This window comes from Helianthus annuus, chromosome 9 (assembly GCF_002127325.2).
Source record: "Helianthus annuus cultivar XRQ/B chromosome 9, HanXRQr2.0-SUNRISE, whole genome shotgun sequence".
NCBI classification, from domain to species: domain Eukaryota; kingdom Viridiplantae; phylum Streptophyta; class Magnoliopsida; order Asterales; family Asteraceae; genus Helianthus; species Helianthus annuus.
In genome coordinates this window covers 161,789,929-161,862,017 of record NC_035441.2, presented here as the reverse complement: position 1 = coordinate 161,862,017, position 72,089 = coordinate 161,789,929, and the positions used below count along the sequence as shown (strand labels likewise).

The window sequence follows — 72,089 nt, the reverse complement described above, 5'->3', positions numbered from 1 at the left end:
GCAAGTTAGATACATTCAACGTATTCCAACAACAAAGGGCCGAAATTCGGAAGAACAAAGAAGCTCGGGATGCCCTGAAACAAAGACGAGATGATATGAAATTTCTAGCACAACCCATCGATCACCTATCAGGTGAAGAGTTGGAACTAATGTTGGAGACCAGAGAAGAGATAAAGAAAAAATATTACAAGCACTAGGAATTTTTTTATGTAATTTTCTTTATTAAAAACACATTATTAAAAAATTTAAATTTAAAAAAAAATAGCAGTTTGGGCTGACCACGCTCCAAACCCTCGCTCCACCATACCCCACGGTCTAAACCTCCACAAACATACATAGTGGTCAGACAAATCAACAAACCTTTTTTTAAACAATGATTTAATCCCAAAAAATCTTTACATTTTCGACTACACCAATACCATGAAATTTATTTTTCAGTCACTTTATTTCATTGTTATAAGAATCGTTATGCGCTAGTCGCTAGTCGGTAGAGGCATACAAAAAACCCAAACCCAGGTATTAGAAAAATCGGGTTTTTTTAAATCTGAACACGAACCTGACCCTACCCGTAGGGTAGGGACCGGGTATGCATATTATGTTCAATACTTGAACCTGGGTTTTTTTGTACCCGGGTTTTTAGCATACCCGGTTTTCCATAAAACCCGTACCCGGGTTTTCGTAATACTCGTAACCGGGTTTTCGTAATACCCGGATCCGTTGTGTACAACAAATTTTTTTGAACGTTTAGAGCTTATGTGAGGCTTTTTTGGGCAAATTTCAAGGCATACAATATGTAAATATATAGGTTTCCATTATATTTCTATGTTTTATGCCAATAAAATGAATCGAAAAACCCGATCTATACCCAAACCCGAACCATACCCGATCAATACCCAAACCATACGCGAACCCTACCCGGACCCGGAAATAGGGTATTCTAATACCCGGGTATTGAAAACCCGAACCCGAACCCGGGTACACAAGGTATAGATTTTCTAACCAAAACCTGAACCCGAACCCGACCCGGGAATGACCAATACCCGAAAAGTCAAAACCCGGTCATACCCGTACCTGGGCATATACCCGAACCCGGGTATTAGAAAAAAACCCGGTTTATGCACCTTTACTAGTCGGCAGGTGGGGTAGGGCTAGCGATTAATAGGGACTAATCGAATTGGGATTTTTATATGTAATCTTCAGTTTTTATATATATATAAGCACACATTTTTATGTGTAATTTTTTTTTCAAGATTTAACCATCCATCATCTCATTTTTTACGTAGACATGATTAATGATCGAAATTTACAAGGTTTGACAGGAAAATTCCTATTTGTATTACAAAACCTGTTTCTTTTTTACATTAATATATATTATGTCATGATTCAATTATGTATGAGGTTGCAATAGATACAATAGTGAGGCTATATAGACATCGGGTGACATCATGATATGACTCGTATAACTTTTTCTGGTGTCACATCACTCACTTTTGTGCCAATATGCAACATCAATCGACTCGTATGATCCATATGATGTGCTAGTCTAACACGTTATACAGTTGCATGACCATTTTCGACATGTCATATGGACATATAGTGATACAGTGCCATTATAAAACATAAAAAGGCAAAGTCGGTGTGATCTGTGTATATATATATATATGGGGAATTGGCATGTAATAATCTCAACTAGAGGTCTTTGACTATTGATAATCTCACCTTTAAATATTCTCCCCACCGTCCTACCTTTTAACCTATTTTTCCTACACCGGTCCTCCGTTAAAAAAAACTTAGCGGAGTTATGTTTTTTTTTTCCAAATTACAAACAGTTTTTTACGGCTTTTGATCAAAACGACGATACAAGTCCATTGATGTAAAACTTACCTCGAAACGGTGCTCCAAACGATGAAAACGTCACTTCCCGGTGTTTAAATTTCCAATTAATAAAAATCAAGTCATTTGGAGCACTATTTCGAGGTAAGTTTTACATCAGTGGACTTGTATCATCATTCTAATTAAAAGCCCTAAGAAATCTGTTTGTAATTTGGAAAAAAGCTCAACTCCGGTAAGTTTTTTTCTAACGGGGGACCGGTGTAGGAAAAATAGGTGAAAGGTGGGACTGGTGGGGGGAATATTCAAAGGTGGGACTGTCAATGGCCAATGACCTATAGTTGAGAATATTACATGCCAATTCCCCTATATATTTATGTTTCAGTCTTACCCCTTATATTATATATAACTAGTAAATAGACCCGCGCTTCGCGGCGGGTTATGCAATGGGCAAATATGCTGCGTTAGGTATTGATACAAGCTATGCAACAACATTGAACGACTTATATTCATTTCAACAATACACACGAATTAACTTCAACAACACACACTAATACTTGCTAACAGCGCCGATGTAAGTTATTAAGTATATTTATGATATTTTGTTCAATCTAAACATGCTAAAAGCTCATTAGCTACTGTTGCACCAACTGTCAAGACAACTCTATTAGGGTTGAATTTTGCTTTGCATCCCCTCATTTGCTCCATGAAACCTGCCATTGCCAAAAACAATCAAGTATTAAAATATTCTTCAAGCATATCAAAGCTTACTTAAGTTCTACTAATATTATTATGTGAAGGTTTTATGCAAAACTATTATCGACTCGGGGGTCTTACTGGAAGCAACCTCTCTATTCCTACGGGATAGAGGTAAGGCTGTCTACATCTTACCCTCCTTAGACCCTACCTTAGCTTTGCTATTGGTGGGATTTACTGAGTATGATGATGTTTCATGATAAGTGTTTTCATCATAAGCCTTTTGCTCAAAATTGCTAAAAACAAATACTCCGAAATTGAACCGAACAAATTAGTACACCAGCAATTTATAACATTAAATTATGATTCAAGGGTTAAGAGGACAAACCTGATACCCGAGCCACGCTCTGACACACTTGGACTTACATGATAGTTGAAAATACTTCTTCGGGTCAACTGGTTCCTCATCTGGCCTATTATAAATTATAAAAAGTATTAATCTACAAAACAGTGGAATAGAAGGTTAGAACTTTGTAACATTTGCTTGAGAATTTTGAAAAAATTGTTATAATAAAAAATGATATCCTAAATGAAATTTTTTTTCTATATTTGGATTACCTAATCAATATTGGAAGAAAAAGATGGCGCCCTTTCAAAACATACTGGCAATCTGCAAAAAGCTACAAATCTGGAAGAAACTCAAAGTATTCAATCGGAACACCTACCTAAGCCATTACACGTTCTTCTTCGAGCAAAAGAAGCAATAATGGTATTATACCAGGTTCACTCACAGCAGTACAGACTATGACCATTCATTTTCCTATTCTTTTACACCTGGCATAAGAAGTTCAACAAAAAGTAATATTAAATATTTTACTAATTAATATTTATTTAATTTGGTTATTACGCATTCGTGTTTAACTTTTTTGCTGTGTTTGTTAGCTTTATAATGCACCTCATAATTGCCACAAATTCGCCTTAACATTTACTCCGACCAGTTGTGGTTCTAGAAAGGTGTTGATCCAACCTTATCTAATTACCAACAACCTTGTGAGATGATGATTCGGATCTATGTCCTTGTGCATCACACTGAGATGTGTCGTAATAACATTTCTAATGTGTATCTCGGTGGTGCTTAAGTATATATTGATACTCTTGCTACTTGCCTAACCTTGATCACACGGGTACGTGATTATCACATAGTCATGTCATTTACTTTTCAGAAATGAGTATTACACATGATTGCAGACTATTTAATAGATACGACATAGTTGTGTACCTGATTTATTTTCTAATAATACATCATCATCTCTTTCAAATTATCCAAAATTATCTTCAACTGTTAAAGAAGCACAGACTATGGTTAAACATCATGGTCATATTCTATAATTTGCTCAAAAACTATTTGTATGGAAAGAACATAGCCGTGTTCTGTAACTTTGTTAAAAATTACATTTTATCCAGAAAGTGCCATGATTAGATAATGTTTTTAAGACAAAAGACAATTGTAATTGCGTTGCGATGTTGCCTTTATCAGTAGTTCCTAACACATAACCAAAATTCATTTCCTAGGCATCTAAGCTGAAAGAAACCAGAGTGGCTCACGCCGTCGCAAACAAAGAAACAGGGTCGGAACTTACCACACTGTTTGTACCTCGATGTTTGCCAATCTACACCAAAACCGGACATGCACGACATATCTAACTCGCCGGAGTTTTGTTGGAACCCTAGGCGCTGCCGGTAACATCGCCACCATCACAATATGCTTCGGTTTGAGTCCATCATCATCATTAACATCTAGCATTAACCACACCTGTCGCTGGCAGGAAGAAGGGGTCGGAAGACAAAGACGGTCACCTAAACAGGGTGGCCGGCCGGAACCCTAGACAAAGACGATCACCGAAACAGGGTCATTGAAACATCTGGTATTAACCACACCCGTGTGGCTTCGATTCTTTCTCTCTCAGCTGTTTTTCCGATCCTCTCCATTGAACCAAAAAGAAATCATGGTGTGGCAGCAGTGTAAACAAGATCCAAAAATTGGGCAATTAGTGTACTGTTCCTAAGAATCGACGGTAAATGTTATATAGAGTAAAGTAATATATGCCTTTTAACATGTTTAATTTTATACATATTTGAATTTTCTCTAATAATTTACTTTTTTTTAACTATAAACAAGTTGAGTACACTATTGCGCTTAATTTTTCTCTCATTTCAATATAAGTTTTGTTGAAGATAGAGTTGTACTATAGTATTTTTTTATCATGACCTACACTAAACCGATACTAGTAGTCTGTAATGATATCGGTATATTGTGGGAACAAGTATCAATATTCATTTTTAGTTTTATGGTGTTTGATCAATGTAAAAGAAAACTTTATTTTTAGGTTTCAACGGATAACTTTTGTGTAATGAAACCAATGTACATAATTTATTTTTGTATCATAAACTAGGGTGGAGATACAATAGGAAGTTTATTTGGCTAAGAAAGCTAGGAAGTGATCTTGACCATCCATTTAGTTAATCAAGAGCTAAGATTAAATGATGGAAATTAAAGGGAAGAAAAGAGGCGCGTGAGTTTGTTTAGGGGTATTCTAGTCAATCCAAGGCAATAGTTTCTCTCTCCTCCAATTCCTCCCATTTTTTAAACGTTAATAACTCTTTCATACGACATTATTTTTTTTATAAAAATTGCACAAAAAAACGAGCGTTTTTTATCTTTAAAATGAGTATACTATTGCTACATTTTCGATTTTTTTTTGAAAACCCAGTTGCGTAAAACGCAATGGAAAAAAACCCAGTTGCGTAAAACGCAATGGAAAAAAAACCTAAAAAATGACATTGTTCTAAAACGCAATGCACCAAAAACACAAAGAAATGTCTTTTTGTAAAATGCAACAGCCAGAAAACACAAAGAAATGTGTTATTTCTAAAACGCAATAGCCCAAAAACTCAAAAGAAAGTGTAGTTTCTAAAGCGGAATGGACTGAAAACACATAAAAAAGTGTTTTACCTAAAACGCAATGCACAAAAAACACAAACACATGTCTTATTTCTAAAACGCAATGGCCAGAAAACACTTAAAATGTCTGTTTTCAAAAACGCAATGGACTGAAAACACATAAAAATGTGTTTTACCTAAAACACAATGCACCAAAAACACAAAGAAATGTCTTATTTATAAAATGCAATGGCCAGAAAACACTTCAAAATGTCTCATTTCTAAAACGCAATGGCCTAAAAAAACAAAAGAAAGTGTTCTCTGTAAAACGCAATGGACTGAAAACACCTAAAAATGTGTTTTACCTAAAACGCAATTACTAAAAACAATTCAAAAATGTGTTTTTCTAAAACGGAATGACCAGAAAACGCATAAAAATGTCTTAGTTTTAAAACGCAATGGCATAAAAATACCAAAGAAAGTGTTCTCTCTAAAACGCATTGAACCAGAACAATAGTTGTGTTAGGACTGGTTTTCACTCCGAAACGATTGCGTATGACACGTTCGACGTGCGGAATCCGTGAACGTGTGATGTGTGGGTGCAAACACGTCATATTATGTATAGTTTTGTGTCGGTTTTAAGTGTTCGAGTGTGTCTATTCATATTGATATTGGTACTTATTGGTTGTCGGGCTTTTTCAGGCTTAATGGTGCCTAAATGCAGTATAATGATCATACAAGCTGGAAAATGGGTGTTACGATGCAATACAGAGCAAGAAACCAGTTATGCTGGAAACCATGCTCCCTCGCGCCACGCGAGGGAGTCTATGTATGCTGTCGCGTGGCGTGAAAGACACAAGCCAACGAATCAATTCAAACATGCTCCCTCGCGCCACGCGAGGGAGTGAGGAGGCTCTGTAGCGTGGCGCGAAAGGGTAACGCGTAGAAACATTGTTTTTAACCTATTTTTCACATGGAAACGAGGGAGAATCATCAAGCAGCCACCAGGAACGATTGGGAGCACTTTTGGGGCGATTTTTCTTATCATCTTTCATCTTCCAAGCAAATCCTTCATGCTCGATCAATTTCTAACAAATCTTGAAGCAACGATGACTACGATGTGCGGCTAAACTTCTTATAACTTCTACTCGGATGAACTTTTACATTGTTTTGCATTAATTCTTGTTTGCGGATTCGTATAACTGGTACAGCTTGACCACTCGTGTTGGATTCTTGGTAAACGTTTATTGTGTTTGAATTATTTGTCGTTTATTAAGCGTATTGGCAACTTTCTTGCGTTGTTAGCGGGTTGGTAAATTGGCGGGTAGTTGATACAATCGAACTGGTTATTAGGTGGCATAGTGAATCTTAAAAACTATCCTTGATAACTAATCAGATTCATTAATTCCGAGGCCATGTCTATGTGGTGTTTTGAATCGGTAAACAGGTTTTGATATTAAACGGGTAATTGGGATTCCGGGTAGAGGTTATTCTTTCTCGTATTGATTACAACTTTATTAATTAGCTTTCTAGTTTTTATAATCAAATTCACAAAACCCCCAATCTAGTTAATTTAGTTCTTGGTTAAAAACGCGACACCGACCACAAATTCCCCGTGGATACGATACCCTACTTACGCTATCTACGTAGCTTATTTAGGTTTTTGATTGACTCTGACGACAGTCATCAACGTGCGTGACCGAACACACGAGAACGTACTAAATCTGTGATTCTATTCAAATATATGAAATCGTACAATCACGTGAATCACCTCTTGCACTTTCTCTCTCTAGACTCTCTCTCTAGATCCAAGGCTCTCCAAGTTGTAGAAGTTGCAAAAGTTTCCAAAAGTCTCTAAACTAAGCCCCAACTCCTCTATTTATAGGCAAAGGGTTATAAGGGATTTCCCCTTATTTACAATAATGCCACCTTGCCTTTAATATCTAATTATAACAATATAAGGCTAGTTAGAAATGTTTCTCGCTACGGCTCGTATTGACGGAGGCGATAGACATAAATGCACCAACAGACTCTCCCTTGGATATTGCCGCAGTCAATCCATAGTCAAACCCGTAGCGACTTATCTTTCTCTCTCTTTGAGTCTTCTTGAAAATTTGACGTCTTCAGCAAACACAGACTCTCTCTTTCTTGAACAATATCCCCGTGGATCTGTCTTCAGCTTCAGTTTCCCCTTTCAGTAGACTCTTTCTTCAGGCTCCCCCTTTCGTCAAGCTTCCGTTCTTTTGGGATCGACACCTGGCTTTCCGGTTACAAGCTTGCTCAGGATAGATACATGGCTCCTTGAATGCATGCTCCCCCATGCGTTGAGCTCGTCTTCAGACTTCCCCTTAGACTCGGCTGTCGAAATCGTAGTCTGGAATAGTATCTGCAACTCTCAAACGTTTATAAGTAACATCTTTTTGAACATCCAGGATTGAAAATCCTGTGTCACAGCCCCCGATCCCTAGTTCCCGGGAACGGGCGGCCGTGAGCCAGTTTCGGTGGTATCACGTTTATTTATCCAATTTGGCATCGGAAATTTTCATCAGGACCGTAGTTAGGAAATATTTAATCAGAGTAAACCACCTCGTTTAATAAATATGGGTAAAACCCAAGTTTTCAATACACACATTTCATAGGAATAAATCCTATTTATTTAATAAAAACATCCATTTTATTCTTAGGTAACTTTATTGCCACTTTTCCAAGCCTCCAGTGCTGTCTAGCTGGCTTCTAATTGGCTTTCACATTTTGTTACCTGAAGCGTTTTAAAAACATTTTGTCAGTGGGAAATACTGGTGAGTGAATCCCAGTTTAATCAGGTTTAAATAAAAACCAATTTGCAGTATTGAGGGCACATCCGCAATTACATTTGTATCCAAGACATCACAATTAACATCAGTGGTACAGTCATACTCAACTTATGGGATGTTACCACACCAGTAACCAATTTTGTATACAAAACCCCAACATACCCACTATAATTGTATTCTTTACAAATACTCAATAACTGCTTTGTATATATTTAATTAAATGAGGTTTTGTAAAAACAGTTAACAAAAAGAAGATTACTCACATTGCTGTTTTAGGTTATTCTTTAGGGTTTCCTGGTGAATATCTATAATTTACACAAATGCACGTGTGTTAGTATAATAACCCATTTTAACATTAGTAATACCCTCCCTGAGACGGTATTCCAACGACTACGTCGGGCAGAACCACGACAGCCGTTACGGAACCCTAGATCAATCGGGCAGCGTATCTAATACGTCTCCAGGGGTTATAATACTTACATCGTAGCAGAACCTCGCTAATTAGGGGGTATAATGCCCGGGTATAATAACGCCACTAGAGAAAATTTGAGAAAGAAAGAAAGAAATGAGCGAACAGACTGAAGGCCCGTTGCCTTCTATTTATAGGGCTGATACCGGACTTTCTCGCGGCCCGTGTGGGATATGGGCCAAGGCTTACGCGGCCCGCATGGCCTAGGGGTCTAGGCGTAGCTGATCCGGGTCACCACCTAGGTTCAACACGCGTTATGACACGTGTCGTCACCGGGCTGTGCCACAACTTGGGTCACTCGCGTCCCGCATGAACTTAACCGGAATCATATGCGGCCCGCCTGAACTAAGTTTCACTGAAACCAACTATAGGCTTTGATACGGTCCGCGTTAAGTTGAGGTGAGGCCCTACGCGGCCCGCCTCAGCTTAATTTTTAGTGTTTTTAATTTATTATATATATATATATATATATATATATATATATATATATATATATATATTATAATCTATTTTAGGGCTCGGTTTTCATATATGGGGTGCATATAAAGACATATTGATACATTTCAAGATATGTTAGGGTATCAAAATTATTATAAGGGTGTCGGTTTTACCGAGGGTTGTTATATCCTGGCTCTCTCAGCATAAGCTAAAATATTTTTACAATGAAAGCTTTTTTTGGTTGACCAGGAATCGTAACCTGGCTCTATTAAACTTTCTAAATCAAGATCTTGGTTCTAAAATATAATAATATGAATATATCCAGGAATACTTGATTCTCTCCCCCTATCAACAATCTTCATGGATTTGGCAGTTTTAGTGAATCAAGATCGAAAACTGACTCTATTATAACAGATTTTAACAATCTTAGCATCCATACTAGGTGATCTTTTTGCATGCATACTAGGTTTTCAGGAAGATCTTCACCGCTCTGGTTTGATCCCGAAATTGAAAAGACCGCACGCCAAAATCTGCTTCTTCGTTCAGCCTTGAAGGGAAAAGCAATTCAAGACACCATGAATCCAGCAGAAAACCAATCCACCCCACAACAACAACCACCCCAACAAACATCGGCTACTGAATTGCCACCAATGCCACCCCCTCCATTTACATCTGAACCACAACAACAAACCACACCCATTGTACCATCATCAAGCACAACCACCCAACCAACCTCTGCTCCAACCGGAGAATTTCATGTTATTGGTGGACCACTCTACTCTCTAGAAAGCCGATTACCACCACAGCCCGATCCGTTGCGGGCCGCGAATCAACCGAATTTAATACCACACCCTAACCGGTCGGGTGCTATGTTTGAGCAAGTGGACAATAGGGCGAGAACAGAGACATGGGATGATGGTTATGGAGACGAGGAGTGGGGGATAAATGAGGGGTATATGGGTTATCCAGGTGGGTTTCAACATCAGGCATTTAATCGTAATCAGCCGTTGTATCAGCAACAGAGACAGCCACGGGGAGTAGATGCTTATCAGACCCCGCCACAGGTTCATAGGGCACCGATTGCACCTCGCCAAAGACAAAGAGATCCTCGATTTCCGGATCCGAATATTCGAGGAGTTGAGAGCCACTTCAGGCCGCACATTGTTGAGCATGCATCACCGATAGTGATGCCAGTAGCACCGGGTAATGTGGAACGTTCGTTTGAAGCAAAACCACATATTTTGAACATGCTACCTACCTTTCACGGGAAAGGTACTGAGGAGCCATATGCACACATAGCAGATTTTGAGGCAGTTTGTGGTATGATTACTGGACACGGGTTCACGCCAGATCAGGTTAAGTTGGTATTATTTCAGTTTTCATTAAAGGATGCTGCAAGGGATTGGTTTACATCGTTGCCATATGCTAGTATTTATACATGGCAAGAGCTGCAGCAACAATTTTTGGATGAGTATTATACCCCGCAAAGAACCAAAACGGGGAGATTAGCAATTAGAGAGTTCCAACAATTACCGGGCGAGCTTCTTTACGAGTCTTGGAAACAGTTCAATCAATTGATCCGTAATTGTCCTCACCACGGTATTCAAAGATGGGAGTTGATTACCACATTCCACGATGGGATTTCAAATGAGGATAGACGGGATATTAAGGCTATCACTGGGGGTACTTTTTTGAAAAATCATGTGGATGTAGATTGGGATTACTTGGATATTGTTGCAGCAGATTCAAAGAGGCAAGCGCAGTCGGATAGGAATAAAAAGTACCCAATTGTGGCACCATCAAGTGCGGGAGCCTCTAATGCAAGGGTTGCTCAGCTAGAGAGAGAAAAGGAGGCATTGGAACGCCAGCTAGCGAAATTTAGAGGTCTGGGCGAACGGGATGCATTGCATGCGGCGCAAACCTTTCCGGTTTGTGATTCATGTGGAGATTTGGGACATACGTTGGATGCATGCCCGGGTCAGTTTGTAGCGGCTGAGGAGGACGTGAACATGGTTTATGGAGAACAAAGGAATTATGATATGAACTCAAACACATATCATCCAGGTTTGCGTAATCATCCAAACTTCCGGTACAGTAATACTAATAAATTGAATCCTCATTTTCAGGTACCAAATCAAGGAAGCCAACCGTATCAGAACCGTCAATCGAATTATAATCAGAATTACAATCAAGGAAATTACAACAAGGGCAACCAAAGAAGTTATCAGCAACAACAGGAGTAGGGCAAGGCAAATACTTCAAACGAGAAGATTTCTAATCGTGAGATTATGGAAGTGTTGAAGCAAATCAAAAAAGACCAAGAAGTGCAAGCTAAATCTCATCAAGCATTGGAAAAGCAAGTCGCCCAATTGGCGACCGAGATGGCACAAGGGAGAAAAGATTCGAGTCGATTGCCTAATGATACCACGAAGAATCCACAGCATCAAGGGAGCTCGTCTAACGCTAGAATTAATCAGGTAAGTATTCTCCGTTCTGGGAAAGTTTATGATAATCAGGTTGGGACTCCTCCACAGTTGGTTGAGGGTGTCGTGGAGGAGGTTGATGAGGAAAACGAGTCCGATGCTGAACCGGGACCTATTAGCCCTAAAAAGAATAAAAAAGAAACTCTTGAAAATAATAGGGTGATAGATACTGAACCGGGTGACAGAAAGGAGAAGGGTATGGAGGGTAATACCGTACCATTTCCTAAGGCTTTAATTAATCCCGAAACAAAAGTTGTTAATAAACGGGGCCCACAACAGGATAAGATGTGGGAAGTTTTTAAACAGGTAAAAATTAATCTTTCGTTATTAGATGCAATCAAGCAAGTTCCGGCATATTCAAAATATTTGAAAGAGCTTTGCACCCAAAAACGACACCATAAATTTCCGAAAAATATAGCTTTAACCGAAAAAGTTAGTGCCGTTTTGTCGGGTGATCTTCCACCAAAGCTCCGAGATCCAGGTGCTCCTCTAATCCCCATTCAAGTGGGTGAATTTAAGATGAGTCGAGCCTTGCTGGATTTGGGAGCAAGTGTTAGCATCTTACCGGGAAGTTTATACGATCAATACGACTTCGGACCATTGAAACAAGCCGACACCACCGTGGTGTTGGCTGACTTGACGTTAAAACTACCCCGGGGGATCTTGCGTGATGTCATTGACAAAGTTGACGAGTTTTATTACCCGGTTGACTTTTTGGTTTTAGATTATGTGCAAATTGAAAATACTAAACAACCTAATGTCATACTTGGTAGACCATTTTTAGCAACCGCTAATGCATTAATCGATTGTAGAAATGGTACGGTTGACATCACGTTTGGAAATCGTAAGGTCCGATTAAATGCTTTTTCCCGTGCATCTGATTCTCTAGTCAATGATGAGTGCTTCATGGCAGACATTATTGACGGGTGTTATCCTCACGAAAGTGGGGAATGCACTATAGAGACGTGTTTTGTTTGTGACAGGGAATTGGCAGAAACAGAGTTGGAATTGGAATATGCGGAAGAAGAGTTGGAGGTTATGGCAGCTAGGGAATTGAAGCCGACATGGACACATCAAGTCGAGAATTTACCGGATCATATTGATACTCAATTGAAGCCGTCACTTGAATCACCTCCACAAGTCGAGTTGAAGACACTACCAAAGCATTTGAAGTATGCTTTTGTTGGCGACAACAACACCCTACCAGTAATTATTGCTTCCAATTTATCACTTGAACAGGAAAAAGCTTTGATGGAAGTGTTGATAGCTAACCGGGCTGCAATTGGGTGGACAATTGCTGATCTCAAGGGGATTAGTCCATCCATTGTTATGCATAAGATCATTACCGAAGAGGGAGCAAAGCCGGCTCAAGATGCTCAACGAAGACTGAACCCGAACATGCGGGAAATTGTGAAAAAGGAAGTCTTAAAGTGGTTGGATGCAGGGATCATATATCCCATATCAGACAGTACTTGGGTGAGTCCGACACAGACGGTGCCTAAAAAGGCGGGCATCCAGATTGTTACAGGTGAAGACGGTAAGGAAGTGGCCACCCGGCCGGTAACCGGGTGGAGAATTTGCATAGATTATAGAAAGTTGAATGCTGCAACTTCAAAGGATCACTTCCCACTTCCTTTTATTGATCAGATTGTGGAAAAGCTCGCAGGTCAGAAATTTTACTGTTTTCTTGATGGTTATTCAGGTTATAATCAGATTGCTATTCATCCTGATGATCAACAAAAGACTACGTTTACCCGTCCTTACGGTACTTTTGCGTTTAGGCGAATGCTGTTTGGACTGTGTAATGCCCCGGCCACCTTCCAAAGGTGTATAATGAGTATCTTTTCAGATATGGTCGGGGAGTCTTTGGAGATTTTTATGGATGATTTTTCAATCTTTGGCACATCTTTTGAGGCCTGTTTGGAACAATTGTCACGAGTGCTAAAAAGATGTGTTGAAACAAACCTGGTATTAAGTTGGGAAAAGAGCCATTTTATGGTTCAGGAGGGCATCGTGTTGGGACACGTTGTCTCGAGTAAGGGGATTGAAGTGGACCACGCAAAAATTCAAATAATTTCGACCTTACCACCACCCACAAGTGTCAAAGGCGTTCGCTCCTTTCTTGGACACGCCGGTTTTTACAGACGGTTCATTAAAAACTTTTCAGTTATCACTAAACCGTTGTGTAATCTTTTGTTAAAAGATGTCCCATTTGTTTTTGACAAACATTGTAAAAGATCTTTTGAGACACTAAAACAAAAGTTAGTTGAAGCACCCATCCTACAATCCCCTGATTGGTCACTTCCTTTTGAAATAATGTGCGATGCTAGTGACTATGCAGTAGGTGCAGTTTTGGGACAGAGAGTTGACAAGAAACTAGTGGCAATCTACTATGCGAGCAAGACTCTCACGGATGCTCAGTTGAATTACACCACCACGGAAAAGGAGCTTCTTGCTGTTGTCTATGCGTTAGACAAATTTAGACCTTATATTTGTGGTAGTAAAGTAATTGTGTTTTCTGATCACTCTGCCATCAGGTATCTTATGGAGGAAAAGGATGCAAAGCCAAGGCTTATCAGATGGATCCTTTTATTGCAAGAATTTGACTTGGAGATACGAGATAAGAAGGGAAGTGAAAATGTGGTGGCGGACCACCTGTCACGAGTGGTGAACGAGATCGAAGGACCTGAACATGATATTCTGGAAACTTTTCCAGATGAGCATTTACTTACTATTGATACTCAACCATGGTTTGCTAACTTTGCTAATTATGCTCATTCAGGTATCATCCGGGATCATTGGTCGAGATCTAGGAAGGCACACTTTCTTTCACAAGCAAAGCAGTATATATGGGATGAACCGGATCTCTTTAAAGTGAGAGCTGATCAGATTATCCGGAAGTGTGTTGAGGATGAAGAAATTCCATCGGTCTTATCATTGGTGCATGAGTCCACTTGCGGTGGACATTTCAGTGGACAGAAAACAGCACGCAAAGTGCTATCATGTGGGCTATATTGGCCTATGGTGTTTAGGGATTCGTTTAAATACGCTAAGAATTGTCTACGGTGTCAACAAATGGGTAGCATTTCGAAACGGGATGAAATGCCCATGCAGCCAATCCTTGTTGTCGATATCTTCGACGTATGGGGAATTGACTTTATGGGCCCATTCCTGAATTCGTTTGGAAATCTCTACATCTTGGTGGCAGTGGATTACGTGTCTAAATGGGTTGAGGCCATTTCCACCAAGACCAATGACCATAAGGTTGTTTGCAAGTTCGTTCAATCGAACATTTTTTCGAGATTTGGTGTCCCTCGCGTGATCATAAGTGATGGGGGGTCTCATTTAAAAAATTTTAACTTTGGCAAACTCCTTAAGAGATATGGTGTTGATCATCGAATTGCCACTCCGTATCATCCTCAAACGAGTGGGCAAGTTGAAGTTTCTAATCGACAAATTAAAGAAATTTTACAAAAAACCGTGCGAGCCGACCGCAAGGATTGGTCCAATAAACTGGATGCTGCTTTGTGGGCGTATCGTACGACGTACAAAACACCGATTGGAACGACACCGTATCGATTGGTCTATGGAAAAGGATGTCACTTACCGGTAGAAATTGCACATCGTGCATTGTGGGCAGTTAAATAGGTTAACATCGATTATGATACTGCAGGTAAGGAGAGACAGTTGACATTGGGAGAACTGGAAGAGATAAGGAATGAAGCTTACGACTGTGCTGCTGCATACAAGGATAAGATGAAGAAAGTGCACGACGCGAAGATTAGGCCGAAAGTGTTTGAAGTTGGCCAGCTTGTTTGGTTATACAATTCCAGGTTGAAACTGTTCCCTGGAAAGCTGAAGAGTAAGTGGACAGGGCCTTATCGTGTGACAAATGTCGGAAAACACGGTGATTTTGAGATTGAGGACTTTGATGATCATATCCGCCAGATGGTGAATGGGCACAGACTAAAACCGTACTTCAATGCTCGATAAATCAACGGTCCTGAGAAAAACGTGGAGGTGCTATACATGAGCACCGTCCGCGAATATGTTGAGTAATTGCACAGGTACAATCTGGCTGAAGATAAAAAACTTAGCGCTCTTAGGAGGCAGCCTAAGGCTCATTTGTAATTCTTTTTTGATTTCGTAGTTTGTTAGATTGTTTTCTCTGAGTTTTCGCGTATAACCGTGCTGTTATTCAAGTGTGGGGAAGCTCGGGAGGTTTGGTCAAGCTTTAGTGCAGTTGAGGGCAACGCGCATTCGTTTGGGGGGTAGGACAAGGTGATTTTCAAAGCGATTTTATGATCACATAAATTTTTTGGTTGAAAAATCAATTTTTGGAGCGTTTTCGCAAAATTTTCGGGTTGTTTTCGGAGTATTTCAGGGATAGGAGATGATTTGGAGAAAGAAAATTATGATGAAAGGAGCCCCATATACGTTTCTATTGCTAAATTATCATAAAAACTCGTTTGGGGGGGGGGTGAAGGAGGTGAAAACAAGTAAAAATCAAAAAAATTTCTAAGGCATTGAAGCCATGAAAAAGAGTGAACTCACTGGAAACCTTACTCCCTCACGCCACGTGAGAGAGTCACACCCCACTGGCGCGCCACGCGACAGTAAGTGTTTCCGGCCCGAATTCTTTTAACCTAAAAATCATTCTCATCTTTTCATAAAACCCTTCATACCCCTTTCTCCACAACCGTTCCCTCCTCTATCCCCTCTCACTTCCGATTCCCCCTAAATACCGGCTACCCCCTTCACCTTTGAAGCCGGCGACTACAATGCCAAACACCACTTAACCACCGCCGTCAACCAACCCGTCCCCTCCTAATCTACTGACCACCGATCACCACCACCATCATCGACGGCCGGCGGCAGACCGTTAGACGATTCCGATTCCGGTTAACAAACAAAGCTTGCATAGTTCTTCTAATTCCATACTAAATCTCGATCCAGGTATGAAGCTTGCATTTTTACCGGTTATTAAGGTTGTTTCTTTATTATTGTTGCAAATTCGATTGTTATTTGGTGGTGTTAAAGGGGGGGATATTGAAGGTAATTAAGGGTAATTTGTGTGTGAATATAAAGAAAGTGCAGTAGACATATCGAGATAGGTTGGATTTAGGTTCAAACTATGATAAAAGTGGAGTTGATTTGATTTTTTTTTGAGCAGGGGTAGTGAATGTAAATTGTGCGGAAATTGGTTGAGTCGAGACATATTGCAAAACAGGGATTTAGGTGCGAGTTGGGTAGTTAGCACAGTGGTTTGGTAGAACGTGTGATAAAGTCGAAGTACATGTCTAGACGATTAAGGCGAGTTATGAGGTTTTGATTTTTGGTTAATTGACACGTGTGGTATGTTTGTCATGAAGGTTGTTTAGTGTGGGTAGTTATTGAGGTATAATCATTTAGTTGCGTTATGTTGGATATAGGCACGAGGTGTATTGTGATTAAGGAAGTGAGTTGAGAAGGTAATGCGGATAGTAAGTGGTTGATGAGTGTTTAAGGAATATGAAATGATAGTCGGCATATAGGCATTGGTTTGGGATGTAAAGTGTGGAAAAGGGTCGATGACATCTATGCTCTATTCGGTGCATGTTTATTAGGCGGTAATGTCGATGAGCGGATGATCAGTGTTGAGGCGAGTTAGTTGAGCGAAAAATTAGGCCGGTTGGTAGTCGGGGCACGGTGTGTATATATGTATGTTAAGCGTAAAAAAATTAAAAATCTGAAAAATTATAAAAAGTGTTCTAAATTGTTCAAAACACTCCTCATGAATCATAATTTGAGTCGAAAATTAAGATAATTTTTATAACTTTCGGTCGATTCGTTCGTACTCAATCTCCATTCGAACGAACTGACCGAATTACATGTCATTCCGACTCGCATCATGATGTCATCACTATTGTTTGTTACTGACTTCGTAACCGCGAATGAAATGTTATACGGTTACGAATGTTACCGGCATTAAACTAACTTGAATTTTCGAATGCTTTCAGGATGTCGGACGAAGGTGCATCAAGTGCAGGAGGAAAACGCAAGCGCAAGTCAACGAAAAAGAATCAACCGGTTCAATATAGGATGCCTGAGGAGTGTCCGGAACCCAATGCCGTTGCAGTGCCTCTTGATCAGTGGGTGTTGCGCAATCATACACTTTTACAGTTTATGTTGGGCACCGACGAATATGAGAGATGCGAAAAGCTTTTGGAAATGGAATTATTTCAGCACATGACTATGAATTGGGGAATGACTGCTACTATGAATCAGCGAGCGAGATTGGAAGGGTTGTTAGGATGCAGATGGTTAGAGGCAATACGGTGCGCAGAGCAACAGTATGCGGAACTCATTGTTGAGTTTCATTCTACTTTTAAGTATTCGCCTGAGTGGTTCATGCAACCATATACAGTTCAGTTTATGTTGGGGCGTTAAGCGTTTAGAATGAGTGTTCCCCAGTTCGCAGAGGCGATTGGGTTGTACACCAGGGAGGAGTCAAGTGTAGTGGGTTTTAGGAGGTCGTTACAGGGAATTACAGTTAATCGAGAGGATTATTATGTGACGGAAGAAGAATTATCTGAGTTTTGGTTGATGATAGCGGACTCAGCATGGTCGACACGTGCGGTGGCATCTTCGATTCGGGATCCGTTTGTCAGATATATTCATAGGATCATCGCGTGTACAGTCATGGGTAGGAAGGGTGGAGAAGATAAGGTGAGTCAGAATGATTTGTTCTGTTTGTATTGCATTATGAATAGGAAAGAAGTGAATTTGGCGACAGTGATGTTGGCATCATTCGCACGGGGTCGTCGAAAGGGTGGTCAAGCCAGGTTGCCATTGGGTACTTATGTGACTAGGTTGGCAAGGCATTTGGGTGTTACTGATATATATGCGGAGCGTCTGTTGACTCCTGGTCCGGTTACAGCTGAGTTTGGGATTGAAGAGCTACGTCGAGCGCAAATGATTTATTTGGACGAGCCGATTCGTTGGGAGGCGGTAAAGCAGGGTCCTCCTCACAGACAGAGAGTGCGTCTGTAGTCCGAGCGTCCTCGTGCGCAGTGTCAGGTACGTGCTTCTGCATCAGCACCAGTGACACTGGAGTCATTGAGGGATATGTTGTTGGTTCAAAATGACGTATTGAGATACATTATGGAGCGTCAGCACATAGAGGTGCCGGATTGGTTTCCACCACCACAGCAGGCTGCTGGGGGTGATGAGGAGTCTGGAGAGGATGACGAGTAGATGGTTCTAGCAGTATCAGCGCCGGTGATTTTGGTTATCTTTTGTATTTTTCCCCGTTTATTTTGTTTTTAGCTGATGATGGTCTGTACTTAACTTAATATCTGACATACTTGGGGAAAATTGTAAGGGTTAACCGATTGGGCTGATATATATATATATATATATATATATTATGCTATGATTATGTTTGGTGATGTTGCTAGAATTAGTAATGGGTCGTATTTGGCTGGGAACTGTGGTTGGAGTACTAGTGCGTTTTGGAAGGCATGGAACTAGACAGATGCAGAGCGGCAAGGAAATCAGGGGAGTCTGTTCCATTTGTTGTTGTTGTATTTTTATTTCTATTTTTATTTTCAGTTTGTTTGAGTCGTAGTTTCCTTCTTCATTGAGGACAATGAAGGAAATAAGTGTGGGGAGGGGGAAACTAGCGTTTAGTTTAGGTGTCGTGTCATAGTTAGTTCAGTCATAGTTTAAGTAATTTGAAAAAAAAAATTGAAAAATAAAAAAAAATCCAAAAAAATGAAAAAAGTAGAAAATGTCCTGTAAAGGTTTTCGCATAAAAATGGAAAATGATAGGTGTAATTAAATCAGTGGCTTTTCAATTACTATATATATATGAGATAATAAAAAATCGGTCACACGTCTAATTTAGGATATGTGGGTAGGCCCAGCTGGTTGAAAGGATCCTTAGGTTTGATATAAAATATCTTAAAATAGGAGTCTTGTGGGTTCCCGCCTTAGGAGCTATGGTAAAACTGAAACTGTAGAGAGTATAAGGGGTACGACATAAGTAAAAAGCTTATAAGTTTTTCCGATTAAACTGGCACACCTGTTTCTTTTTGTGAAAACAAATCCGAAACAGTGTGGCGCCCGAAAAAAAAATCATTTCATCCATCCATTCATCTTAGCACATGTAAAAAAAAACGTGAAGTTTATGGCATTAACCATGGGGATGGTGACTCGTATGGCGTATGTCCGCTGAACTGATCGTATACAAAAGCATGTAAGCTCACAATATCATCCATCTATCCGTCATACAGTTTAATCGGAATAATATAAGAGTTTTTTTATATAAGGCGGTAGGTTATAAATCTTTTAATCTCATAAGCTTGAAACGGGAATAGGTGGAGTCGTAGTCTTTTGAGCATGGGATCCATAGATGACTATATATTACTTGAACTTAATGGATCGAAAACAAGGGCTTGGAAACCAGCAGTTGGGTTTAAGTGGACAGTATATTCACAATCTTGGTTAACGTGTGGTTAGATTTATTTTAATAAAATAATTGAATATATTGAAAGCCATTTGTTTTAGTTGTGATTCCATTGCGAATAATTTTTCGGGGACGAAAAAAATAAGTGTGGGGATGTGATGTGTGGGTGCAAACACGTCATGTTATGTATAGTTTTGTGTCGGTTTTAAGTGTTCGAGTGTGTCTATTCATATTGATATTGGTACTTATTGGTTGTCGGGTTTTTCAGGCTTAATGGTGCCCAAATGTAGTATAATGATCATACAAGCTGGAAAACGGGTGTTACGATGCAATACGGAGCAAGAAACCAGTTATGCTGGAAACCATGCTCCCTCGCGCCACGCGAGGGAGTCTATGTATGCTGTCGCGTGGCGTGAAAGACACAAGCCAACGAATCAATTCAAACATGCTCCCTCGCGCCACGCGAGGGAGTGAGGAGGCTCTGTAGCGTGGCGCGAAAGGGTAACGCGTAGAAACATTGTTTTTAACCTATTTTTCACATGGAAACGGGAGAGAATCATCAAGCAGCCGCCAGGAACGATTGGGAGCACTTTTGGGGCGATTTTTCTCATCATCTTTCATCTTCCAAGCAAGTCCTTCATGCTCGATCAATTTCTAACAAATCTTGAAGCAACGATGACTACGATGTGCGGCTAAACTTCTTATAACTTCTACTCGGATGAACTTTTACATTGTTTTGCATTAATTCTTGTTTGCGGATTCGTATAACTGGTACAGCTTGACCACTCGTGTTGGATTCTTGGTAAACGTTTATTGTGTTTGAATTATTTGTCGTTTATTAAGCGTATTGGCAACTTTCTTGCGTTGTTAGCGGGTTGGTAAATTGGCGGGTAGTTGATACAATCGAACGGGTTATTAGGTGGCATAGTGAATCTTAAAAACTATCCTTGATAACTAATCAGATTCATTAATTCCGAGGCCATGTCTATGTGGTGTTTTGAATCGGTAAACAGGTTTTGATGTTAAACGGGTAATTGGGATTCCGGGTAGAGGTTATTCTTTCTCGTATTGATTACAACTTTATTAATTAGCTTTCTAGTTTTTATAATCAAATTCACAAAACCCCGAATCTAGTTAATTTAGTTCTTGGTTAAAAACGCGACACTGACCACAAATTCCCCGTGGATACGATACCCTACTTACGCTATCTACGTAGCTTATTTAGGTTTTTGATTGACCCTGACGACAGTCATCAACGTGCGTGACCGAACACACGAGAACGTACTAAATCTGTGATTCTATTCAAATATATGAAATCGTACAATCACGTGAATCACCTCTTGCACTTTCTCCCTCTAGACTCTCTCTCTAGATCCAAAGCTCTCCAAGTTGTAGAAGTTGCAAAAGTTTCCAAAAGTCTCTAAACTAAGCCCTAACTCCTCTATTTATAGGCAAAGGGTTATAAGGGATTTCCCCTTATTTACAATAATGCCACCTTGCCTTTAATATCTAATTATAACAATATATGGCTAGTTAGAACGGTTTCTCGCTACGGCTCGTATTGACGGAGGCGATAGACATAAATGCACCAACAGACTCTCCCTTGGATATTGGCGCACTCAATCCATAGTCAAACCCGTAGCGACTTATCTTTCTCTCTCTTTGAGTCTTCTTGAAAATTTGACTTCTTCAGCAAACACAGATTCTCTCTTTCTTGAACAATATCCCCGTGGATCTGTCTTCAGCTTCAGTTTCCCCTTTCAGTAGACTTTTTCTTCAGGCTCCCCCTTTCGTCAAGCTTCCGTGCTTTTGGGATCGACACCTGGCTTTCCGGTTACAAGCTTGCCAGGATAGATACATGGCTCCTTGAATGCATGCTCCCCCTTGCGTTGAGCTCGTCTTCAGACTCCCCCTTAGACTCGGCTGTCGAAATCGTAGTCTGGAATAGTATCTGCAACTCTCAAACGTTTATAAGTAACATCTTTTTGAACATCCAGGATTGAAAATCCTGGCTCTCTCAGCATAAGCTAAAATATTTTTACAATGAAAGCTTTTTTTGGTTGACCAGGAATCGTAACCTGGCTCTATTAAACTTTCTAAACCAAGATCTTGGTTCTAAAATATAATAATATGAATATATCCAGGAATACTTGATTCTCTCCCCCTATCAACAATCTTCATGGATTTAGCAGTTTTAGTGAATCAAGATCGAAAATTGACTCTATTATAATAGATTTTAACAATCTTAGCATCCAAATCCTTCACGGTTAATCATCCAAGTCCAACTTAATGACCTTGGAGATATCACAAACTGTTTTTGAATTTTTGATTTTAAAATTTCAAGTTTCAAATTAATGAACTTGTTTTATTTTCAGAAACACGATCAACATACTAGATTTTGAAACTCAGCTCTCAGACATCGGTTGTCGAAAATAAAGTGAAATCAAAATCTTTTTGTATTTTTCTGAAACATAATGCGGTAAAGAAATATTTAGAAACATATTTACAGATAATATTTTTGTTTGAGTTTGCGTTAGAGGATCATATCGGTTTATGACAAATTAGTAGTACCGATGAGCTCTAAACACTTTAAGTTATAAACGATTCACTTAGGTTGTCAGTATACTGATCCACTTAAACTTTCACACAAAGTTCAATTGATTCGAGATACAGAATTAGCGTTTTAAGGACTTAAACTTATTCGCGTGTCCCACCTCAGAATATACTCCCGTATCTAGACTCCTATATTCAGTCTTACAGGTGAATGTACACCAATGATATCTGTAAATGGGTAATGCGAGACCATGAGAGCTCAGGTTAGAACTTCCGTTCAGACAAAGAGATGATGGCTCGACTTTAGGTGTGTCCCGTTTGGGGATGTTTTCTTCAACAACACATGATTAGCATTTTTCAATGTTTCATCATTTTTTATGCTGAGGGTGGGCTTTATGATTAAAGCAGTGCAGAGTATTATACGAGGACTAGGCTGTTGCTCCCGCAAAATCAGAAGTCCCGGTATAATACCCCAGATATCATCACATACAAAGACCTAGTATGTCAGAAATAGAAAGCCTTCAAACAAGATTTCGGGGGTTACCCATATATCCAAGAGATGTTCCCCACGAAAAGTAAGTATTTGATATTTAGGTTTATATCTCAAAAACAATCTACTAAGCGTGTAAAAACCTACTGGCATATCATCAGTGAGACCGTTTATCACATTTAACTTTCCAATTCTTTAGCGTACTGTGATTGTTCACTGATGTACTATCAAATTTCTGTGCGAATTTGTGTGTTTGATCCGTGCAATCGAGCTCCTGCTCTGATACCACTTGTTAGGACCGGTTTTCACTCCGAAACGATTGCGTATGACACGTTCGACGTGCGGAATCCGTGAACGTGCGTGACCGAACACACGAGAACGTACTAAATCTATGATTCTATTCAAATATATGAAATCGTACAATCACGTGAATCACCTCTTGAACTTTCTCTCTCTAGACTCTCTCTCTAGATCCAAAGCTCTCCAAGTTGTAGAAGTTGCAAAAGTTTCCAAAAGTCTCTAAACTAAACCCTAACTCCTCTATTTATAGGCAAAGGGTTATAAGGGATTTCCCCTTATTTACAATAATGTCACCTTGCCTTTAATATCTAATCTATCTATTATACTAAATGAATTCTCTTAGGCCACATGGGCTATTTTTAGCCAATCATTTGGGTGATGTGGACACCCTCTTTGGCTAGAGAATTCACTCTGGACGGCAATTTCTTTTCTCCAATTCTCTTTTCTCACTACGTTACCTTCACACACTCTCTCTCTTCAATCAATTCAATCTTACCAAAATTACGAATTCTGATGTGCGTTAGGTGTAATATGTTTTTAATATATAATTAAGCCCTTTTTACACTTTTAGCCAAGTTTTAAATTTATAAAACACGATATTCACTAACACTAAACACACATATGGGCAAGTGCACCCATCGTAGACGTAGTATAGTGTTGGTAAGATACCGAGGTCGTCCAAGGACACAAGAGCTTTTAATACCGGTTTATCCTCAACGTCTAACCAAATCAAAAAGTTAGAAAAATGTTTTAAACTAAGAAAAATAAAAACTAACTAAATGCTGAAAAATAAAATAAAATAAAAACAGATAGACAAGATGAATCACTTGGATCCGACACGTGTATTAGTATAACCTTTGATTATTTTCGCACTTTTGCACTTGTTTAAGAGATTATCTTAGTTATTGTAGTAGGCCCCTCTTTTGAAGGCGACGTTACCCTCAACCCAGTAGTTTGAGTCAGCAAGGATACAATCCTAAAGGGTCGGATTATTGAAAGATAATGAATTAAGTTATTAATGCAAATTATGGTAGGCCCCGCTTTTGGCGGTGACGTTACCCTCGGCTAAGTAGTCTGAGTCAGCAGGGATACAGTCCTAAATAGCCGGGTTATAGTATTAATAGTAGTTAATTTATGAGGGGGTCAAAGAGTTTGGATCCCCGCCATCCAATACCTATGGGCATTGAAGGAGATCCTACTAAATTTGACCCAGGTCCCAAGCAGGACCTCTAAACGCTGAACAAGGGCAAGACCCTTACCAAACCGTTCCCTTAACCCCCGACCAGGTAGCCAACATACCTCCATATAGACCGTGGAGATATGAATGGTGAAAATCTTTTATTTTATATAGACAGTAAAATAATGCCAAGACACCACGGACAAACGATAAGGAAAGATCACCTTCAACATAACTAACTAGTTATTAAAGTCATTAATACAAAACCAAATAAAAAGTGCAAAAGATTAAAAATAAAAAGTATTATACTAAACACTTGTCTTCACCAAGTGATGTAAGAGACTTAGGCAAACATGGCCTTGATTGTCAAGAACTCTTACGATCAATCTTGGATCCCGAGACGACTCACACACTCTACGATGGACAATGGATGATGGTGGTGGATGATGGTGTTATGGTGGTGGTGGGTGGTGGATGAAGTGTGAGAGAGGTGGTGTGCCAAGGGATGAGAGAGAATGAAACCAAGCTCCTCTATTTATAGGCTGGACAGAACGCTGGACACGGCCCCGTGCCCGTCTGACACTCTCTCTCTTCATTAATTGTAATTGCGAATTACAATTAATGCGCCTGCTGTACTTTCACCACGCCCCCGTGCTCGCTGGACACGGCCCCGTGGTGAGCAATGGAAGCTTCTACTGGTTTGTCTTTTCTGCTGCTTCCTGGGCACGCCCCCGTGTTCGCTGGACACGGGGCGTGTTCAGACTCTGTTTTCTTCTCTTTGTCTTGGGAGGTGCCGTTGAGGGTCCGGGCAGTCCACTTTTGTTCCTTTTCTTGTATTTATGGTAGAATTAGTGGTCTTTTTGCTTCTTTTGTGATTTTGAGCTCATTTCATCCTGAAAATACAAAAGGAAGACAAAAACACTCTTTTTCCAACATTAGTACTTAAAAAGGGTTAGTTTTATGCCTTAATTGATGTGTTTTATATGTTGCATTTTACACACATCAAATACCCCCACACTTGAACTTTTGCTTGTCCTCAAGCAAAACTCTTTTAATGTGGCTTACACTCCCAAATGGAATAGGTAGAAGAGAAGTTTTTAGCTTGTCCTAGAGTGTCGGGAATCCAAGGTTTTTATAGGTTTTATTTTTATTTTATTTACAATCCTATTCGTTATGATTTATTTTGAACTTTTCATAAGATAAACTACTTATTTTGGCATAACATGCCTTATTAAAATTCCATTTATATACAAGTTCACATACCTCACGGGAGATCACTCAACACTCGGCCGAAGGTGTATATTTAAGTGAATCACTCGAGAGCGGCACGGACTTACGTTTTCCATAGGCTTGCCAAGCGATCAATCCTCCTCCTTTTTAACTTTTTACCTTTGTAAATATCAAGAGGACTTTTGGGGTGAAGGTTTGGGTTTAAAGGTGGGTGGTTGGTTAGTGGTTAGTAAAAAGGGCGAAAATCGTAACAAGTGTCGGTTTTCGTAAAATACCTTGTTTTTAGTGACATTTATTTTTGAAGTATTTCTCCAAACAAGCTTTTGTAGCTTTTGTTTGTTTTTGACTTCATAATATATATATATATATATTTTTTTGTCACGTAAAGGGTATGTTTATGAAAAACCGAGTTTGTTACTAAAATAAAGGTGAAAAATTGAAAAAGGTTTTTGGTGGGTAAAAAAAATTGTTTTGGGGGTAATGAAATGAAAGGTTTAGGCTCAAAGGGGTTTTCTAGGGGGATTTTGGGTAGGTAAAAAAAAATGAAAAATAATGGTTTTGAAAGAAAAATAGTTAATCCTAATGCCTCCATCATTTACTTACTTGGGTTTAAGTTGGTAAGGACCGGGAATGTATCGTCGTGGCAAGTTCTAGATTTGTAAAGACCGAGCGGCTATTCACACAAGAAACGAAAAATGAGCATTTAATCTAAATATGTATATTTTTATGCTCAATAAAGGCTCAAAACTCACTTTTGTGGGAATGGGTTTTTAATGTGACCAAGCATATATAATCGAATTTTTAACTAGACTTGTTATACCGTTTCATAATTTTCTTATGTTAGTTCTTTTTATCACGACGCTATCGGTTGTAAATTTAAAAAAATATAACCCTTTTATCACTTGTTATTCCCAACTTAAACTAAGACAAGTAAATAAAAAAAAAATGAAAAAGTTTTTTGAAAAAATTTGGGGTGTTTAGCGGTTCCAATAGAGTTTTGTGTAAGGCTTGTTTTAGGATTTTGCAAAATTTCAAGGTTTTAGCATTCCCCCCACACTTAAATTACACATTGTCCTCAATGTGTCCAAAAATATAGTTTTTGGTTGATTAGAATATGTAAAAGTGTGTTTAAAAACAAAGATTTGTGTTACTGGCGCTCTGGACACGGCCCCGTGTTGACCGGGCACGGCCCCGTGGTCAAGTGCCAGTAACAAAAATTATAGAATTGAAACAGAAGCCTGGACACGGGGGCGTGTCCGCTGAACACGGCCCGTGTCCAGTTACCTGAACTGGGTGATTTCCTGCAGGGGGCTCAGCACGGGGCCGTGTTGGTTGGGCACGGCCCGTGTTGAGCCTTCTGTTATGGAGATTTTTGTCGGTTTGTTCTGTTCCTCTGCATGGTTCCATTTTTTCTCGTTCCCTTTTTCATCCATTACCACCATGAGTCCATAAATCATAAAAACCATCATAACATTGCTAATCATAGAGACATTACATAAAGATAGCTAATTAACTAAGGGATACATAAGGTTATCATAAAGGTTCTACTTATTTAGGAAAATTTTGGGAATAGCTTCCCAATGTAGAAACATTTTTTTAGCCCATGGCTCCTCGGTTTTCACTCAAAGCCATTCTTCTATCTCCCTTGGGAGGTAGAAGGTAGCCTCATTCTCTTCGGTATCTTGAGGAGGAGCGCTTACCGGGACTCCTTGCACTACCCTTGGTTGCGGTACTTGGTGCAAGGCGTGCCATTCTGCTGGGATGATAACCTCGGGTACTACATTCCACGCCCTGTGTGTTATCACCGGAACCAAAGGCGGGGAAGCAAGAAGGTTTAACCTTTGGTGCAAAAGGTTCACTTCTTGCAAGCAGCCCTCCAAGCTTATCGTCAGATGATTAACGCGGTCCACCAAAGCTTCTTCTACACTTGTCATTTCGTCTACGGCTTCCCTTAAAGCGTAAACGTAGTTTACTAGGGAATCCTCTGCGGCGGATGATCTCCTTCCATTTCGGTTATTCCTTGAAGACGCTCCGCTGTTTCGGCTGGCCATTTTCTGCGAAATAAGCCGAGGATAACTGAATTTTTGCAAAACAGTACCTCGAACACGGCCCCGTGCTCAGTGAGCACGGCCCCGTGTTCAACTGTCTGCAGGAATTTTCGTCTAATGGTTCTAGGTTTTTAAATTATTTCCATATACTTACGTTGTGTTATGAGCTCAGATAATTTAAAAACAAAGTTATAGGACTAACTTTAGACAAGAATCCATAGCTAAAATTCCTACAAACCTTGTATAGAAGGTTGGAATCATGGGTTTCCAAGCTTCCATGGAGGTAGGGTTTGAAAAAAAATCTTTTGGAAGAAGAGGAAATGAACAAAAGTGGAAAAGACAAGATGGTCCTTAGGAACCTTCTTTTGGTACTTACCTAGGATGGTATATGTGAAGATTCCAGGGATCTCTGCTTGGTGGAGTGGTCAAAAATGAGCAGGATTCAGGCTGTATTTAAAGAAAACGACAGCACACTGAACACGGCCCCGTGTCCGCTGGACACGGCCCCGTGTGCAGAGAAAATCCTGACACATTTTGTCCGTATTCTGACAGAATCAGCAGAAAATCTTCTGAGCGAACACGGGGGTGTGGTGACCAGACACGGCCCCGTGTCGGGGGGCTGTTTTATGGAGTTTTGTCTTTATTAAGGAGCTAATTTGTATCGGGTGGCTCCTGACTTGTTGGAACAACCCCAAAGTGCCTAAGATACCTTAATTGTCCTATACTAAGGCGAGAACGCAAGAGGTTGTCGGTGAGGGTAATTCCTATTTTCATTCTAGGTGGACAAGTCCAACCCTTTCCTGGGCTCTCGTTAAAGAAGGTGTATGCCGAATCGCTCAGGTCTATGTATGCACCGAACGAGGTCGATGGGGAGTCCTTCACGGCACAATCGGCACAGGGACGACTATCGTCCATGTCTTGTTTAGGAAGAAAGGTATTTTCGGGAGCAACGAGGTTGTCAGAATGCGGTTCCAACATTTCCTCATGGTCATCATCTTGGGATGGATCTAAGAAATCCTTCCTAAGTTCTTTTGACCAATTTAGAAGTAGTTCTTCTAGTTGAAATAGCTCGTCAAGGAGCATATCTCCTAGAATATCTGGCTGGGCGCATTCGAGGGAGAAATAGTGTTTATTTTTACTTTCGCCCCTCTTAAGGTTACAAGGAATTGGTGGGTCTATATAGTGTGGCCTATAAGTGAGGAAGAAACATTTTAATTCCTCGTGTTCGCCTCCACATATTCGACACCACAAACCATAAGAATGCCGAAAGTAAAAAGAATCACTATCACTCATGTTTGTATCAGAAATTACCAACCGCTGGGATCGAACGGTTCTGTTTTCAGCAACTGAATCTTGGGCACGGGGGCGTGTTGAGTGGACACGGCCCCGTGTTCAGCCTACTGTCTGATATAAAACAGGATTGCCAGTTCCAATGATTGGGCACGGGGCGTGTTCAGCGGGCACGGCCCCGTGCTGAGCTCTGCAGAAGCTGAAAAATCTAAAAAAAAATCCTAAAAATTAAAGAAAAATAAAAAGATGATTAGGCCGTTGATTCCTAACTTTCTTAAAATCCTTGTGTCCCCGGCAACGGCGCCAAAAACTTGATGTGCGTTAGGTGTAATATGTTTTTAATATATAATTAAGCCCTTTTTACACTTTTAGCCAAGTTTTAAATTTATAAAACACGATATTCACTAACACTAAACACACATATGGGCAAGTGCACCCATCGTAGACGTAGTATAGTGTTGGTAAGATACCGAGGTCGTCCAAGGACACAAGAGCTTTTAATACCGGTTTATCCTCAACGTCTAACCAAATCAAAAAGTTAGAAAAATGTTTTAAACTAAGAAAAATAAAAACTAACTAAATGCTGAAAAATAAAATAAAATAAAAACAGATAGACAAGATGAATCACTTGGATCCGACACGTGTATTAGTATAACCTTTGATTATTTTCGCACTTTTGCACTTGTTTAAGAGATTATCTTAGTTATTGTAGTAGGCCCCTCTTTTGAAGGCGACGTTACTCTCAACCCAGTAGTTTGAGTCAGCAAGGATACAATCCTAAAGGGTCGGATTACTGAAAGATAATGAATTAAGTTATTAATACAAATTATGGTAGGCCCCGCTTTTGGCGGTGACGTTACCCTCGGCTAAGTAGTCTGAGTCAGCAGGGATACAGTCCTAAATAGCCGGGTTATAGTATTAATAGTAGTTAACTTATGAGGGGGTCAAAGAGTTTGGATCCCCGCCATCCAATACCTATGGGCATTGAAGGAGATCCTACTAAATTTGACCCAGGTCCCAAGCAGGACCTCTAAACGCTGAACAAGGGCAAGACCCTTACCAAACCGTTCCCTTAACCCCCGACCAGGTAGCCAACATACCTCCATATAGACCGTGGAGATATGAATGGTGAAAATCTTTTATTTTATATAGACAGTAAAATAATGCCAAGACACCACGGACAAACGATAAGGAAAGATCACCTTCAACATAACTAACTAGTTATTAAAGTCATTAATACAAAACCAAATAAAAAGTGCAAAAGATTAAAAATAAAAAGTATTATACTAAACACTTGTCTTCACCAAGTGATGTAAGAGACTTAGGCAAACATGGCCTTGATTGTCAAGAACTCTTACGATCAATCTTGGATCCCGAGACGACTCACACACTCTACGATGGACAATGGATGATGGTGGTGGATGATGGTGTTATGGTGGTGGTGGGTGGTGGATGAAGTGTGAGAGAGGTGGTGTGCCAAGGGATGAGAGAGAATGAAACCAAGCTCCTCTATTTATAGGCTGGACAGAACGCTGGACACGGCCCCGTGTCCGCTGGACACGGCCCCGTGCCCGTCTGACACTCTCTCTCTTCATTAATTGTAATTGCGAATTACAATTAATGCGCCTGCTGTACTTTCACCACGCCCCCGTGCTCGCTGGACACGGCCCCGTGGTGAGCAATGGAAGCTTCTACTGGTTTGTCTTTTCTGCTGCTTCCTGGGCACGCCCCCGTGTTCGCTGGACACGGGGCGTGTTCAGACTCTGTTTTCTTCTCTTTGTCTTGGGAGGTGCCGTTGAGGGTCCGGGCAGTCCACTTTTGTTCCTTTTCTTGTATTTATGGTAGAATTAGTGGTCTTTTTGCTTCTTTTGTGATTTTGAGCTCATTTCATCCTGAAAATACAAAAGGAAGACAAAAACACTCTTTTTCCAACATTAGTACTTAAAAAGGGTTAGTTTTATGCCTTAATTGATGTGTTTTATATGTTGCATTTTACACACATCAAATTCGTTTCTATTTCAATTCAAAAAACCCTAAATGTAAAGCAATCATCTACATCGAGAAAGTAACTCACCGAATTTCTCATGGCCGATCTAGGGTTTAATTCACCGATTTTCTCTCTCCCGAGCGTATTCTGATAAGTGTGATGGTAGGGTTTCGGCTTGATGTTGAACGCGGGTGATAACTCCACCAGAGGTAATTGTATTCAGAGGTTAACTTTCTTCGGGTTTCGTTTTTTACTTTTAAGATTTTTCCATCCTTGGTTTTGAATAAGGGATTTCTTTGAATTTTTATGTGCAAAAATGTATTTTTATGTGCAAAAATGGAGATTGACTGTGGTTAGGGATTTAATCTTTATAATATGAACTGTTATAGGCTCGAATTTATCATCGTCAAACATCACAATAAATTCCCGAGTCAATATATAGGCTTAATCATCCTTAATTCATGAATTTTGTGATGATACTGAATGGGTAATATATAGTTTTGATAACTAATAACAACATTTAGGTTTACACATTACTAAATTCCCATGATTGATTACAAGAATATGTTTGTTTATACACAATATAGTGCTTATTGTTCTGTTCTACATGTATGTATATATCAAATTATGTGATGTATGTCGGATTTGGAAGTAATTCTAGGGGTTCTGTTGAAAATAGCAGATGTATGAGGCTTAGTTCTTTGTGCTTTTAGTTTACATTAACCAGTCTATTAGTTAAGTGTAGAAATCAAATTGATGATTTGTATCCCTCGAAAATCAACATGCAAGAGTAATTAGTTCCCTATTTTTTAGTTTTTAATTATATAGTTGGTTACTATATTATGGGTTTTGCGAATTGGTAATAACTCTACCCAAGACTCTGATTGCTCATTTCAATAGTGTTTGCCAATTTTTACAGAAGATGCTGACTTAATCTGGTCATTGAATCCGAGATCGATGAACCTTGGTAAGACTCATTTCTATTGATTTTGTTTTTTTAAAGCATGATGTTTTATGCTGACGGATGTTGGTGTGGAATTGAAATAGGACTTCTACCACTATTTAAAGGTAATATCTTACTTTTTTATAGCTTGCCTTGGCTTGGACTCGACTTGGCTTATTTACAAACCAAGCCGGCTCGGTCCAGCTCATTTACAAGTGATCCGACTAAAGACAAAACCGTACTGTAAGTTCTTCGTGTTTGACATTTAGTAATTGAAAATCAGTGATTCTTTTGAAAAATAATAGGTTTTAGGTTAAATTTACATGTAATATATTTTAGTCTGTTATACATGAGGTTTTGCTTTGTGTGTGAAAGGCACAAAGCCATTGCCATGGTTGTGGCCTATGTCATTAAAGCGGTTTATGAGGATCAAATCTTTTTAGTAGAATATGAATCATCATATTATGGTGGGTTAATGTTTAAATGATCTTAAGCTGCTATTGATATTAGCTTATTGAGTCAAATTTTTTAGTATGAATTTGTACTTTTCTTCTAGCACATTGTAGCTTGCACTTGGCCTCATCATTAACTCACACACTGTTGTGTTGAACCCATTAGTACATTTATCAGATTGGATCTTGCTTCAGCAAACACGTTTTTGATCCCCAAGGTTATGACATGGGCACATGGCTGACTATTATGATGATACAAGTAACGCACTGTAAATGTTGTTGACCCCACCCCTACCTATGTGTTCTACGCATCATTGTTTATTTATTTTTAATAGAGGCTGATCTCAAGAGGGAGTCAGAGAGAAAGCTTGGACCAATTGAAAGCTATTAGCGACCCTATTTTCTTCAGGTATGCAATGAACGCAAGTTTTATTTCTATTTCCATATTACAAAACTTATATTTGTCAAAATATTATGGATATAAAGAGCTCACAGCAAGGCCATAAGCATCACAAACTGCTAAACAGTATTTTCGGTGAGCTGCAAGAGGTAAATAAGATCCAATCATATTGTTTCAAGTTATGGAACCCCGTATTGTTATGTCTCATCTATGTCTATAATTTATGAACTTTTGGGTGCAAAACATATGACCTATCACTTGCTTTTTATGCAAATTGTTAGTGGGTGGGAATCGAAAAAACCATGGATTTCAAAAGAGAAAATTGATCAGGTGAGAATTTCTTGCACTTTTCAAACATTGTTGTTGTTGACCTTTTTAATCATTCTCAATGAAATCATTTTCAGGTATTACGTGAGGCAGATGATCTCAAAAGGTGGTTAGATGACAAGGAGGCTGAGCAACAAAAGTGAGTTCAACATGATTCTTTACATGATTTTTGTATGTTTTACTTTCCTTTTCCTTTTTGGACCTTCAAACTGTCAATCTGTACAAAAAACTCAAATGGTAAAACATAAGTTAATTTAGAAATATAATAGTAAGAAGAAATCAGGCTCTTTTTATATAAAATGTAGCGTTCTTCTTACAAGATATGCTTGAAAAGACCTGTATTCGTATCAGTGAACATTACATAAACAGTGTTATTCGTGCTTCTACACCCCTAATTGTTTAAAATCAAAACTCCCTTAACAGGTTATCTGCATCCAGCACCTCGGCTTATACTTCTCAAAAGGTTATCGACAAGCTGCTAGATCTTAAAGACAAGGTATGTTTGAATATCTTATGAATATTTCTTTCTGTCTTTCCTCTCAACCAGAGGTTTACTTACAAATGAGTTGACTAACATCCTGTTTTATCTCCAAAGTGGTACGCGTAAAAGGAATAATCGGTGAAAAGTTGCCGGAGTGTATTTTCAATGCGAAACCTCATAAATTATTGATAGAGGTGATCTGGCCTGGCCAACCTCTTTTGAATATGTATAGTTCCTATTGGGTGTTTTTATGTTTGGCACAACTGTTAGATTAGACATGTATTCGGAACTGTTAGAAATTGTATAGTTCCTATTGCATACAGTCTGTAAATGCCTTTGCGTTTTTTCTAGAAATTGTATTCAGTTCTCATTTATTTTGTAGGAAATTGTATTCTATGAGCTTGCTTTCCACTTCAATCCCCATTGTATTGTGCAGAAACATGCAATAATCTTGGAGTCCGAGACAAGACAACCTTAATAAAGCCGTAGAGTCTTATCAGGTAAACATTGGAGGTATTTGTGTCAAATGTCTTATACATGATCTAATTCTGATTTTTTTTTCTTATTGTTTTCTCCCTTGAAGTGGTCTTTGTCAACTAAACCCAATTTCTCTCAATCGTTAAACAACTTTGGAGTAGTCTACATAGTGCAGGTACAATTACATCTATCAGTATCTAACAAAGCAATATGATTCAACTATTACTTGATTGCAATTTAAATAAATATACAAGGTAAAAAGGATGTTACTGGTAGCATGATAGAGAAAGCAATTGTGGCAAATCCCACTTATGCAAAAGCTTACAATAATTTAGGTTTGTTTCAACGTAATTATACACTAAAATCATCAACTGTTTAGACTGCACTGGGGCAGACCTTTTAAATTTGGCTCAAGTGAAATAATAACCTATTGGTTCTGTAGGTCGGCTATGTTTATGTTATATACAAAATGCAACTGGTGAACAGTACCAGCTCGAATGAGTGCTATATAGGATACATATATACTATATTAAAGAATCCAACCAAAGAATGGATTTTGTCCACTGGTAGCGCGTCTTTTATATTATTGATAACGAAAAAAATATATAATTAAGCTTTGATGTTTAAGTATGTTTTTAAGTTCAAGACTTTTAAGTGTATTATAAGTATGCTTTATATATCGCTTCATGTTCATCAACTCACCTTTGTTGGTATGATGATGGGGTTAGACTAAATGCTTAAGAATGCTCCAATGTTCAAATGTTTAGAAGCTTGAATTAAGGTATAGTTTAACTCCTTCAATGCGTCGTGTGTGAATTCTTTTAGATTAGATTATAACTCTAATTCATTTTTTTTTCTTGAAATGGAAAGGTTGAGCACTTGGTGTTGGTCGGGGCCATGCTATTGATATGCGAGCTCGGGTAAGTACTACAATTATAAGTTTTTAGAGTATTACTTTGAACATATTTTAGGTCAGAGCCCAAAAGTAGAGGTACAGGTAACATTCACACGAGTTTTACTGAAACGGGTTTAAATTCAAATTGACCAGTTCGTTTAGGTTGGTCCACAAACATGCTGGTATCATTTCTTTGGAACATATTTTTATAAATAGTTAATATGTTAATTATAAGTAGAAAAATAGTATTATCATTTTAGTATTCTTGATCATTGAATAAAAACAACTTAAGAAGTTTCATGTGTTAAACTAGACTTAAGATGACTTATGATGTGTTATTCACGTAGCAAAGTTTTTCAAATTAATCCCTTTGAGATCAAACATGACCCAAACGACCTCATAAATTATCACTCAATCAGGTACATAGGTCTACTTATTTATAGCTAATCACTCGCTACTTACGAACTAATTCACTTCTTATGAAGTTCTCATTTGTTTATATTTGATTGGTTTTGCAGCTATTGGTGCTCCTCTGCCTCCTGTAGGTAAAATTTTACACAAAATGAGTCGATTCGTATAATGTGTTATATAGAAAGTGGGTAGTAAAACGTAGAGTAGGTAGTTGAACGGGTCTGGTTGGTTGCGTAATGGATTAAATGAGTAACTTTTAGTACGGATACAAATGGGTCGAGTTGGGTGACATGTCAAGAATATGTGTTCATTTTTTATTGTTTTATAAATAAATGATGAATAGATAAGATTGTAAAAGTATATTGCTTGCTAAACTTAGTGATATACTTTTGATAACTAAAGCGATTCAGGAGGTTTTAAACCTTCGAAAAGAACTTGGATAACTTTTGACCCGATCACCTATTTGACCCGTTTCTTTTTCAGTTAGCTTTAAAAGTATACCCGTTAGGCTAGATAGAAGATGTATGAAATCCTAATTAACCCTTTTTTTAGGTAAATGGGTCTGGGTAGGCATTTAATCTGGAAATGAAACGGATAAAGTGTTCCCATCCATTGCAAAAATTAATGTTTTTAATAGTTATTTGTTTTGTTTTTATTTTTATATTTTTTTGGAGTTCTTAGTTTTTTTATATTTGATTGGTTTTGCAGCTACTTTTTTATATTTGGTTGGTTTTACAGCTAGCTACTGTTGTTCCTCTGCCTTCTGCAAGTAAACTTTTACTCAAAACAGGTATATCATAAGAATCTTTTGTAGAATGGGTGCATCGTGAATATTGATTGCAAGTTTATGCTTTTGAATATTAATTCAAGTTTAATCCCTAAATTTCAGTTACATGTTCAACTTATTTTGAAACTAATCATTAGACACTTTCCATAACTTTCCTATTATCTATCTACTATACTAAATAGGTCTGTAAACGAACACGAACATAGGCATGTTCGTGTTCGTTCATTTAACCTTAACCGAACACGAATATGAACACGAACACGAACATATAATCGAACACATTTTTTTGTTCGTGTTCGTTCATTAAGAAATCAGGCATGTTCGTGTTCGTTTATGTTCGTCCGTTTAAAGTCTAAACGAACAGTTCACGAATATAAACGAACACAAACGAACATAAAAAAAATTAATTGAACATATTTGAATAAACATAAATTAACATGATTGAAGAAACAAGTCTAATATATTACATTTCATCCGAAAACACATGTAAATAAGGGTTCATAGATATACTAATTAGTTATATTTATATAAGTAGTTAGAAAACCTAATATTTATATAAATATAACTATCTATATATTTATTAACATTTAAACGAATATAAATAAACGAACGTTCACGAACATAAATGAACGAACATAAAAGAATGTTCAGAAACATAAATGAACGAACACAAGGTGTGTTCATGTTCGTTCATTTAATTAAATGAACATTTTTTTTGTTCGTGTTCGTTCGTTTATTAAATAAACGAACATAAACGAACTTCCCGCCGAACAAGTTCATGAACTGTTCATGAATGTTCAGTTCGTTTACAGGCCTAATACTAAAAGAATTCTCCTTAGCCACATGGCCTATTCTTAGCCAATCAATTGGGTGATGTGGACACTCTCTTTGGCCAGAGAATTCATCTTAGGCGCCAATCTCTTTTCCACTATTCTCCTTCTCACGTACGTTTCTTCACCCCGCCTCTCTCTTCAATCAAATACATCTTTCCTTTTTCCTGATTGCTTTCCCGTTTCCCGTTTAAAGTAAGTTTCGGTCTCAAATTATAGTATAGATACCGAACAAATCTTTCATTAAAAGATTTATGAAAACACCGTTAAATAATATATTTTTTTTAGGCCACCCGTGTAACACACGGGGTCTTAAGCTAGTTATAACAATATAAGGCTAGTTAGAACGGTTTCTCGCTACGGCTCGTATTGTCTGTGAATTGTCTGAACCAGGAATGCAGTTCTAAAACGCAATGGCATAAAACTGTCTACGAATGCAGTTTTCCAGAGGCAAGATCGTAAAACGCAATGACTAAATTAAAAACCCAGATCGTGAAAATGAAATTAAAGAATTTCTTACATGAATCGAAGCCGATTTCTTCATCGATTGACGAAATTTGAATGATAGAAACACTTATCAGCGATTGAATCGAACGGATCGAGTGATTATCTTCAAAATCACGGGAAAAAAACGAGATTTTGAATGAAATTAAACTGGGTTTTCTTCAAAAAAAAAAAAAAAGCTGAAGAACACGTTGATCGGGTGTTTGAATCATTGAGTGATGACGAAAATCGCACTATAATGTAGTGATTATTGAGATAGTAAGTGAAGAAAAGGTTGGAGATGGTGGGTTTTGAATATGGTGGGTTTTGAAGTAACTGGGGAGAAGAAGGAAGAAGAAAGGATGAGATTGACTAAAATACCCTTTCTCTTTATTTTAAAATTTGTCACATGTCATAATCCTATTGCTTCCTATCATTCCTAGCCAAAATGAACTTCCTATTTGATCCCCACTCTCATAAACTATACCCAGTTCCGTTAAAGTAATGAATCGAAGAACATTGGTATACCGTCATAAAACATGTGTCCCTATTCTTTTAGGCATATCACGACTTTCATTTTTAGGGTTACATGAGACAACTCCGGTGTATTTAACGATAGTAATTTTTTTTTGTAATGCACATAATTTTTTAAAGAACTGAACTGAACCGAACCGAATTAATATCACCTGAACGGTGGTATCAATACCGCTATTATTTTTTTAATGTTTTTTTTTTGTTTCGATATGAGTCAGTTTCAACATTTTCTAACTACCCGTATAAAAGCGGTATCGTACAACAACATAACTTCAACTTTATATTTGTAATTTTGAATACTGCTGTACATATTGTTCCTTTTACACATATATGAATTTGCGCTTTTAATACTACTGTAAATGTAAATGTAAATATTATTCCTTTTGCACATATATGAATTTGCGTTGCATCACACGGAAAATCCTACTGATTATATAATTGGACAGAATTGAGCAAGTATAACATGAAAGTGATGTAGATAATTCCAAAGGCCCACCATGTTGTATACTTTTGACCAATTTTGAGGTTTGAATAATCATTGAACTTTCCCATTAGGAATACTTTAAAAGTCTCATCCACCATTCAGATCAAAGAACAAACAATTGAGCATTGTTCTCTAAACCACGTATGAATTGTGCACCATAGGAATATAGGATTTCATCTCATGGCAAGTAACCACCATCAACCTCCACAGTTAGAACCTATATCCGTCATGAATGCTTCCATATAACTGTCATATATATTACATCTAGACCAAGTTATATAAATTGTAGCTGCACCTATTACCATTACCTTACCTTTTTTAAACAGCATATCTTTACTCCTTATTAATACCACCTAATTAAGGCCATGGGGTATGGGGCTTGGGTTGGGGAAAAAGGCCCAAGCCACCATCCCGGGTGGGTTTGGGTTGGGGCGTAGCCCTTGGGGCTTGGCTTTCAAGCCGGGCGTGGGGCGGGGGAGCAAGCTGACATGGCGGGCTGTGAATGGCCAATTCAAACTAGCCGTTGGGGGCTACTTTTAAATTTTTTTTCCCTTTATAAATACCTTACCATATTTAACATTTTTCTCACACAATATCAAACACATAAAACACAATCTTGCCATGAGTTCTTCAAGTTATAGCGAATCGTCATCATCATCTGACGATGGTGCGGAAATATTTCTACAAACGATCGCGGCGGTGGTGAAAGCTATCATGGAAGACGAAGACGATGAGTAAGAGACTCAACAGGGTCCAGATGGCTGCACGTCAAGACGTCGAACGAGCATTCGGTGTTTGAAGAAAAGGTGGCGAATATTGGGAATGTCTTGTCGACTATGGGACAAGGATCAGATTGGAAACGTGATGTACACATGTATCATTCTTCACAACATGATTTTGGAGGATGAAGGTAGAGCGGTCGTAACCTACTATGATGATGATGACCCCCAACCAGGTAACGTAACAGACGAAGATAAAGCGGCAAATGATTTTTTTATAAAGTCAAGGGATATACATCACAACCTTTGATCTGATTTGGTGGAACATGTTTCAACGATTCCTGGGTTCGAAACCGACGAAGACGAAGAAGAATGATAGTTCTTTATTTTGATAATTATTTTGTATGTTTATTTTGATAATTATTTTGTATCTTTATTTTAATAATTATTTTGTATGTTTATGTAGTTTTTGGTTATAAATATATATATATATATATATTATAAAAAAAAGCTGATGTGGCTTGGCCACGCCAGCCAAGTCACGCCCACCATAACCCCTTCAAAGTGGGTTTGAAACTTGAGTTTTGAAATTACACGTGTCAACCGATGCCCCAACCTAAGACCCAACCCAAACCCCACCATACCCCACAGTCTATCCTACACTTGTAAAGGGTTCATCATTGCCACTAGATCACTTAGGCCATAGGCATTACTTTAATTATATGTACATCACCACCACATATTTGATAGTACCACTCACCGTTGTGTAATTAGCGTCCAAATAAAGACACAAACCACTGCCAAATTTGCGATAACTACAAATCAGGGCCGGTGAGAATTGTTCTATCCGAGTCTGGAAAAACGTGCCCCTTACGCCTTAACGAAATATATAATGTAAACCATTTTTTGAAACAACGATTAAAGTTATACATCTGGTTTTATGTGATACTATGATGTTTGATCAACTTTATTTCATTTTTTTTGAATGATGAACTTCATGTATAAGGTTATCACCAATGTTTTTAAAACCAGACCGGAGGTCGACCCGGTCTCTTACGAGGTCAAAGGGCGGACCGGTCCGGCCGGATTACGAACCGGATGATAATATATAATTTATGAATATATAGTATAATACAAGTTTAAGTAAAAATAAACTTAGTTTAACAATTTTTATTATTTCTACTATGTATATAGTATTTTATATTTAGAAAATTAAGTTTCACAATTACTATATATTATTATTACTATATATTACTATATATTATTATTATTACTATATATTACTAAACGAATTGAAATGAATAGTGATTTTAATATAATAATAATATATATATTTTAATATTATAATAATAGTTATTCTCTTTATTTTTAACTTTAATCCTTTTTTTAATATCAGAGGTTGAGATAAGCTTGGTGTCATCCGGTATCAGCCGGTATCGAACCAGTACTGGTATCGAAAATACCGGTACGGTCCTGTTCCGTATCAGTACATGAAGGTAAAAACCGGCATTAATACAGAAAACGTCAAAAGTTGGTGCCGAATTGATATTGGGAATCTTTTGGTTCGGGAAATTCAATGCTGCTACCCGGTACCATTTGCTCATCCCTGATCACGGTTACCGTACGAACAACGGGATCGTACAACTTTTTTTGTTGATTTTCTTCAACTTTTAATTTTTTCTTTTTTTAGTTTCAGGTGCCAACCGATACAGAATCGGTATTGATAACGAAAATACCAGTTACGGTACCGGTATATGGAGGTAAAAAACGGTAGTGAACCAGTACCAGGAACGCCAAAAGTCGGTTCCGAATTGGTGCTTAAGATCTTTTGGTTCGGCAAATTTGGTACCGGTACCCAGAACAACTTGCTCATATCTGACCACGGATTTCATACGAACAACATCGTTACCATACAACTTTTTTGGTTGATTTTCTTTCGGTTATCTCTTAGTGTTTTTTTGTACATTTTTCTTTTTATTCTTGTCAGCAGTTATGTTCGCAACACGCTCGTAGTGATTTCAAAACAAATCTAAACACAGACTAAATAACAAAAGAAATTCGCCGCAACGCGGCAAACTTCTTTAAACCTAGTTTGAAATGAAAAGTCACTGGACATTCAGACTATTGACAGTCTAACATCATTGACAAAGATCCCATTAATGGTAGACTTAATTACAAAAAATCAAAATTTCAACATCTAAATAAATTGCAAACACCATACATCTATCTCAACTCTTCATTCCACTTTATAAATACAAGGCCATTTCTTCATTTCCAAACCTTCAACACTTGAATTTCTCTCTCGAACCCACTTTGAGCAGAATCAACTGGAGCTTATTTTAGTCACTCCTAAGTGAGTATTGAGCTTGAAACTTCTGTTCTTCATTTAATTCTACTACTTTCTTTTGATTTTTATAAGTTTTACATAGATTCTTTATCATCTATCACTTGGTTTCTCAGATTCGCTTTGGCAATCTGATACAAACTCTCAAACTGATTGAGGACCAAGCTGGAAATGAAGTTAGATCTTTTCGAAAACCATTTTACAAACTTTCTGAATTCCAACTTAACTGGATCTGAGGTTCGTCGAGCTCACAAGCTGAGTAAATAGCTGTGGATGCAAGATATAACCAATTCCAGTTGAGTAGGTGGTAAGTTAAAACAAAACCGAACTGATTTACCTAAGGAACAGCCACATCTGTCCGAATAGCAGGCGCATCCGTTCGAAAGGGGTATCCCCATTCGTACGAATCTGACATCCCCATTCGTACGAATGCAACTGTTCAGCTAGTTCCGACGATTTTCAAGTGTTGAATGACTTCCAGATTGCTATTTTCTATATAGTTAATTCTGGAACATCAGTGTGTGTTTTGTGGGAACCTTGGTTTCCAATCTAGGGCCACCACCTCACTTAAACTCGTAAACGAACACCTAAACAACTTCTTAGGCCTAAAACAAGTGAACCCCGTCCAGCCTCCGACACTTAGGATTACCTTTCCATGTCATGTTGGCACACCTGGGTTGCACATTGTTCGGTTGTTTGGTTAACTTTGCACTCTGTTATTTCCCTTCTGTAATCATGACCAACCAATCAGTTAACTAAGTTAACTGATTTGTACTTTGGTGATCAATAACGAGGTTAAGATCTCCATGCATGACTTCTATGAGACTTCTAATATTACTGGACTGATAATATACTTATACTATTGGTGTGTGTTGGGTGTGATATGTTTTTATTGATATTTTAAGCCCTTCTTAACACATTAGTCAAGTTTTAAATTTATAAAACACGATATTCTACTAACACTAAACACACACGTGGGCAAGTGCACCCATCGTGAGCGTAGTATAGCGTTGGTAAGATACCGAGGTCGTCCAAGGACACAAGAGCTTTTAGTACCGGTTTATTCTCAACGTCTAATCAAATCAAAAATTTTAGAAAAGGTTTTAAACATGCAAAATAAAAACTAAAATGCTGAAAAATAAAAATAAAAACAGATAGACAAGATGAATCACTTGCATCCGACTCGCCTTTAATGTAACCTTTGATGATTTCCGCACTTTTGCACTTTATAAGAGATATCTTAGTTATAGTAGTAGGCCCCTCTTTTGAAGGTGACGTTACCCTCAACCCAGTGGTTTGAGTCAACAAGGATACAATCCCAAAGGGTCAGAATATTTAAAGATAATTTGTAACACCCCGTGTTTTCGAATGTCAAAGTCAAAGTCAAAGTCAAAGTCCAAGTCAACTTTGACTTCTTTGACTGCTAGTGTTCTTTTTGCTTTTGTATTATGTGGAGTAAGTGTTGTATAAATGAAAAGATCGAATGTTCAATCAATACGACCGATTTGCGACTGTGAATAGTAGGAAGTAACAATGCGATAAAGTTAATCAATCAATAATCAAGCTAATCGATTCATCAATCAAACTCGAGACTCGAATTATGGGAACCCTGGTATTGTATTACGTGTGTGTGTGCCTTACGTGTTACTTGTGCGTGTTTACTTATATGTTTGGTATGGAATTCAAGTAAATCAATCGAAAGTCAAATCGAAACTCGAAAAGCAATTGAACTCAATCGAAACCGACATCGAAACGTGACTTATAGAAGATTGTATGTTAGATATAGTGATTGGGACTGAAAGTAATTTGACTAGGAACTATATCGTATTCGTATCATCGTCCATCGAAATCGAAACATCGAAAATCGTCGCATAGTACTTAAAGTGGGTCGCGGATCGAACAGGAAACATCCTGATCGAACAGGCCAGGCGATCGGCTAGCATCTTCCTAGCCGATCGAGCAGCCCATTTGATCGGAGCTCCTGGCCGATCGGCTGCCACTTTCCTCTTTTGGAGCCTATAAATAGGGTTGTCATTGTCACACTTTCAATTTTTGGAAAGCTCTGACCGAACCAGCCTTCTTCTTCACCTTTTCTCAGATTTTTCTCAACTCCGGTAAGTTCTCACTCTAATTCTTATACGATTTTGATCATTGCATGATTCTACACCTTTCTATCTTTCAAAACTCGATTTCTAACCGTGAAATCACCAAGATCTAAGTGTTCTTGGGTGATGTCATCATGGTGTTCTTCAAGAACACCAAACTTTGGCCTCATTCAACCATGAATAGCTTAGATCTGACCGATTTCCACATAAACAAACTAAGATTCTTACAAATCTTAACATTTTTATGAATAATTTCCAACTTTCTTTAACCTTTTACACTCGAAACCTTAAAACCGGCAGAAACGGAGCTTGAACCGGCTAACTAATCATTCTAACAGTTAAGAGGTTCAATATTCGGATTCTACATACTAGGTTCACCGATTCCGGGTTAAACTCAAACCGACGTTCCGAACCGTTCACCGGCCGGACTTGGGTGATTCCTGTCCGAGCCAAAGAAACGAGTAGGAACGGAGGATATCATAGTTCAACTCGTTATCAAACCACCTCGAAATGACAACAAGTGACCAAACAACCAAGTGTTAGACGAAAGGCCGACCAGGTCAGAAATGCTGGCCGAACGGCTAGGCTGTCAAACAGCCCAGCCGATCGGACATGCCAGCCGATCGACCGGGCCAGCCGATCGGCTAGCACCTGGTTCCACACTTTTCAATTTTTACAAAGTATACTATTGACGAAGTGATGTTCGATCGAATACGCAACTCGATTGGTAAACATTACTCTTCGGATCATGAGATACTATGCTTCCACACTTGATCGTTTTCACAACTCGTTCGTAGTAGGGAATGCCAGCCGATCGAACAGACTGTTCGATCGAGCGACATTCTGTTGAGAATCACTCTAAGGTTCCCAGCCGATCGATTAAGCCGGCCGATCGAACGGACCGTTCGATCGATCGATCTGAAAGGTAAGAACATTTTTGTGTTCTCATATACTACAACGAAAACTTCAAAAGTTCAAATCCTCAAACACAAACACACCAGAGGAAGAAACAATCCACTCGAATGGCCCAGCCGATCGAGCCTACCGGCCGATCGAACAGGACTGTCCAATCAGATATACCAGCCGATCGAACAGACCGTTCGATCGAACCTGCCGTTCGATCGACCAGGCTACTCAATCCATTCACACTTGTCTTATTTCCACGTTACTCATTGTTGTACTATCGAACTATTCAGGCTAACCCTACTCCCAGCGCTCCCTTCAATCCATAATCAATCAATGTGAGTATACTCGATCCCTTTTTGCTTTTAGCACTTTTGGGTGTTACATACGTTGCTTATATCAAACACAAACGATCACACTACTTAAACTACTGAACGCTAACCAATATGCATGTATTACGTGACTTAATGAATGCTTGTTGATTGTGTTTACACGTGGAATGCTGTCTACCTGCCTTAACGACGTAGTACTATAGTTTGGACTCAGCACCCGTTCACACGGGGGTTGTTAAGGACAATTACTTGCATGGATTACGGTGGTAATCATGTATTGCGAACCGTCTCGGACGGTCAACCCGCAGTCATTGGTATCGATAGGTCCATGTCGATAATTAACATGCATCGTTTTCCTCTGTGTACGTGCTGGTTATACGTAAACTATTCGAAACCTATATGCTATTATCAAACTTGCATGCTCACCTTTACATTTTATGTATTGACTTTATTTTAACGTATGTGATAGGTGCTTAAGTTGCTAGGATGCTTAGGTGCGTGGTGATGAAATCGAGGCTAGGGAGTCTAGAAATAATAAACAATTGTCTGTAATAATAATTGAATCTGAGTTGTTGAAACAGAATTTCTTGTTTGGATGATTATCTGTAATGACATGTTTGTTTATTCAGGATACGGTATGGGACGTATCTTTAACTGGATTATATAAATAGTTGTTATGGAAACTTCTGAACAATCTGTTTCGCTCAGTGCCGCGCCCCGATGATTCCGCCATCGGTTGGGGTGTGACAGATTGGTATCAGAGCCATAACTATAGGGAATTAGGTTAGACACGGCCTAGTCCGGGTCGCTGTCTTAGAGACCTAGACTATAGTTAGGAACCATCAGACCAAGTTTATGTGTCTTATTCTGCAATTCTTCACTATCATTGCACCCGAATTTCCAATTAAAGTTCAGCGATTTGGTTGGGAATAGGTGTGAAAGCCGCAAACTCCTGACCAAATTGCCTGACTTATGTTGATTTTATTCATTTATTCATGCTCATCTCATTATTTTCACCAACAAACAAGGGAGATTATACCAAATTAGGAGTGAAATCCATATTTTGATGAATAATCTCCTCAATTTTTGCTAAAACAAGGAAGAAATTGCTAAGCCAGGGGTGAAACCCTAACCTTGGCAGTTTGTTCCGAGTATTATTCCATCCCACCAAGGCATTCGACGGACTCCAACGACCTGAACTCACAAGTATGACCTAGGGAACGTGTGTGGAATGCCCGAGGATCGAGGCAGAAACACGACCTATAGAGCCGAAAATGATGACAAGTCTACTGTGAATAGTCGAATTGCCTTGGGTAGTCGATGTCTAGTAGCCGCAGACAATCTATCTCTCGATTTTATGAGTTTCGATTCTGAGAACCGCAACCGTGTATGACCCATTGACTTTTATCCGTTTACGTGTGCTTTCTCTGTTTTTGTGTTTACCTTTTGGGATGTTATTCGATTTTGCTATCATTTCAATCGACACACACGACTCGCATTTGCTGTTCTATCTCAATTCGATCTCCAGTTGCTGCAATCTAGACGATGTTATATTATAATATGCTATACGACTAAGTTAGGCTAATACGATGCTATTCGATATATTATACGAATGACACGCGAGCTTTGAATGATAGGTTTCTGTTTTCTGACTACCTCTGTGATTGAATGCGTATGTGCCTTTCGTGACTATGTGCTTCTGTGCTCTACTTGCTTACGTGCTTCTGTGTTTACGTGTACCTGTGGTATGTGCCTGTGTGTTTATGTGATACGTGTTTCGACGTGATTCTAAGCTTTAGATAGTAGTAGACGTGTGAGGTGAGATTCGATTACGTTGTGTTGAGTCCTGTGACGATGTCTATTGCAGACCACGTCATCGTCTGGATCCCGACACCGACTGACTCGCCAAGAAAAGAGAGACCGACGCCTCGCTGCTATCATTTCCAAACAAGTGGCGAAAGCCGTGAGTGAGGTGTATGAAAATGCCAGCAAAACGTCTGAAGAATCCCGAGCTGAGAACCCTAAGGATTCAAGTAAGACTGCTTTTAGCTTCAAGCAGTTTAAGGCATGCGGACCGAAGGAGTTCACCGGTGAGGATGGCCCTACTGCCATGTTTCATTGGTTCGACTCAGTTGAAGTCACCCTGCGACAAAGCGGATGCCCCGAAAATCTCCGCACTCTCAATGCTACGGGCGTCTTCCAGTCCTGTGCTCTAGACTGGTGGACTGCTGAACGAAACAAGCGTGGGAATGATGCAGCTTACGAGCTAACATGGGAGGAACTGAAGGCAATTATGATCGATGAATTCTGCCCTCCTCATGAACGCCAAAAGCTGGAGGATGAATTTTGGGTCATCAAGCAGAAAGACGGAGACAACGCTGCTCTCACTGCTCGTTTCAAGCAGCTTAGTATCATATGCCCCGATCAGGTCAAGACTCCAGAAATGACCATCAAGAAGTATATTCGAGCTCTGCCAGACTGTGTAGCAGATTTTGTTCACGCCTCCAAGCCAGCAACGATCAAAGAAACCTACCTACTCGCCGCTGAGATCAATGACAAGCGAGTAAAGTCTGGTTTCTGGGATAAGCAAACCAAGTCTCTGCACCAAGCCACCGCAACACCCACCGACTCATCTGCTCAATCCTCCAAGTCGTCAAGAAGGAAGAAGAAGCACAATAACAACAGCTCCAGCAACAAGAGCTGTGCTGCCGCAACCACTGCCGCTCCTCTACAAGCTGTACTAGCACAACAGCAGCAACAGCACCGCTCAGCTCCAGTGATCAATGCACCGCCAGCAAAGCGTGCATACACAGGCCCTCACCCACTCTGCCCAACGTGTTCGTATCATCACCCGGTGGGTCTAGCCTGTCGTTTTTGCGCTCACTGTAACCTTTACGGTCATTTCACTGCGAACTGTCGCTACTGTCAACCAAGCTCTACTTCCCGCCCCTCAAGGCCAACAAGCAGCTCAAGCCCCTGTAGCCAACGCTCGAGTCTGTTTTGCATGTGGTGACCCAAACCACTTTGCAAACAGGTGCCCGAACAGGGTGGTTAAGCAAGAGCCCCAGCAACAACAACCACAACAGCAGCCTCAGCAACAGCAGCAAGCAGCCCATGCCCGAACCTTCAACATCAATGCCCGTCAGGCTCAGGCAGATAACAACGTGGTTAATGGTACGTTCCTTGTGAATGGTATTTATGCATCATGTTTGTTTGATACTGGAGCCGATAACTGCTTTGTGTCGTTTGAATTCGAGAAGCTCCTTAGTCGTAAGCGCTCTAGTCGAAGTCGCTACGGGAAGAACTATTGCTGTTAATTCAGTACTCCGTGATTGTACTCTCGAACTCAACAATCATATTTTTCCAATCGACCTTATTCCAATGCAACTCGGAAGCTTTGATGTCATAATAGGCATGGACTTTCTTCGTGAGAACCATGCTGAAGTTAGTGCTTCGAAAAGATGATTCGATTCTCGCTCGTGAATGGTGATCTATTGTGTGTGTACGGTGAAACAGCGTCGAAAGGTCTCAAGCTCATGTCCTGTATTCAAGCCAGTAAGTATCTCCGCAAGGAATACCGAGCCTTCTTGGCCAACATTGTAGTAACGGAGAAGGAAAAGAAAAAGAAATTTGAAGTCAAAGACGTTCCAGTGGTTCGTGAATTTCCTCAGGTGTTCCCTGACGATCTTCCCAGACTACCACCAAGCGTGATATCGATTTCCGCATCGACCTCATTCCTGGAGCTAACCCCGTTGCCAAAGCCCCTTACCGACTCGCACCTTCCGAAATGAGGGAACTCTCGAACCAACTCCAGGAATTACTCGAAAAAGGCTTTATTCGCCCAAGCACCTCTCCTTGGGGTGCGCCAGTCCTTTTCGTCAAAAAGAAGGATGGATCGTTCCTGACGTGCATCGATTATCGGGAATTGAATAAGCTAACCATCAAAAACCGATACCACTTGCCCCGAATCGACGATTTGTTTGATCAGCTACAAGGTGCAGCATGCTTCTCTAAGATCGATCTGCGTTCAGGATATCATCAGCTGCGGATTCAAGAAGAAGACATTCCTAAAACCGCTTTTCGAACCCGTTATGGCCATTACGAATTTGTTGTTATGCCCTTTGGTCTAACCAACGCACCCGCGGTTTTTATGGATCTGATGAATCACGTGTGTAAGCCTTACCTTGACCGTTTCGTCATCGTGTTCATCGACGATGTCTTGATTTATTCCAAAACGAAATCCGAACACGCGCAACATCTACGTTTGGTTCTCGAGTTACTTCAGGGGAACCAACTCTATGCCAAGTTCTCCAAGTGCGAATTCTGGTTGGAGGAGGTTCAGTTTCTGGGTCACATCGTGAATAGTCAGGGTATCCATGTCGATCCTGCGAAGATTGAAGCTGTCAAAAGCTGGATTACACCTAAGAACCCGTCAGAAGTTCGTTCTTTTCTCGGACTCGCGGGCTATTATCGACGATTCATTGAAGGATTCTCCAAGATCGCTGTGCCACTTACCGCTCTTACGCATAAGGACAAGCCTTATGTGTGGGGAAACGCACAAGAGACTGCTTTCCAAACCCTCAAGCATATGCTGTGCAACGCTCCAATTCTCACGCTGCCCGACGGAAGCGACAACTTCATTGTCTACTGTGATGCTTCTAACCTTGGTCTCGGCTGTGTCCTCATGCAGCGAGACAAGGTTATAGCCTACGCATGTCGTCAGCTCAAGATCCACGAGAAGAACTATACAACCCATGACCTCGAGCTAGGCGCGGTTGTCTTTGCATTGAAGATTTGGCGACACTACCTGTATGTCACTAGGTGTACAATCTACACTGATCACAGGAGTCTACAACACATCTTTAATCAGAGAGAGCTTAATATGCGTCAACGCCGATGGGTAGAGCTTCTCAACGATTACGACTGTGAGATTCGTTATCACCCAGGCAAGGCGAATGTGGTTGCTGACGCGCTCAGCAGAAAGAGTTACGTGCTCAGTACCCGAAACATCCAAGCCCAGCACAACCTCGAAACCCTTATCCGCGAAGCTCAACATGCTTGCTTTAACGAGCATACATTGAAGAAAGAAAGGATCTATCACGATGGAGCTCAGTTGGTAAGCAAATCCGATGGGATATTCTATTATCTAGATCGAATTTGGATCCCTAAGCGGACCGATTTGCGAAAGATTATCATGAATGAAGCCCACAAATCCCGGTATTCTATTCATCCCGGCGCAGATAAGATGTACCAGGACCTACGCTACAAGTACTGGTGGCCGGGCATGAAACGAGATATCGCCCTCTACGTTGGAAGTTGTTTAACTTGCGCAAGAGTCAAGGCTGAACATCAAAGACCTTCTGGCTTACTTGAACAACCGCCGATACCTATATGGAAGTGGGAGAGTATAGCTATGGATTTCATAACAAAACTCCCGCCCACGCCATCAGGTCACGACAGTATTTGGGTCATAGTCGATCGTCTAATGAAATCAGCCCACTTTTTGCCGATACGAGAAGACTACAAGGTGGAGCGACTAGCCCAAATCTACACCGACGAGATCATTCGTAATCATGGTACGCCTCGTGACATCATTTCAGATCGTGACGCTCGGTTCACTTCGCGATTGTGGGAAACGTTTCAAGCGGCCCTTGGTACGTCGCTTAATCTAAGTACTGCATTCCATCCTCAAACCGACGGACAGACTGAAAGAACGATCCGTACTCTAGAAGACATGCTCCGAGCGTGTGTCAAAGATTTTGGGGGTAGTTGGAATAAACACCTGCCATTGGTGGAATTCTCGTACAATAACAGCTATCATGCCAGCATCCAAATGGCACCTTTCGAGGCTTTGTATGGTAGAAGATGTCGATCGCCTATTGTGTGGCACGAGATCGGTCACTCGTAACTAACCGGTCCCGAGATTCTACAAGAAACGACTGACAAAATCCACCAGATTCGAGACAACTTGGTGAAAGCTCGGAATAGACAGAAAAGTTACGCCGATAAAAGACGCAAGCCCCTTAAATTTGAAGTTGGTGACTATGTACTCCTAAAGGTATCACCTTGGAAGGGTGTAGTCCGATTCGGCAAGAAAGGGAAACTCGCGCCTCGATATGTTGGACCTTTTAGGATTCTGGAAAGAATCGGAAAAGTCGCCTACAGACTCGAACTACCGGAGGAACTCAGTAACGTCCACCCGACTTTCCACGTCTCTAACCTCCGAAAATGCCTTGCTGATCATGATCTAATCTTACCGCTCGACGATCTTCATGTCAACGAAACGTTACACTTCGTGGAAAAGCCTGTCGAAATCATGGATCGCCAAACCAAGCAACTCAGGCGCTCTCGCATCCCGATCGTGAAGGTCCGATGGGAAGGCAAACGAGGCGCGGAGTTCACTTGGGAACTCGAAAGCGACATGAAGGCCAAGTACCCGCAGTTGTTTAAATAAATAGATCTGAAGCATCAAATTGGTAAATCACGGCGTTGTGTAGCCTTCGACCTAATTTCGGGACGAAATTCCCTAAACAAGGGGAGACTGTAACACCCCGTGTTTTCGAATGTCAAAGTCAAAGTCAAAGTCCAAGTCCAAGTCAACTTTGACTTCTTTGACTGCTAGTGTTCTTTTTGCTTTTGTATTATGTGGAGTAAGTGTTGTATAAATGAAACGATCGAATGTTCAATCAATACGACCGATTTGCGACTGTGAATAGTAGGAAGTAACAATGCGATAAAGTTAATCAATCAATAATCAAGCTAATCGATTCATCAATCAAACTCGAGACTCGAATTATGGGAACCCTGGAATTGTATTACGTGTGTGTGTGCCTTACGTGTTACTTGTGCGTGTTTACTTATATGTTTGGTATGGAATTCAAGTAAATCAATCGAAAGTCAAATCAAAACTCGAAAAGCAATCGAACTCAATCGAAACCGACATCGAAACGTGACTTATAGAAGATTGTATGTTAGATATAGTGATTGGGACTGAAAGTAATTTGACTAGGAACTCTATCGTATTCGTATCATCGTCCATCGAAATCGAAACATCGAAAACCGCCGCAAAGTACTCAAAGTGGGTCACGGATCGAACAGGAAACATCCTGATCGAACAGGCCAGCCGATCAGCTAGCATCTTCCTAGCCGATCGAGCAGCCCATTCGATCGGAGCTCCTGGCCGATCGGCTGCCACTTTCCTATTTTGGAGCCTATTAATAGGGCTGTCATTGTCACACTTTCCATTTTTGGAAAGCTCTGACCGAACCAGCCTTCTTCTTCACCTTTTCTCAGATTTTTCTCAACTCCGGTAAGTTCTCACTCTAATTCTTGTACGATTTTGATCATTGCATGATTCTACACCTTTCTATCTTTCAAAACTCGATTTCTAACCGTGAAATCACCAAGATCTAAGTGTTCTTGGGTGATGTCATCATGGTGTTCTTCAAGAACACCAAACTTTGGCCTCATTCAACCATGAATAGCTTAGATCTGACCGATTTCCACATAAACAAACTAAGATTCTTACAAATCTTAACATTTTTATGAATAGTTTCCAACTTTCTTCAACCTTTTACACTCGAAACCTTAAAACCGGCAGAAACGGAGCTTGAACAGGCTAACTAATCATTCTAACAGTTAAGAGGTTCAATATTCGGATTCTACATACTAGGTTCACCGATTCCGGGTTAAACTCAAACCGACGTTCCGAACCGTTCACCGGCCGGACTTGGGTGATTCCTGTCCGAGCCAAAGAAACGAGTAGGAACGGAGGATATCATAGTTCAACTCGTTATCAAACCACCTCGAAATGACAATCAGATATACCAGCCGATCGAACAGACCGTCCAATCAGATATACCAGCCGATCGAACAGACCGTTCGATCGAACCTGCCGTTCGATCGACCAGGCTACTCAATCCATTCACACTTGTCTTATTTCCACGTTACTCATTGTTGTACTATCGAACTATTCAGGCTAACCGTACTCTCCGCGCTCCCTTCAATCTATAATCAATCAATGTGAGTATACTCGATCCCTTTTTGCTTTTAGCACTTTTGGGTGTTACATACGTTGCTTATATCAAACACAAACGATCACACTACTTAAACTACTGAACGCTAACCAATATGCATGTATTACGTGACTTAATGAATGCTTGTTGATTGTGTTTACACGTGGAATGCTGTCTACCTGCCTTAACGACGTAGTACTATAGTTTGGACTCAGCACCCGTTCACACGGGGGTTGTTAAGGACAATTACTTGCATGGATTACGGTGGTAATCATGTATTGCGAACCGTCTCGGACGGTCAACCCGCAGTCATTGGTATCGATAGGTCCATGTCGATAATTAACATGCATCGTTTTCCTCTGTGTACGTGCTGGTTATACGCAAACTATTCGAAACCTATATGCTATTATCAAACTTGCATGCTCACCTTTACATTTTATGTATTGACTTTATTTTAACGTATGTGATAGGTGCTTAAGTTGCTAGGATGCTTAGGTGCGTGGTGATGAAATCGAGGCTAGGGAGTCTAGAAATAATAAACAATTGTCTGTAATAATAATTGAATCTGAGTTGTCGAAACAAAATTTCTTGTTTGGATGATTATCTGTAATGACATGTTTGTTTATTCGGGATACGGTATGGGACGTATCTTTAACTGGATTATATAAATAGTTGTTATGGAAACTTCTGAACAATCTGTTTCGCTCAGTGCCGCGCCCCGATGATTCCGCCATCGGTTGGGATGTGACATAATTAATTAAGTTAATATTGCGTAAAGTGGTAGGCCCCTCTTTTGAAGGTGACGTTACCCTCGGCTAAGTGGTTTGAGTCAGCAGGGATACAATCCAATGTAGCCGGTTTAATGTATTAATAGTAGTTTACATATGAGGGGATCAAGCCATTCGCACCCCTCCATCCAATACCAGTGGGTATTGAAGGAGGTCCTAGTAAGCTTGACCCAGGTCCTTGCAGGATCTATACACTGAACAAGGCAAGAACCTTACTAAACCATTCTCTTAACACCCGATCAGGTAGCCAACATATCTCTATATAGACAGTAGAGATATGAATGGTGAAAATATTTTACTTTATATAGACAGTAAAGTAATGCCAAGACACCACGGACAAATGATAAAGAAGTTTCACCTTCAACGTAAGAAACTAGTTATTAAAGTCATTAATACAAAACCAAATAAAAAGTGCGAAAAAAAGTAAAAATCAAAAGTATTACATTAAATGCTTGTCTTCACCAAGTGATGTAAGAGACTTAGCCAAACATGGCCTTTGATTGACAAGAACTCTTACGATCAATCTTGGATCCCGAGACTACTACACACACTCTAAGGTGGATGATGGATGATGGTGGTGGATGTGGGTGTTGTAGTGGTGGTGGAGTGGTGGTGAAGTGGGAGAGAGGTGGTTTGCCAAGGGATGCCTTTGAAGTGAGCCAAGCACCCCTATTTATAGCCTGAATAGAAGCCCGGACACGGCCCCGTGGCCATCATCTTTCACTTTCTTCATTAATTGCAATTGTCTGCATTAGGCTCCGCACGCCCCCGTGTTCGCTGGGCACGGCCCCGTGTGCAGAAGCGTATCTATACTATCAAGATTTGCAAGATTCTGCGAATTTTAGCGTTGACCATGCCCCGTGCTGAGCTGGGCACGCCCCCGTGCTGGGAATAGAAGCTTCTACAACTTTGTCATTTTCTGCAGACACCTGGCCACACCCCCGTGTCCGCTGGGCACGAGGCCGTGGTCAGCCTCCTGTTTCTTGTTTTTTGCTTGGGAAGATGCTGTCGAGGGGTCCAGCATGCCAGTTTATTCCTTTTCTTCGTATTTATGTTAGATTTGCTGCATATTTGTTCCTTTTGTTCATTTAAGCTCGTTTGGTCCTGAAAATACAAAAGGAAGACAAAAGCACACTTTTTCCAACATTAGTACTAAAAAAGTGTTAGTTTTATGCCTCATTTGATGTAATATATATGTTGCATTTTACACACATAAACTATAACTAATAAACTAAACAAAATCACAAACGTAATTGTTTAATAGTTAAAATGTTCAAAACGAGAATCTACCGACCAACAGTCCCATTCGTACGAATGGCACATCCGTCCCAGACACCACCCGTACGAATTTCCGTACTTCCGTTCTCGTCATTCTGATTTCGTGTTCCTTGTCGTTGATTCTGTCGGGCAAGCTTGGACCCGTAAAACCACAGAAATATCAGTGTCAGACAAGTGTGTGAACAGAATAACTTTCTGTTTATTTTTACTTGTTATTTTCTGTCACACCCTGGCTTTTGCGGAAGCGTGGGTTTAATTGGTGTGACTTCTTAATACCATAGCACAATCACAACAATTCTATATGATTTAAAACACATGATAGTTATCCATTCATAAAGTTTTAAAAGTTACTACAACAACATTGTTTTAAAAGTTGACACATGAAACAACATACAACCATGACATAATTAAAAACATGTTCATACGACATGACAAAAGACTTGACTAGAAATACGGTTTAAGACTTGTAACCCGTCCAGGCAAGGGTCACACCTCCTAAACCTGGATGACATCATTATTTCCTACGCAGCTTGCCACTATTGCACACATCGCCAGATCCATTAATTTCCTGAAATACATGTAGTTTGAAAAATCAACAAAAAGTTGAGCGAGTTCATGTAAAAGTGAGTATGAATAAACCTTTCATGTATGAATAAAAGTCCCTGGTATGTAGCAATAAGGAAAAAGAGACCACCAATGGGTTGCAAAGCCACTGGTATGTGTGAGAAGGTGCAGGAAAACTCAAACCTAGCAAATTTGTTACCGGGCTTCGGCTGTAAGACACAGTCACCTCTATGGCCGCCCCGGCCTCACGGGTGTGGGCTCGCTACACCCAAATAGATCTATCACTCTTGTGTCCCTCGGTCCTAACAACGAGGATTAATGGCCTTAAGTGTTGTACCCACCCCTCACATGATCTAGTAGTATAAACCCTCCCTACACTAACCATACCATGTAAATAAATGTTTGTAATATTTATCGCATGTATTTCACCCCCGAAGTATAAAACTGAAAACAGTAAAGAGAAAAGGGGGGGACATGAACTCACTAAAGTGCGTCTCCTGAAATAGTCGTCAATCCCAACTCGGTCTGCTACGCGACGACCTACACGTACTAATGCCTATTAGACGGATGGGCCGTGCCTTGGCTTAGGGTTTAATGTTTTTGGAAAAAATAGTTAGGCAACTATTTCGTATTCACACTTCTTAATTATTTTATAAGTGTATTTCCTTCCCAAGGATGGGGGTATTTTTACATGTACATTTGTAATTCCGAAAAATATATTTTAAGTCCCACTTAGAAAATATATTTAATTTACTTGTCTAAAACATCTTAATTCCAAAATATACATATTTTTCCCAAAAATATTATATTTTACTTTATACATTTTCCAAAATAATACTTATGAAAAATATACGTATGAGAGTATTTTTCCGAAATACTACATAATTTACGTTTTAGCGCTTCGTAAAGCAACAATACTTGTGTAACTTAAATATTTATTTTGTGAGAGTTTTGGTATTATTTTGGAGTCGTAATTTCATGGTATATATAAGTTATATTATTTTTACCCTAAAAATAATATATCTAGTGCACAGAATAACAAACAATCACACAAGCGTTTTAGTATAAAATATATATTCTACATATATATTTATCATATTTTATTTACGAAAAGAGTAAAATGCACGGATAGTCCCTGTGGTTTTGTGAAATTTCACCTTTAGTCCCCAACTTTTCAAAATTACACTCTTAGTCCCTGTGGTTTGACAAGTTGTTACTCGGATAGTCCCCAAAGCGGATGGAGGTTAGTTTTTCTGGTTAAGTGGGTGTGAAATGACAAGGACTATCCGAGTAACAACTTGTCAAACCACAGGGACTATCCGAGTAACAACTTGTCAAACCACAGGGACTATCCGGGTAACCTTCATCCGCTTTAGGGACTATCCGAGTAACAACTTGCCAAACCTCAGGGACTAATAGTGTAATTCTGAAAAGTTGAGGACTAAAGGTGAAATTTCACCAAACCACAGGGACTATCCGTGCATTTTACTCTTACGAAAATCAACCCCCGGCACTTAGTATTTTTGTAATAAAAATGATGGCGAAGTTTATTTAGAAAATAAAGTTAGAAATATATTTGTAACACTTGTTAGAAAAATATTTTCTAAGTGTTGAAATTTTAGAAAAATTTCGCCAGAGTTTCCTTTGTAAATGGAGGCGTCCATGCTTACTAGCATATCATTCTCTTTTAAAAAATTCATTCAATCAATCCTCAATCAACAATATACAATTTCTAATTACCAAACTTGACAAAAATAAGCATAAATCATTAACTCATGAACTTGAAAGTTTATAAAAACATGTAGTAACTTACTAGCATACTTAGTAAGTCTCGTTACCTTTAAAAATGTGATTGGTTCTTTAAAAACTTTATTTTTAAAGAGTTTGTATTTTCACAACTTCTAGTCACATTTTCTGAAAATATTTCTTTGTGAAATTTTCTTTTTACACAAGTGTTCCTACACTTGTTTATCCAATAAAAATGCGATTAGTTTATGTAAGACCCAAGTTTTAACAAAACTTATACCTTTCACTTGGTTCTTTCGAAAAACCACTCATAGATCTTTAGATCTACAAGATTATAACTTATTTTGATCTTTATTTTTCAAGAAAACATGTATTTAATCAAGTTCATAGTTTATGTGTGGATGATTTCATCATCCTACACATCTTTAACTTTCACATCTTGCTAGTTCATGTCTTTAAACATGATCCAGCAAGTCCATGTGATGAACCATACCATTTTTACTATCATACAACAAACAACAAACATAACAACACAAGTATAACATGATTTCATCATTACTTTAACCATACTTCATTACTAGTTAGTTTATGTTCCAAGACTTTGATTATGTTCTTTTAGAGTTCTTGATATTTCACCATTCTTTTTACTATTAACCATCAAAAATATGAAGAAGATGAAGATCTAAGGCACTTACTACTAGCACAAAGCTAGGGGAGTTCAAGAGCATAAAAGTGATGGATAAAAGAAAACGAGAGCGGTCCTTGAGCTTCCGAACACACCAAGCTTACTTGTAGGGTCTCTTGCACCTTTGGATGAGTGTAGATCGCTTGAAGAAAAACTTGAAGGTGGTGATGGTGGGTATGGTGGTGGCGGCCGAACACAAGAGGAAGAGAGGAGGAGAGAGTTGTGTGATGTTGAGTTGTGAAATGAAATGTGTTAATCTCTTGTGCTTATTTATAAACCAACATTCATGTTTAACCATTGTGTATCATGCTCCTATATCCACCAACATTTAAATAAAATATTGAAAAGAATTGTGGGGAGGGGGGTGTCCCCACCCACATAACCGGTTCGAAGGGGGGGGGGTATGGGGTTGGGTTTCAATGTTATGGTAACTAACTAGTTAGGATTTAAATGTTAAGTTAGTAGTTTAACGTGTGTTGTTAATTATATAGTGTGTTAGGGTGTTCGGGGACCCTAACTAGCTCAGAAAAGTAAAAACAATGTGTTTGGCAATATTTTTATGTTCCGGGTAAAGTCCGGTTGTTCGGTTGGATGTTGATCCGTTAAAGTGCTAATTTAATCCATAAAGTGTCTTTTATGTTACTTTTAGTGACACATTTAATTCCCAACACTTTGGAAAGTATCTAGGACTATTTTGCCAAGTTTTTGCACTTTACTAGCATTATAAATGCTGAATTTTGGTTATTTAGTGCAGAATTCTGCATTGAAAGTATGTTTTAGGCACTTCCCGGCACTATAATTATCACCTAGTGACGCAGTTTTATGGTCCTCACCTCCCTTCACTCCCTACTAGTGTAGTATTCTATCTCTGGCTCATACTGGCCTCAAAAAGACTGTCTGTCTAGGTGCTGGCATTGTCAGCATGTCTCTGGGTTATCCGCTCACAGTGCTAACTGTGCTTTGTGCATCAAGTTTGTCACTAATGTTTGTGTGTAATAAATAGAGTGACAATATAAAATGTGATGCATGTGTATGTATGTAACAGAAAACAGAGAGCAGTTTAATCACAGTTGTAATCAAGCACAGTCATTAATCACAAATTAATTATTAATTAAGTGTACGGATACCTGTGAATGTGAGGGTTGTCACATTTTCATAATATACTAAGTATTTGAATTTCTGAAACTTAATTCTCCAACCACGACTCACACCTTCGTTTGCCCTGCAGGGTAACCTCGGTGTTCCTGTACTCATTCCATCCTCCCTTTGCTCGCGGGGTAGAATAACCTCGGTGTTCGTGTACTTCGTCCATCTACTCCTGCCAAAACTACGCTCACAGGAATTCTAGCAAAGAATTAGCAAAACTGTGAGTATACTCGAACACCCCTTTTCATTTTCACACTTTGGGTGCAATATGTTATCTTACAAACTTACACTTAGACTTTTATACAAAATGCACGAACAGTCCAATACATGCATGCGTACGTTATACTTGATACTTTGATCTGGGTTTGTACGTTTTGTGTTGAACTTGTCATTAACTTCGTACAAGCCTGCCCTTAACATGTATAGCGCTATAGAAGAAACGCATCGCGTGTGAACGTTGGGTTATGTTAAGTCTTTTCTTGCGTTAAACTTTGGGTTGACTAGTTTGTTCACATGCCAGTTTATTGTTTATCTTGAATAACCAGTTTGCCATGTGGATTTGTTTAAACTTATTTATTTATGTTATGTATCAAAAACTTGTATACTCGCCAATGCCTTGTGTGTTGATCTATACTTTATAACATATTGCAGGATGATGTTGATGATAAAATTGGCGTAGTGACGAGGCCTTAGATACACATCTAGAAATCGTAGATTTTAATTGTTGTATCAATTTTGTACTATGCTATGTTGTACTTTGTTCTGTTGTATTGAATTATGTTGTACTTGAATTTTTGTATTGTAATCCAATTTTTGAAATGAAATGAAATCAGTTTATGTTAATTCTATTGTCACTTTTAATGTTGTGTGCAATGAGCAATTTATCTTCGTCTCACTCCGATGTTTCCGTCATCGGTTGGGGTGTGACAGATGGCGCCAATAACATTTCTGTTGTGACACTTTGGATCGTCGGGTTTGATTTTTTGTTTGAATCATCTGAACGGTTTCTATTGAAATCAACTGAACAAACTTTGAAGGAATTCATTTTCTTTTGAGTGTAGGATCAGCTGGATATTCGCTCTGATACCACTTTGTTGGGATATCGAAAAAATTGTAGATGCAAACAAGTGTGTAGATCGAATATAGGATAAACAACAATTGGATATTAACAATGTCGATATCTTGATAGTTTGTTCAAGACCCGACAACACATTTATATACTTACATATATAACGGTTGGTTAACGGTTATCACTGGTGCCAAGACCATATATAACCATTTTGGATAACAACCATCAACTACCCATCGAATTTTCTACCTAAATAATACATAACTTATAAGTATTATACAAATACAACATAAATAAAACATAATTTGCCGTTCAAAAAAAAAAAAAATAAAACATAATTAAGTTTAATTCATTCCAACAATTTTGAACATAGCTCAAAATGATAAATGATATGCTTGGGTCAACCAAAGCCATCCTAGTTCTATAAACCTGTATGTATGTTGCATGTCACCAACAATTTACCCATTTGAGTTTCAGCTATTGACTTTTAGTTTTTGGAGTTGAAACTCGGCAGCTAAAGCTCAATATGAAGGTTCCACATAAGACACCGTTAATCCGTCATCTCCTCTACAAGAAACACCCGACTCCTTCCTTTCGTTCCCTCTACCTCTCATGGTTCACCCATTACTCCATTTGCCATTCACCAAGACTAATGAATATAACAATCTCCTCTATCCAACAACACTACCCCCTACACCTTCTACTCCATCTCTCATACTTAAGTTGTATATACGTGTAATGTTGAATCAAACACAAGCGGGTATCACACGAAAACACAAAACAACTTGAACAAACTTTGCTTGACTTTTTTTATCAATAAAACAAGAATACAATGAATGTAAAACAATTAACCCTAGGACCCTCTTATACTTAAACTACTTGGACAACAAAAAAAAAATTTAAACTAGTAAACATAATCCTTTTAAACTTCTAATTTAAATAAAAAACTTCATAAATAAAACTATTTTAACAATTAGTCCTTAGACTTAAGATCTCCTCCAAACCACCCATTTGAGTAGGGATGTGAATTTCTGACACGCCACGAACCTAACACGAAATTCGCGGGTTTGGGTTTACTCTAAACGGGTTCGGGTCAGTTTCAGGTTATACTGATGAACCCGTTTAGCTAAACGGGTCGGGTTTGGGTTAACCCGGTCCGGTTGCCAGGTCGACCTATTTAACCTTTTTATAATACAATATGTTTTATGTCATAAATTAAATTGTATGTGTCTTTTACGCCATAATTATAACTTAAAAAGAGAAATTCACATAAAATTTTATAATTTTAATGTAATCATGTTACTTACATTTGTGTTTTTTTAGTAAATTTTAATTTTAATATATTAATTTGCGGAAAAAAATTTAAATATTATAATTTTCGGGTTGAACGGGTCGTGTTAGGGTCAACCCTCAAACATGGGCGAACGATAATGGAGGCTCGGGGTGCTCCGGCCCCCGCCGATTTTTTTATTTATAGTGTTAATTTTACCAAAAATTTGTTTTTTGTAGTGTAAATTATTCGATTTTTAAGAGTCTGGCCCCCACCGATTTGGTTTTTTAGAGTCCGGCCCCCACTGAGTTTTCGTTCAAGCTCCCCACTTCCCGCAAATATTCGGGTCGTGTTCGGGTTTATATGTATGACACGATTTCGGGTTCGGGTCGAGTTGAACCCGATAACCTGCCAACCCGACCTGTTTAGCTCCCCTACCTTTGAGATCAACCGTACCACCCTTTCATATTGTAACTTTTATCAGGTCATATATACTTAATTATATTTTGATACGGTCATCTTATTATAGATTATTGAATTGAGCGTCAAAAGGTGTTTCGGTTTCCTGGGCTGTGCCTTGGTGCCCCCGGGTGACCAAGCTTCTAAGTTCTTTATGTGTTGCAGCTCGGCAACGCTAGGTGCAGCTCAACCCAACAACAAAGCCTAGCCTGGATTGAGATGTAGCTGTCGGAAAGAAGAAGAAAAATAATATAGGGGCTAGTGTGTAATATGGTGTTCTATATAAACACCATCTTTGTGTAACCCTATTCTTTGTACAAAGAATTCTCAATACAATTAAAACCCCAATTGCTGTGTTTGTTCTCTACACTAGACAACATGGTATCAGAGCAGGTTTCTTTCTGATTCTTGAAACCGATTTGCTCACCATCTACAATCGATCCAAACCAATTCAACCTCAAATCAGGGAAACCTGAAAATCAAAATCAAAACACCACAAATCGAATCAATCGAATTAACCTCAATAACAGCGGCCATCTTTACCTTCGTCAATCTAGCAAATCAACCGGCGACATAACCTCATCCGGCGGCGCTGCCCTACTCCGGCGCTGCTGCATAACCCTCATCGGGCTCCTTCTTCGCCGCACACCTAACCCTTAAGAAAACATTTTTTTTGTTTCAACTGCTTCCGCACACCTAACCCTAAAATCCCAACAAATCTGTCCAATAAATCCGCTGCACACTCGAATCCGCCGTGTCATTCAACCCTATACTTCCAACAATTAAATCCGCTCATACTCAAATCTTGAACGCGAGTTCAAGTTGCCGGCGTACTTGATAACTACGCCGGTAAGATCAGTGTTTAATACGCGAGTATTTGATAGCGTATTTAAATCTGAGAGATAGAGAGAGAGAGAGCGGGTGTGGCTGCTGTGTCTTTTGAAATTTTTTAGGGTTTGGGTCAATAGATTGCAGAGACTGAAATTGAGAAAAGGAATTTTGGTTTGAAAGAGGAAGAAGATAATAGGAGGCGACATAAGTGGAAGGAGTAACCACAATGGCAGTTTACTTTTTTTCTTTTTTGAAAAATTAGCCAAACCATCGGGCTCCTTCTTTTTTGTTTAACGGGTCTTGGATATTTGATTCTGGTGCCACTGACACCATGACGTTTGAACCATTGGACATACGCTCAATGACCAAACCTAAAAAAACTCAAATTCATACCGCAGACAAAGGAACAATGCAAGTGAGAGGAGGAGGAACAATTGAAATTTCACCAACTATGAAATTATCAAATTGTCTTTATGTTCCGTCATTATCGCACAAACTGCTCTCAATTAGTCATATTACCAAAGAATTAAACTGTACAGTACTAATGCATCCTACCTTTTGCCTCTTACAGGATATCAGGACGGGTGTGATTATTGGACGTGGTACTGAGCGTCACGGATTGTACTACGTGGATGAAGTGGCTCAACAGGGTACTGTGATGATGGAATCAAAAACTGGGAAGCCTGGCTATGGCATAGACGTTTGGGGCATCCATCCCATGGCTATTCACACCTTTTGTTCCCAAAACTCTTTCCCTCGAATGGAAAAATAGACTGTGAAACCTGCCTTCGTGCTAAAAGCCATCGACAACCGTTTAAACCTAGCAATACGAAAGTTGCTTCACCTTTTTCACTAATCCATTCTGATGTGTGGGGTCCTGCTCCTGTGATGGGGGGGGCAGGGTCTTCGGTACTTTATACTATTCGTGGATGATTGCACTCGCATGACATGGGTATATTTTTTGAAAAACAAAGCCGAAGTTTACGAAAAATTTATCACGTTTTATGCTATGATTCAAACTCAATTCCAAACCCAAATCCAAATCCTTCGATCCGACAATGGGGGAGAATTTGTCAATACGTCCATGAAACAGTTCTTTAAAACCAAAGGATTAGTTCATCAAACCTCTTGTTCTCATACCCCCGAACAAAACGGTGTTTCCGAACGGAAAAACCGTATTATTCTTGAAATGACTCGAGCTCTTTTGATCGAATCTCAGGTTCCTAAATCTTTCTGGCCGGAGGCAGTTGCAACCTCTGTGTATCTCCTGAATCGGCTCCCCACAAAAGCTCTTAAATTTAAGACTCCCTTAGACTGTCTGTCTAAGTCTGCCAGTATTCCCCATCCTCTTACACTTGAACCTCGAATTTTCGGGTGTACCGCATTTGTTCACATACCCAAAGTCAACCGAAACGAGCTCGGCCCATGTGCTGAGAAATGTGTGTTTGTGGCTATGGGATCGACCAAATAGGTTATCGGTGTTATAATCCAAAAACTCGTCAAATGTTCACCACAATGAACGTTGACTTTCTTGAAACAAAATACTTTTATGACACCCAACTCAGTGGTCAGGGGAGAACGAATGTATAGACCCTCTGAGTTGGCTAACCCAACTTCCCTCGTCTGAAGAAGTAACAACAGAACTTCCTCACAGTACCGCGAGTCCTTCAAACACAGACACACAATCTGCGGAGCACAGTACCACTAAAGAAAGTCTATCCAACATGATACCCTAGGAAAGAAATACTGAGAACCCTGAATGTTCTACGTTTTATAATCATGAGACAACATGGGAACACATAGAACCGACAACAACGGAACCTACTCCACATGTTGAACAAGATGTGGAACAGGTTGAACCAGATTTGGAAGAGGTTGAACCAGTCGTTGAACATGTGGAACCAGTTGCAGCAGAGACAACCGGAAGATACCCTCTCCCTCCTAGAACTAATAGAGGGGTCCCTCCAAAACGGTACTCGCCAGAGAGGGAAACCAGAAATTCAAGGTATCCTGTGGCTAATATGGTTAATGGGAACTTATCTAACAGTGCGAAAGCTTTTGTCACTTCACTGTACTCCGAACAAATACCCGTTTCTGTAAAGGAAGCGCAAAGTAAGAAGAACTGGAAAGAAGCAATGGAAACGGAGATGCACGCTCTTATGAAAAACAATACGTGGGAGAAGTGCATTCTCCCAAAAGAAAAGAAAACAGTTGGATGCCGGTGGGTGTATTCAATTAAATATAAACCAGATGGTTCCATTGGAAGATACAAAGCTCGACTTGTAGCCAAAGGGTACACTCAGACATATGGGATCGATACTCTGAGACTTTTTCTCCGGTTACAAAAATGGATACCATCAGAGTCCTCTTCTCCGTGGCAGCCAATAAGGAGTGGCCTCTCCATCAGTTTGATGTTACAAATGCATTTCTCCATGGAGACCTAGCAGAAGAAGTCTACATGGAAGCACCTCCAGGTTTTTCAGGGGGTTTTAAAGACGGGGAAGTTTGTCGGTTGAAAAAATCTCTATACGGGCTAAAACAGTCTCCTCGGGCATGGTTTGGAAAGTTCACCTTGGCCATGAAAGAATATGGGTATTACCAAAGTAACGCTGATCGATACTCTGTTCCTAAAGAGAAGAAACGGCCTCGTAACTTGCCTGATTATATATGTAGACGACATGATTATTACCGGAAATGATGTAGAAGAAATAGCACAGCTGAAAAAGAGTTTGTTTTCAAATTTCGAAATGAAAGACCTTGGGAATCTCAAGTATTTCCTCGGAATAGAAGTTCTCAGGTCTAAACGGGGGATTTTCATCTGCCAAAAGAAGTATGTCCTTGATCTCCTGGCAGAAGCTGGGATGATTGATTGTAAACCAGCAGATACGCCAATGATGGTGAACCACAATCTTCATATGGAACTTAATGGAGAGCTTGCAGACAAAGAAAGGTATCAACGTCTCGTGGGCAAGTTAATCTATCTCTCTCACACTCGTCCTGATATAGCTTATGCTGTTGGAGTGGTAAGTCAGTTTATGCACCAACCACAAGTTGCCCACATGGAAGCTGCTCAGAGAATTCTAAGGTATCTAAAGGGTACCGCAGGCCATGGAGTGTTGTTTAAAGCAAATGAACATTTAAATGTTGAGCTCTACACTGACGCCGACTGGGCAGGAGATAAGGGAAACCGAAGGTCAACGTCAGGGTACTTCTCCTTGGTTGGTGGAAACCTTGTTACCTGGAGAAGTAAGAAACAAAAGGTGGTCGCTCTGTCGAGTGCAGAAGCTGAGTTCAGAGGTATAGCTCGAGGGCTAAGTGAAGTTCTTTGGATCAGGAAGCTCCTAGAAGACATTGGTTTCTCCCAAAGGGCGACACCCAGTAAAATTATGTGCGACAATACAGCTGCAATACAAATCTCAGAAAACCCAGTTCAGCATGATCGAACAAAACACGTGGAGGTAGATCGACATTTCATCAAGGAAAAACTGGAGGAAAGAATCATAGAGCTCCCGTATATATCAACAAAAGATCAACTCGCAGATATTCTCACAAAAGCAGTCAACGGAAACGCTTTTAGTAGCTGTTTGAGCAAGTTAAGTATTGGTGACCCCACTACTCAACTTGAGGGGGAGTGTCGGAAAGAAGAAGAAAAATAATATAGGGGCTAGTGTGTAATATGGTGTTCTATATAAACACCATCTTTATGTAACCCTATTCTTTGTACAAAGAATTCTCAATACAATTAAAACCCCAATTGCTGTGTTTGTTCTCTACACTAGACAAAGGAGCATCAAATGTTTACTGCTATCACTATCTTTTGACCGCAGAATATTTAACTTACCTTGATTCCATCTACCTCTTCATGATAATATATGAAAGTCAAGTGTTGGTCTTTGACATTCGAACGTAAAAGATGGAAGCCAGAAACATAACTGGAGAAAAGGATGGAACAACTGGACCCAATGTCAATACTCAATAGGATCCATGCAAAACGAAAAAAAGCGCCTTTTTTCACAGTGTTGTAATTATTGGGCATATTTTTAAAAGGCTTCGAATCTCCTCTGGCCCCAGCTTGGTCAAAAGTTTTCAGTCTAAGATCCCACAATAATTTCTTTTCTTTTTTAATTCCAAAAGTTGATATTTATCTCATGCAGGACCTCCCCTATGTGCATCCATGGTAGCAACTAGCAACACTACATTAGGGTTTCTACTACACAACCTTGGGTTGGTTATAATTAACTAAATAAATTATTAAGATCCTAATATACCGTGTTAATACTTTTGTCCGGTTGTCTCTACTATAACAAGAAAATTGTCATCTTGAAAGCTTAATTAGAGCAACCACAATGTGTTTTGCGGGCGTTTTGAGCCCATGTGGCATTTTTGGATGTCCCATCCGTGTACAAACAAGGATGGGACCGGACGATCATGTGAGAAGGGAAGAAGAGGAAGAGGGGCGTTTCTGGCTGACGTTTTTAGGCTTCCCATTGGAGATGCTCTTATACAACTATTTTATTAAGTACAATGGAAGAATAGAATAGTTTGTGCAGGGGCTAAACCAGGCTTTATGTGTCAGGCACTCCATTCTGTGAGCCCAACTCAAATTCTCTCCAATAAGTGGGACCAACTTTACCCTTGTACCAAATGAGGGGATGAATATGTTAGAATGCTAAACTAAATCAGTGAAACTGAAGACTATATGTAGCAACATTATGATGATATGCATCAGCTAATCAGTTGAATGCTCACTTCATGAAGCCATTGAAGGAAAACACAAGTGTGTAAACTTGGGAAACACAGTACACAGGATGGGTACACATTCGTGTACACATGCTATCATATCATATGTGATGTAACTAATACCACATGGGAGTATGGAATATATTGCAATCGTGCATAAAGAGGAGAAAAATATTCTGTAAATCCTAATGTTGACCAGATTTTACAAGTGTTTTGTTTTCTAGTAATGGAGCGCGTATATGCGATGAAGATTCGAGAGATGGGAGACAGAACTCTGCACATGTACACTAGAGTAAAATGGGTACAAAGAATCTATTGTTTTCGATGTACTTATCTTCTCTTTTTTCTCTATAACATTATAAATACCTTACACATTCTACCATTTCTTCCACAACTCCTCTCAACTTAATTCTTACTAAGATAAGTAGAGAACTTCTGATTTATTGACATCAAAGGTGACAGAAATGGACTTTTCAGAGTCTCAAAGGTATTAGCCATATAATATGCTCAATTTATCATACATAAATATAAATAAATGTTTTGTTATAAGTAATATGCAAGTTTCTTGGCAGTTTGCTATATAACATAATGTGGCTACTAAATGGTTTCTTGACTAGGAACAAGTGTGCAGCATGCTATAAGCAGTTTAACAAAAAGGAGCATCTGGTGGAACATATGAGGATTTCGTATCACTCGGTTCATGAACCTATGTGTGGAATTTGTGGGAAACGTTGTCGATCATTTGAATCTCTCCGTGAACATCTTATAGGTATAATACTTTTTCTTATCATTATTATTTATATTTTCTTATCACAACACCTTGATGGATATGTGTGTGTATACTAATTACTTCTTCAATTCTTTAGGACCATTGCCAAAGGCCGAGTGCGAAAGGGTGTTTAGGGACCGTGGATGTACCTTTTGCTTAAACATCCTTAGCAGCCCGCACGCTCTCAGGTTTCACCAAGATAGATGTCAACTATCGCGTGGAAATAATGTAATCAATTGTATCCTAAAACTAATTAATATTTTTTTCTTTTTTAGATATATAAATGTACTGAACTATAAGCTTATACCCCTTTTTGTGATTTAATCAATATTCCAGGGTGTCTTACATCGATTTGCTAACTTACGCATTCATGATGGCCTGAGAATTGAAAATGAGAAAACAAGAGTAGTTGCTCTTGCCTGCAAAATGGTTGGGGGCGGTAGTGATGGTTCTTTAGATCTTTGTGCAAGGATTTGCGTCATTGATGAATATGAAAACATACTATTTCATTCTTATGTCAAGCCACAGCTTCCTGTTACAAACTACAGGTACCTTCTTTTTCACCATCTATTCCTATAGTTTTGAGGGCACTACTTACACAAGGGTGGATACGACGGAAACGTCACAAGTTTCCTCAAGTAAGCATGCAAAATTTTGTTTTCAGGTATGAGAGCACAGGAATTCGACCAGAATACCTCAGGGATGCAATGCCAATAAGACATGTTCAAAGGAAAATCCAAGATTTTTTATGCAATGGTGAACCGATATGGAAGATCCGGCCAAGAAGTGGGAAGGCAAGGATTCTTGTAGGACATGGTCTAGATCATGACATGAAATGCTTGGAACTAGAGTATCCTCTTGCAAAAATAAGGCAAGTATCTTCATGTTATTTATCACCTATTTGCGTGATTAACTTAAATATTTATTAATAATTTTTCATGCCTCTTTATTACTTTATAGGGATACATCAAAATATCCACCCTTAATGAAGACTAGCAAGCTCAGCAACTCTCTCAAGTACCTAACAAAAGCATATCTCGGGTAATAATAATGATAATACCACGCTTTAGTAATGTTGAATATCTTTGTTACCCACACATTTTTAGAGCTAGCTAAAAGATACACATGTTAATGATTAATCGGTTCTTTTACAGCTACGATATTCAAAACGGGATACAAGATCCATACGATGATTGTGTTGCAACAATGAGACTATACAGAAGAATGAGATATCAAGCTCATAGAATAGAGGACTATCCTCTTGCAACAGACCCCCAAAACAAGAACAATTTTACTTCATGGAGACAGGGTGAGCTTGAGAGGATGAGTCCTGATGAACTTTTCGCAATCTCAAGGTCTGATTACTATTGCTGGTGCTTAGATAGCAAAGACGTGGCTTAAATGCAGGGACAAACAAGATCTCATATTGTAGTTGTTGAAGGAAGACAATAGCTAATTGAATGAATAAACATGGATATCCATCCATCTATTAGGTAGTAATAGCTATTTTATGTGAATAAACATGGATATCCATCCAATCTATTAGGTAGTAAGAGGATAATTTATGTGATAGAATGGAGCTTTTATTAAATTTATAATTAGTATTGATTTAAAAGTTGTAAGGATTGAGTTGTATGGTATGTAAGTCGAGTACGAATGAATAAACGCATCTTTATTTGTCAAACAACTTCTTATTAGTCAACTTTCATAGAAATTTAAAGATAAGGCATAGTCTAGATTCTAGAACACCATATGCATTATTCTCACAAAGTGAACCACATTATTCTCTCATTTGAGCTTGTCAATTAGAAGAACACCTTATACGCACAATCTAAAGAGAATAGAATATCAAATTATTGATCACTATTTTAGATAATAATGTTTTTTTCCCACGATCACGGAGACACCATGCACGTATGAGGACAGATCGAGAGTACCCTCTTTTTTGCGTAAGGTGTGAATTATTCACAAATGTCGGGAGGTCTAGCATACGTTGTCGCTAGAGAGCCCCCTCGCACAATAGATCCCCAATTTAAATCCCTCAATGAGAAACGCCTATCACCCAAACTCAAACTTGAGACCTGCAGGGGAAAACTCACCCGGGCCCACCATATGTGGAACTTAAATACTCATGGCTAGAGCTGCAAACGAACCGAACGAACACGAACACGGCCTTGTTCGTGTTCGTTTGTTAAGGATTTCATGTGTTCACGAACACTTACCGAACGAGATTTTTTGTTCGTGTTCGTTTGTTAAGGAAATGAACTTGTCCGTGTTCGTTTGTTAATTTAGGTACCGAACACAAACGAACTTTCATGAACGCACACGGACGCGAACGAACACAAACAAACGTTAATGAACAAACACAAACACAAACAAACATATATTTACTTTCGAAGATGATCATAACAAAAAAATACTAAGTAGATCCACCCAAAATATACCAAGCTAGTTATCGAAACTTGAGTAACTTAACATAAACACAAAGTAGTGTCTAAAAAACTTCATCTTTAACTTTAAGTCTCCATTTAATCCACCAAAATAACCTTGAAATCGTCTATAACCAAAATAAACTTGAATTCGTCCAACCATCATCAAGTAAGCTCAACACGTATGACGTCTTCATCTTCCTACAACCGTTAAATAAAATAAGTATATTTCTTAAGAAGAAAACATATATAAAAGATGAGATAATAAGAATATTACCTTCATTTTCTTTTTTCTTTCAACCCATAATAATGGCGATACCAATCGGCTCCACAAATCAACATATCTACCGTTTTATAAACAGGAACGATGCAGGTCAATAACTCTCCCACCAGCACTAAAGGTTGATTCCGAAGTAACGGTGGTGACTGGAATGACTAAGATATCAGCAGTTGGGCACTGATAATGTTTAGGTTTTTTGTACTTTCAAACTTTCAATCGTATATTCTGGTGGACCTTAGGTGATAATGAAATATCTAACAAATAACCAATAAAATATAAGTTGGGCCGTACAATATAATATAATATAAGTTGGGTAATAAAATTATATATATATATATATATATATCTATATATATATATATATATTCCTATACACAAACGAACATGAACTTACAAACGAACACAAACGAACGTAAACGAACACGTTACCGAACGTTCACGAACACAAATCAACGAACACGGCCTTTGTTCATGTTCGTTCATTTAACTAAACGAACGAAATGTTTTGTTCGTGTTTGTTCATTTGTTAAACGAACGAACACAAACGAACTTCCCGCCGAACAGTTCATGAACTGTTCGCTGAAAGTTCAGTTCGTTTGCAGCCCTACTCATGGCCACCACTAGAGTACTAGTGATGGTTAGATGAGAAAGACAGGGAGATAGTGAGGTAGAGAGATACAGAGAAACATATTTCTTTGATTTTTCAATTTATTACTCCATAGTCCCTAGGGAGGTAAAATGACAATAATGCCCTGACAAGATTTAACCAAAAAATCTAACTGGGTTTGGCTTAAAGGATATAACGTGCAAGATTTTGGAACATTAAGGACAAAACTTGTCAACTTTTGCGTTAAAGGACAACGCCTGCAATTTGGTGTAAACATAAAGGAGAAAACTTGTAATTTACTCAAAAAATTAA

At 39.2% G+C, this 72,089-nt stretch overlaps 2 protein-coding genes across 5 annotated transcripts; both read left to right on the top strand.

The window, feature by feature from the left end:
- The first annotated feature begins 31,220 nt into the window (after nt 1-31,220).
- On the top strand, nt 31,221-36,472 carry LOC110874865 (heat shock 70 kDa protein 17-like). 4 transcript variants are annotated; one of them, XR_002556284.2, is made up of 13 exons: nt 31,221-31,403; nt 32,114-32,161; nt 32,285-32,998; nt 33,076-33,138; nt 33,271-33,319; nt 33,394-33,455; nt 33,740-33,812; nt 33,912-33,991; nt 34,234-34,297; nt 34,381-34,449; nt 35,145-35,194; nt 35,688-35,714; nt 36,289-36,472. XR_002556284.2 is itself a non-coding variant. In XM_035977788.1 (4 exons), the coding sequence occupies exons 1-4, from the start codon at nt 33,200-33,202 to the stop codon at nt 33,921-33,923; spliced, it is 267 nt and encodes an 88-aa protein (XP_035833681.1). In that variant the 5' UTR covers nt 33,155-33,199; the 3' UTR covers nt 33,924-34,165. The 4 variants fall into 4 exon arrangements, 2 of the variants coding, with proteins under 2 accessions (XP_035833681.1, XP_035833680.1); XR_004867704.1 differs by having other exon boundaries at nt 32,242-32,998; XM_035977788.1 differs by lacking the exons at nt 31,221-31,403; nt 32,114-32,161; nt 32,285-32,998; ... (4 more) ...; nt 35,688-35,714; nt 36,289-36,472 and having other exon boundaries at nt 33,155-33,319; nt 33,912-34,165.
- A 31,612-nt stretch (nt 36,473-68,084) lies between these two features.
- Nucleotides 68,085-70,145, top strand: LOC110874866 (RNA exonuclease 4). Its single transcript, XM_022123242.2, has 7 exons — nt 68,085-68,179; nt 68,310-68,461; nt 68,559-68,689; nt 68,798-69,009; nt 69,126-69,332; nt 69,422-69,502; nt 69,616-70,145. The coding sequence occupies exons 1-7, from the start codon at nt 68,157-68,159 to the stop codon at nt 69,860-69,862; spliced, it is 1,053 nt and encodes a 350-aa protein (XP_021978934.1). The 5' UTR covers nt 68,085-68,156; the 3' UTR covers nt 69,863-70,145.
- Nucleotides 70,146-72,089: the final 1,944 nt, after the last annotated feature.

Excerpts from the sequence above, each read along its gene's own strand:
- LOC110874865 (XM_035977787.1), top strand. The coding sequence starts at position 33,200 with ATGTCTATAATTTATGAACTTTTGGGTGCAAAACATATGACCTATCAC. Across the intron at positions 33,320-33,393 it reads CAAAAGAGAAAATTGATCAG|GTATTACGTGAGGCAGATGA; the intron begins GTGAGAATTTCT and ends AATCATTTTCAG. Across the intron at positions 33,456-33,739 it reads AAGGAGGCTGAGCAACAAAA|GTTATCTGCATCCAGCACCT; the intron begins GTGAGTTCAACA and ends CTCCCTTAACAG.
- LOC110874866 (XM_022123242.2), top strand. The coding sequence starts at position 68,157 with ATGGACTTTTCAGAGTCTCAAAG. Across the intron at positions 68,462-68,558 it reads TCTCCGTGAACATCTTATAG|GACCATTGCCAAAGGCCGAG; the intron begins GTATAATACTTT and ends TCAATTCTTTAG. Across the intron at positions 68,690-68,797 it reads AACTATCGCGTGGAAATAAT|GGTGTCTTACATCGATTTGC; the intron begins GTAATCAATTGT and ends TCAATATTCCAG.